The sequence below is a fragment of the Diabrotica undecimpunctata genome, chromosome 8, assembly GCF_040954645.1.
Source record: "Diabrotica undecimpunctata isolate CICGRU chromosome 8, icDiaUnde3, whole genome shotgun sequence".
Classification (NCBI taxonomy): domain Eukaryota; kingdom Metazoa; phylum Arthropoda; class Insecta; order Coleoptera; family Chrysomelidae; genus Diabrotica; species Diabrotica undecimpunctata.
Genome location: NC_092810.1, coordinates 113,745,763 through 113,817,851, shown reverse-complemented (window position 1 = coordinate 113,817,851; position 72,089 = coordinate 113,745,763). Strand labels below are relative to the sequence as shown.

Here is a 72,089-nt window from a genome sequence, read left to right as displayed (position 1 = left end):
ATATCTATAGAATTAGAAATGAAACTTGAAACAAACGTTATGTAAAACTTTAATACCGGTACATCTTCCTCTTTCAAAGTGTAATATTTATTTAGTTTTATTTACATAAAGAAAGTTAAACAATTACCGCACGCAGGTACTTTGTTGTGTGATTAAAATTTGAATTAATTTTTATTGTCTTCGCAATCGCGGAAAAACGGAAACGGTTTTGTATACTTCCCATAATTTCATAATAACATTCCTAGCTAAAGTCTAATTCTTTTGGCTATTGCGTAAACTGTTAAATTTAAAATATTTTTTTGTTAGCTAATTTAAATTTATAAAATTGCATCTAGAATTTGTGGATTTCCAAAAGAAGGGCACATTATAGGGCAGTAATTATAAAGAATGTAAGAAACTCATTACGAGAATAGGTGAATAACTGTGTGAATAACCTAACACCGATAGCTGTAATTCGGAGAAAAAATCTTCCATTAACCCATATAGCGAGGTCTTCAAAGATCTGACATCTCAAAATTGTAGAAACAAGAAATTTTGCTGAAAATCTCGATTATGGGACCCCAAAAAAAGTTTATCACTTTGAATACCGGCTTCCCTCTAAAACGCCCCACCGTAGGAAGGGCAAGGGGACCGGAAAGCTCGGCCCGAGCATTGATCATAAACCACACTATTATGTGTGGTTTATAATCAATGGCACGAGATAAATAAAACGCATTACTTTCATTGACCAGTCATAGTGTTATTTACATTTTTAGTGTCCAATCTTTAAAACCTATAACATAAAATTTCGATTTTTAGCTTTGGCAACAAATATGAAGTACAAACGATCACCTAAAAAACATCCACGAAAGCGGTATTGAATGAAATTTGTAGCTGAAGTAGTGTAGTTTTGAAAAAAAGACTGTATGATAAAAAATAAGCAGTTTTAAATGCTTTAAATTGTTTGAAATGTGAAAGGTTAAATTCAACGTTTTTTAGACATATTCAAAATACCTCACATTTGTTTTCAAAACTCAAAACTGAAATTTGATGTTATAGGTTATGAAGATAGATAGGCGGTTTATTGGTATGAAGTTAATACAAAAGTATTTTTGCAAGCCAAAGATAAAAAAAATATATCAAAAAGTTGACAATTACAACAAATTGGAAGTAAAATCCTCCTCATGTGTAAAAAAGGCATTAATTATAAGGTAACTTTTAATTTTTGCCTGAGCTAATGATAATTAAAAGCCTTATTCTAGCTGGTACTATGTTGTAGAATTTTATGGCTTAATACCTCGAACCATTTCTGGATCTCTCAAGTCAGCCAAATTCTGCTATATCTGGTGTCTGGTGAGATAATTGTGAAAATCTACAAGCGCATTGTATTGGCTAAGATGTTATTTAATGTGCAATAAACACTGCACAATATATACGCAAGGTAAAGTAAGATTTTAAAAGCTCTTTGATCTTCAACAAATCCAGCCATTACCGAAAAGTCAAATTCAAGAAGCTTACCCGAAACATATTGAGTTTTATAACTTTTGTATTACTGATCTAAAAACTTAAAATCCCATGTTCTATACTTGGTCAAAGAGCAGACAAGAAAAGGCAGTGTGGAAATGTCATCGGCTCTATTTAAATATTTGACAGAAGTGATTTTCAGGTCAGTTATGTACAAGGTTGTTTAGTGATGGTTGTGTTTCTCAAAATAAAAATAATATTGTCCTGACAACACTGATTCATTTTTTGGAAACACACAAAACATCAATCCAAAAATTTTTATTGTAATTCCCTGTACGCGAACATAGTTTTTTAACCGCCGAGACCGTGTTTTTGGAAAAGTAGAAAATCAGTTGCGAAAAAAAAACCATAATTTTAATTAAACAGGAGTAATGTGACCCCTACAGTGGTATAAGCAAGATAAAAGCACTAGGAAGATTGGCCACTACTTGTTACTAATATGCTAAGTGAATACTATAAGGACATCCAATCAATTAGTGAACTGAAGAGAATTACCCCAGCGGACACAAGAAGAAACTCAACACTCCGAAAAAAGGGAAAAGGAAAGTCTTACAAAAAGGTTGTATTGGTAAGAGGCTTGAAAAACTATAAGTATGAAGGAGAAGAGTCTTTTGTATCTTTGAGAAAGAAAGGGAAAAATAATCTAAAGCAAGTGAAACTGAAAGAACTACCAGAATCATGTGTTAACCCAAGAAAAGACCAAAGATGTTGACAAACGTTTGAAAAAAATCTTTGGAGAGGACTGGTCTACTTCTGATCCACGCCTTGGTTGGTACAAGAGTTTGATTTTTGATTACCCCACTACAGCAGCTGTTGGTGAGGAGCAGGAAGAAATGTGTGACTGCCACGACGATGAAAGCTGTGACTTGCATATTAGAAAAAACTGTTTGTTGCTTAACTACCTATTATGACAATGTTTGTCACTTAGATAAGGCCTATATTATTATTTTATAAAAATAAAAAGTCTATTCAGAGAACTATTGTTCCTTTACTTGCTTGCTTTATTACTTTATTTACCTGTAAATCAGCTTATGTGCACAACATTTTACATGAAAAACGACTTATTTCCACTGAGTTCTTGCAGAAGGTATTATTGACAAAACAAAATCAATTTTTTAAACTATTTTTGGCTACCCTACCTGAAATAAGTATTTTAATCGCATGTTTGGAACCAATACTATTGCATAACATTGATTAGAACTCATTATCCTTTTTCAAAGCAAAGCTACAAGTTTTAGCCCTCCCTGAAAAATTACTTATTTGTGACTTAAGCTTGTTTCCTTTTTACCTCCTCAGTTATAAATCTATAATTTTGAAAAAAAAAACTAACACTTCTACTAACTACCTACTATTGATTAATATTGTTAGAAATAATAAACAATTTTTTACAGTGTAGTAAGGTATTTATATAATTTCTCAATCTATTCGCAGAAATTATTCTAAACGGGATTTGACATTATCCGATACAACTATATGATCGCAAAAAATTGATTTAACTTTTACTACACATATTTATTTCACTTTCTTTAAACCTCCTTACGCTGGAATTGATATTTTATATACATCTCACATCTGTTCGACAACTTTGAGCAGGTTTCATCTGCACCTAACGCAATTATTTAAGAATGGTCATGATCTTTACAACTTCAACTCATCAGGGCCGCAGGGCAAACACCAGATGACGCTACTTTCGATTTCGTGGTATGGAAAAGCTGAAACATAAATATGTTACTCAATTTTAAAATTTATTAAATCAAAACTATTATAATATATTCTTACTATTTATGTGTAGCAAGGATAGTTTTAATGTTTTTAATAGATAATAATTTACTAACAAAAAATCGGTATTAAATTTATAATAAAAGGGTTTATTATTCATCTCCAGTTTTATTTTTAGGATGAATAAATAGGTGCACAAATTTTTTTTTAATTAGATAAAGCACGCCATATATCCTCGTAGGTTGCCCTGTCTGTATAAGACTATGGTCACCATATACAGCAAAGATCGAGGACCATCTTCTAATTGCAGTGCTCTTCCAACTTTAGACTGCTGATTTTTCAACTTGTCGAGACGACCGATCTTTTTATTGAATGCGGACGAGATTCCTTTAGTCATCTCGACGTCTTGGGCAACACAGTGGGCTAGAGAGACATTTTCCGAAACACAAAAAAAATCTTGTTGAACTTGAACTGCCGAATATAGCACTGTTTTTTTCTGTGTAATTTGACATAAACTCCTTAAAGCTTGGTCGCCGTCCATCTTTGATCTCATGTTGAAGGGTTCGTGCTTTTTCTGTTTCATTTGAGTCAGCATAAGGTGCCAAACAATTTATGTGAACAACTTTTGGTTTACCTTTTGGCAATTCCTTAATTCGTTATATTACGTCACTTTTAATTTCATACGGACCTTCCCATTGTCTTTGCAGTTAAGGAGACAAGCTTCGACGATGTTGTGGATTATAAAGCCAAACAAAATCATCTACTTCAAAGCTTTTAATGTGCCTCGAGAATCGTATTGACATTTTATTCTGTCACTGGCTAACTGGATGTGTTGTCAGGCAAGTTCATGAATGTTATTCATTCTTAACTTCAGGCGGTCGACATATTTTTCGCTTGCAATATGTTCTTCGGAAGGTGTGCCACCAAACTCTAGATCGCAGTGCAAACGAACTTTACGACCCAACATCAGGCAGATTGGAATCTGGCCTGTAGTTGTATTCACGGCAGAGTAGTAGGCCATTAGGAATAAATAAATATGCTAGTCCCAATCTCTTTGATGTTCGGATACAACTTTGGGCAGGTGTTAAGTCATCGTTCGATTCATCCCCTCGACCATTCCGTCTGATTGAGCATACAGAAGTGGAATTTCTGCTCCTGTTAACACCAATCAATTTACAAACATTTTGGAAAAGGGTTGACTCGAAGTTTCGCCCATGATCGGACTGGATCTACAAGGGGGCAGCAATCAGCTAAAGAATTCTTTAACACGTACCTCTGCAACAGTAGCAGCTTCTTGATTTGCTATCGCATAGGTCTCAGTCCATTTCGTAAAATAATCCATGGCTACCAAGATAAATTTATTTTCATCATCGGTTTTTAGAAATGGACCTGCAATGTCGATTGCTACTCTTTCCATAAGACTACCAAAATTGTACTGTTTCATGGGTGCCCTCCTTTTACCAACGGAAACATTACTGGTTACATAATATTTACAGTTCACCCAACACAACGCTTTAACCTTTTGCAGAGTCTTCGTAATACCAAAGTGTCCACTTAATGCACCGGTATACAACGCTATACTTCTAACGCTTTACTTTTAGGTACAATCAAGTAAAACTTAGATTCAGTACCATCATCCTTCTCAAAGGTTCTGTACAAAAGATCATCTTTTAGTACTAGGCAATTCCATTGGCTCCAGTAAGACTTAACTTATGAACTACATGCACTAAGGTCGTGCTAAGAAGGTCTCTTACTTCGACGCATCCAATCCAGTACTCTTTTTATGGATCATTTGCTTGGGCTACTTGTAGCTGTTAAGACTGCCATTGATCATTATTGACGGTGGTTCGCCTCACGGGGCAAAGTCGTTCCTCTAAATTAAGACAGTAATTACAATTTGCACTACATGGCCGTCTTAACAGAGCATTAGCATTTGAATGACTTTTTCCGGCCTAGTGTTTAATCTGTTCTAGGTTTCTAACTGTTGGAATTTTTACGATATTATACATTTCTCAAAACAATCGCTTCCTCGAAAATTGATCAAGTTGTAAAAAACTTTTTTTTTTTAAATTGTTTTGTTTTATAGGTTCGACAAATATCCTCAATCCAGTTATTGGGTCGGTTTGCTATCGCAACAACCCATTTAGCTTAAATATTCTAAGATTCCCTAAAATAAAGTAATACTAAATGATGAAAAGGTTGCTGAAGTGCGCACTTATTGATAAATGTTAGGAAAAACTGTTTACAATCCATACTAGGTTTTTCTAGGTATTAATGTTTTTACTTCTCCTTGACCTTTACCTAAGTTAGGATTGTTTGGATTATTTACTAATTTTTCTTTGATAAACATTTTTTTCTTTTAATAAGAATGTAGCTTTAAGTTAAGACATTATTTCAGGGCAGGAAGAAGAAACAGGTTGGCTGTTATTTATATCAATTGAATTTGTTATTGATTTCAATGATAAGGATAGTTGTTGGCGATATGTCCAGAATTTTTGCAGTTTTAACAAGACATAGTTTTTTGATAAAAGAATATTCGATAAGTATGTTGTATTATTGAAGTCTACCGTAAATGAATCAGGTAAGGAGATATTATGACAATTAACGTATATTTCTCTTTTGAAACTCAAAATATGATTGTATTCGGGAAGAGTGAAACTGATTTTTAGAAAAGTAACTGGGGTCTAATTTTCTGTAAATAATCACCTAATGGACTGTGTCGTTTTGGGAGCATACGTTTAAGAAAACAATGCGTTTTGCTGGCACAATCAGTCTTCTAGCATTTACAATATTTTTCTGGATTTTTATTTGTCCATACTGACTGCGACGTTTCCAAATCTATAAAAATGTTTAGTATCACAAATTCTCCCTACCCTTTAAATTTTATATATAAAACATGGTAATCAAAAATAAGGTTATTAAGCTTTAAGCTTAAATAGAAGATAATAATGAATAAATTATATATAATATTAAATACATTTTTAAAATGACCTAAAATATTAAACAAAATTTTTAAAGAAAAAGTTAGGTTTTCTTAAATTTTAGAAAACTTAAATAAGTGGCGTTATTATAAAAAATAGTAACAATTCAGTAATATTTTACAGTTGTGGTAATCTGAAAACTGCGTATAACATGCATAATAAGTACAATAAAAAACAGTATGAGGTTGTTCTGCTAACAGAGAGAGACCGGATATAGTATGAAATTAGTACTGACATACGAGCTTGTTTTTAATACCCATTATATGTAGTCTAGTTCTGTTAAAATGACATTCAGTTTTAATAATGGAAACGTCAAATATATGTTTATTTTTTCATTAGTAATAATTCTGGTCTTATTCCCAAAAAGAAAAAACAGAACAAAGAAATTGATATTTCAAGTTAGAAAAATTGTAACCTTTATAACTGAACATAAAATTCAAATTATTAAATGGCCTTATTCTGGAAGTAGTGTCGACGATATAATCGTTTTCATTCGAAGGTCATGTATCAACAGAAAATTTTTCCTACTGATTATGAACGACGGAAGTTACACCACTGGATTCCACAGAATCTGCTCATTTTAGGACAATATAAACTACGCAATACAATATTATAAATAGAGGGACATTTCAATTAATATAACTTTTGCTTGTTAACTTTTGGTAGATAACTCTTGCTACATAACTTTTGTAAATTTGTATTTTTAAAAAGTAAATAAAATAATTTTTAAAAACTCCTTTTCAAAACACAAAGTTATAATTGGCGCAGTTAATAGGATACGTGCGGATCGGAAAAGAACATTTTACACATCAAGTGATAGAAGTTTTTCTGTTTTTGATGTTTCAACATCGTAGTGCCTATCCAAATCGAACTTCTACCTTACAGTGATATTTACGAGAAGAAGCAGAGTTCCAGAGGAAGCAAAAGTTCGGAGAAGCGAAGCAGGTTCTCCAGATAACTGTAAGTGCCTTTCCTTTTCGCCTTTCCTTTCATAAATTTGTGAGGATAGATAGATTAATTTTTGAATAAGAATACTGATACTTTTTATCCATTTTAATAAATATTTATGCTATTGAAAATATTTATTTTTATTGAATAATCTTTTGAAATCTTTGAAAAATATTTATATTGCATATATATTTTTTATTATACATAATAATTATGTAGAATTATTCTATACAATTTTGTGAGAGATTTCGACAAATAATTTTATTTGAAAATATGGCTGAACTCAGAAGAAAGAGAAAACATAATTAAGCTATGTAGAGAATTTTCAGATATAATCCTAGAAGCACGAGATCCCTTGACATTTACTTCCAATGTCAGACAAGCCATAAAAACTAAGGACGAAGTTCCTATACATTGTAGATCTTATAGATATCCTTACTGCCACAAAGAAGAAGTTTGAAGGCAAATTCAAGAAATAGTAGATAAAGAAATCATAAAGTCATCATGTTCACCTTGGAGTTCACCCATATGGATAGTGAATAAGAAATTAGATGCATCAGGCAAGAAAAAATACCGTCTAGTCATAGATTATCGAAAGCTTAATGAGAAAACAATTTCTGATAGATATCCAATTCCACATATTACAGAAATTTTGAATAAATTATGAAGAGCACAATATTTTAGCACATTCGATTTGGCCAGCGGAATTCACCAAATCGAAATGGATCCAAAATCTGTAGAGAAAACAGCATTCAGCGTAGACAACGGTCACTATGAATTTCTAAGAATGCCTTTTGGTTTCAAAAATTGGCCGTCAACATTCCAACGGGTAATGGACGAAGTACTAAAAGATTTGCAAAACAAAATATGCATGATCTACATGGATGATATAATTATATTTAGTACTAGCTTACAAGAACATATTCAAAATTTAAAACTAGTATTTCATAAACTACGAGAAAGCACGTTTAAAAATTCAAGTAGATAAATGTGAGTTTCTACAGAAAGAAGTTGAATAAAATATTAGCTATACACAATTTTTTAATTCCAAGAACACAAAAACAAATTAAATCTTTTCTAGGTCTTTTAGGATATTATCGCAAATTTATAAAGAACTTCGCTAAAATAACAAAACCTTTAACAGTTTGCCTGAAGAAAGACCATAAAATAGAACATACAAAAGAATTTATCGATTGCTTTAATACTTGCAAAAATTTGTTAATATCAGAACCAATTCTGGCCTACCCAGATTTTAACAAAAACTTTGAAAAAATGACAGACGCATCCAAATATGCCATTGGGGCAGTATTATCACAGGATGGACATCCTATTTCATATGCCTCAAGGACCTTCAATTCAGCAGAGATGAACTATTCTACTATAGAGAAAGAGTTATTGGCTACAGTATGGAGTTGCAAATACTTTAGATCATACTTATTTGAAAGAGAATTTATAATTTTTACTGATCATAAACCACTACAATGGTTGTTTTCATTGAAAGAACCTAATTCACGACTAGTGAGATGGCGGTTACAACTCGAAGAATTTGATTATAAAATTAAATATCAAAAAGGAATCCTTAATAAAGCTGCTTATTGTCTTTCACGAATAGACACCGATAATGAAATAAATGTACAAGAATCTAAATCTGTGTGTGTAAATCTTGATGACATAGATGATGTAATACAAAAGAAATAGAAAATTTATCAGTTCCAAATCAAGAAATTACAGAACAATTGTTTGATCCAAATGACTTTTTATCTTGCTGAGTTAAGCAACGAAGAAATTTCTGAAACATTAGATGACAAGAATGAACAAGAAAAAAGAATAAACATAATATTAGATATACAAATTAGATCCCCAAATGTTAATCCAAGTGAAAATTAAGATACTGATGAAAACACAGTACATACTTCAGCTGAAAATCCAATTCTTAGTATACCAGTCACAGACCGAGCCTTGAATTTGTACAAAAATCAAATATTATTAACTTATGGAGAAATCAATGAAATAAAAACTAAAACACAAAAGATATTTGAGAACACAAGACTATTTGTTATCTTACCTCAACGAGATCTGCAAAAAGGAATCATAAATTATATTAAAGATTATATAGACCCAAGAAAATTATATGCCTTATATTTTAGACTACCACTATCACCTGAAACATTTTTAGTTGCATTGCAAAATTACTTCAAAAATGTTGCATTCAAATTTGTGCACTGTACAAAAATATTAAATGATATTGAGACTATCGACGAACAAAATGAAAAACCTAACTAATATCATGTTTACAAAAAAGGACATCGTGGTATAAATGAGCTAAAAATGTCAATGAGTTCACGATACTACTGGCCCAATATATCCGAAGATATAGAACAGTATGTCAACAATTGTCAAGTTTGCTTAAAAAATAAATATGATAGAGACCCACCAGTTATTAAGTTTATTCTTACACCAACGGCTTCTAACCCATTTGATCATATTCATATGGATGTATTTAGAATATCCAATACACTATTTTTTACAATAATTGATGCACTTTCTCGATACGGACAAGCATATCAAATTCCTAATATTAGTGGAATTTCAATAGTCGATGGTTTGTTAAACTATATCACACATCATGGATTACCATATAAAATAACAACTGACTATTTGGCACGAACCTCTGACGAGACGCCCCTACAAAAAGAAGAATGTCCCATTTTAGAAGAAACATATTATTACAAAGAAGATACCATACTACAAGACAATTGCACCTTGCGTTTCCTCAATGGTCAAGTGACGTACATCAGAACAAGTCCAATCAAAGTGCAAGAGAGACCAAATGTTCGAAGTATACAGTATATCTCTCATCAGTATACCAGAAGATTGTGAAGTGATAATCAACCAACTGAATATTGTTCTGAAGCTATTTTCTTGTGGCATTTTAAATTAATTACTATTTAACTGGGAATATTCCCAGTTAAATAGTAATCAACCAACTGAAATTCAATAACAATATCAAAATTCATAGAGGGAAAGCTCTAATTTTACCAAAAATAAAATATTTTTCCACAGAAAATATACAAAAATTCCAGAGCCACATGATTACCAAAATTAACTTTGAAAATTTGTATGCGATTAATAATATGGCCAAACAATTAGTACCAATTAGAGGAACAAATATTCCTTTGCATACGACTCCATTGGTAACCACCTCAGTCATAGCAGTTATTCTAATCTTGATCTTGATTCTGTATATTCTTAAACAAAGAAGATCAAAACAACGGAACGAGCGTGAAATAGAATTACAACAAGATTCCGGCATTGAAGAAGATTCCACAAACCAGCATCCCAAAAATAATTCCATTATTTTTCGGACTCAGTGAGGGAGGAGTTACGCCACTGGATTCCACAGAATCTGCACTTTGTAGGACAATAGAAACTTCGCAATACAATATTATAAATAGAGGGACATTTTAATTAATATAACTTTTGCTTGTTAACTTTTTGGTAGATAACTCTTGCTACATAACTTTTGTAAATTTGTATTTTGAAAAAGTAAATAAAATAATTTTTAAAAACTCCTTTTCAAAACACAAAGTTATAATTCGGATGTTGTTTTTTGAGAACATGATGGAACGCACTAACCGTGACAAAGATTTCATGAAAAAATCTTGTTTAAATCTTGTTGTCTTTCAAAGCATAACACCCGAAAAGTTGTCGAACACCCGAAGGCAATAATTATACAATAGATTGGGCTACTGCTTGGCTAAACGTGGTGAACTTTTTGAAAATTTAATTTGAAATAGTTTTAATTAAAATTATAAAATTCTTGTTTTTTAGAATAAATTGTTATAATTTATGCCATTAAGAAATTATTATGTTATTTTTAATGAAATGAGATTAAAGAAACTGTTAATTTAATCTAAGATGTGAACCTGCTTTTAAATCTTGTAATCACGTTGTTAAAATATTTCCCTAAACCATCTAAAAAATAAACTTTCTTTCAGCAACAATGTACAGACAAGACTATCCATAGTGCTTACGGGTCATAGTTACATGTTATTCTTTCTGACATACAAGTCTATATAATATTTTTGCTCAGTTTTAATGCCCTATAGTCAGATAAGTTTTTTCCATACCGATATATTAACAGTTCATTTTAAAATGTGGAATACTAGTAGAAATGGTTGATAAATTACAAAAAATGTGTTACCACGGTATTGTAATCAAAACTGATACCTACGATGTGTTCACTTACTAACTGGTGTTTCATATACTTGTCACTGAACCATTTACTAAACTGTTAATAATTTAAAATACATATCAACACTTTTAAACAACATTTGTGTTATATCTAAATTTATTCTCAATGTCTGTCTCCTCATTCATGAAGAAACTCTCAAAAATAGCTTATTTTTACATTGTAATAATATATTTAACAACATAATTTAATTGGAAAGCTACCATATTTGTAATATTGTTATTTTTTATATTACTAAGTATACCATACATAATCAGCTTTTTTCAATAATAATTACTCATCGTTTAGTAATTAGCAACATTTTATGTCACAATGTGAATGATCGTTTGGTGGTGAAAAAATGCCTGGGTGGGATAACAAGAAATCACAAGAAAAAGATGTGAGATTATAAATATATCCTAGAGATTTGCTGGGAGGCAGTATGTGAAAGTAGTTGTTGTTAGTGAAGTGAGCTTCCAAAGAAACTTGAACTTGATTTGTTATACCAATAACGACAATGTGGATATACGAGGTTTGTTTTGTTGTTATTTTGCAATATTTTAACAATTATTTAACAAATAAGTAAATTGATAAGGGTGATTTATGATCGAGATATTTTAATGTTATAGTTTGTGATTGTGTGTGTTTTTAATAACACAAAAATTAGTTTATTGTTTAAATTAACTGATATTATATGATGTACTTTTGTAAGATTTAATAGTATAAATATTGATGTTTGAAATTGTACAATTGATAAACCAGAAAGAGAGAAGAAATGGACCAATAATAATTTCTCCCTTATATGACATTCAGATAAATTTTGTGTTTAATTTTTTTTTGGACTTTTGTGACAGACGAATCTACTACGGTGGTGATTATATGAGTTATTATTATTTAAATGGGAATAAGCCACAATCAAAGGTTAAAGTAAATTTATTGACGTTTCAATTTCCACTTCGGAAATCGTTCTCTCTATATACAAACATTAGTAAATTAAATAAAAAAAATTTGTTTAATTTACTAACGTTTATATTTTGAGAACGATTTCCGAAGTGGAAATTGAAACGTCAATAAATGTATTTTAACCTTTAATTGTGGCTTATTTCCCATTATATGATATTTTTCTTGAGGATTAGTTCATCAGTCTTACCTTTAGTTTCTAGAAAATTAATTGTATATGTTATCAACGGAACAGTAAGGTCAGTCGTGGGAACTGGAAACAATTTTTGCAGACTTTACTTTAAAATTATCTAGAATAAGTATAAATGAAAATTTTACGTTCTCCTGTATATGGCTGTTACTTCTGAGCTTGGTTTGTTTTAAGTAAACCTTTTACTTAAAGTCAGACTTAAGATTTTTATAGAGTGTTTCCATTTGCCCCGTGAATATTTCCATTTACCCGTAATATTGGGGTAAACGAAAACAACCTGTTATTTACAACAAATATCAGCTAAACAATGGTATGGTCACGTGATGAGAATGGAGGAGGAGCGGTGGCCAAAGAAAGCCTTAATGTATGTTCCGCCAGAAAGAAGGAAAAGGGGAAGACCACCAAATTCCCGGAGAAGAGAAATTACAAAAACAATGCAATCTAGAGGCTTAGAAGAGGGAGATTGGAGAGATAGGAAAAGATGGAGGCTGAAATGCGGGAAGCGGCAATCGCCGTAGGACCCCCGTTATATGATGATGATCAGCTAAACTCACTGAGAAGTAACTAGAAACATTCTTACTGCATTCTTGAGTAATAATGATGCAAAAATTTCCAATAAGAACAATTTATTTATGGAAAATACAAAAGATAACAGAAAAGAGAATTATTAAATTTAAGAAATAAACGTAAATAAAACCTAAGTAGCCATCTTTAGTACATCTTCAAACTTTTAGTGATAAACATATGAAAATAAGTCCCTAGCAGGAACGGTATACTGAAATATTGGGCAAAATATATCGACCACGCGTAATATTTGACGGTTCTCTTGTAGCTAATATTTGGTCAACATTTTCTTTTTCTTTTCTTCTACCCACGGAAATATGTAGATGTCAGTTATTTTACTGGATTTTCATTACTTCTGCAACAAAATTTTTCTGGATTTGTTTTTTAGTGCCGAGATTGTAAATAAAGTTCACAATTATTATAAAGCCTCCAACTATGACGCAGTTTTGCAAGTGGCTTGTTAATCTCTGTTTCGTCTGAGCTCTAAAAACTTTCAGCTTGGGCTTTCGTATTCTCTTATAAAAAATGCAACTTTTTTGAATTATCATCTAAACTTAGTTGGGTGTCTGAACTGACAAACTTCGGATTCATCATGAAGAAATATTGTCACTGGAATTATCATCGAAAGAACTTCAAGATTTTTTCTTTAACTCTTTCTGTAGTGTTAGTTTTGTAAGTTTTTAATTTCTAAACTGTTTTGGGTCATTTCATTTTCCTATTCTCAGCTTCTCTGAACCTCCGTATCACAGCTGCTTTAAACGGGATATTTGTTTTTTTACAACTTGGATTTCACTTGTCATGGATCATTTTTCATGAATTGCTTTAGCAAAGATTTGGACAATAATTGCAGAGTGAACATAAAAAAGAAGAATCAATAATTCTGAGCTGGTAATTCAGAAGGTCCAGCCTTTTTCAATTTTGATGCTGAAGAATCTGAAGGGCCAGGTCCTTCCGTTTCCGGAACAAAACCAACAAATGACTTTGAATTTCCAGCTTCTTGCATTTCTGTAGCAAGTTCCATTACAGAGCCGACATTACTTTTTGGTTTTTTTTCTGATAAGCTAGAAGAGCAATTGGATTAAATAAACATTGTGGAAAACGCCTTCGATTTACTGGACAAATTCCTGTGGTGATGAATCCTTCTTCAATATTTGGGTTTTTCATAGCTTCTGCCCAAACTAAGCCCAAAAATTCAACAAAATCACGCTTTTGCAAACGCTCCGTTCCAACTCTAATATTGGCCTTACCAAACTCCACCAACTTTCGGTCTCATCCTTTTTTTACTAGCCAAGTACACGTGTCAAGTGGTTAAATTTTGTCCGTGAGGTGGCTAGGAAATTTGATAATCTAAATATTAGCCTCTATTGCAAGTTTTATTATGCATAGACTCATGTGGCTGCTATAACCATCAAATATAAGTAGAGCGGTTGCATACAGTAGTCCCAGCTCAAAACGTTTTTTGCGGACATGATGTATAAAACAAGTTTGCAGGCAATAAAAAAACTGTGGTTTTTTCGTCCATTTATTTTGCGATGTTGCGTACACTGTACCGGGGTAAGCAGCGGGTGATCTCCAACGAGCCTGGACCGCAGCTCCTTTGAATATAATCAGAGGTAGTAGTATTGTGCAATCTGCTGCCATACATGCCAACACTATGGTGTTTTCTCGAGAAAGGTATTTCCTTTGATGCCTAGTCACGGACTTTTGAGGGATCCCAACTAAATCCAGATTCATCAGCATTAAATGTAAATGATGGTAGAATATTTTAAGTTGAAACTACTTCCTCCAGTTTATCAAAGAAGTCATAAACTACCTCTGGGTTTCTTGCTAACATGCTTGAGTTTTGGAGATATACAGCTATCTTTAAGGTTAGCCTAGAATGGTGGGACATAAACCCAATATACCAAATCGTATCCAGGTTTTTCATCTCTAAAGCTTGTTTCTATTTTATTTTGTAGAAAGTAACTCTGCACTAATTAAAGCAATTCATCTTTTAAATAAGGATAGCCCATTTTTGATCATTCCATGATACATTGAGCAGTATCATGTTCCACTTCAGGGGTCAAAATCAGATTTCTTTCACCACATAATTCTCCTTCGGCAATTTTACGACCCTTTATCCTATTGAAGATGTTAGAAATTGGTATTCTGTAAAGAACAGAAGCTTACCGATATGTTAAATTATTGATTAAAACGTAAGCCACTGGTTTTTGTAAGTCTTCTGCTGAATATGTCCGCACCGGTTAACATAGGTTCGTGGCATCTAAAAGGTTTTAGAAACGAATTAATTCTTGTTTGAGAACCACTTGGGGCCGTTAAGAACATATAGTTGCTTTCCCATATTAGAAGGACATCGTCCACGTTGAAAAGTAAACAATGGAATAGCTATCCACTAAACCCTATCGTGGTTCCTATTTATAAGTGGGAAATAAACAAACCAAATATAAGGTAGGATCTATTTTTTAATTTTGGCATTCGCAAGTCAACAATTATTTTGGTATACAAGGTTGACTACCAATGAAAACAGCGGTCTGCGTAGATACTGTAGCAGTTATAAATAGTTATTAGATTGGGTTTAAATTTAGTTTTATTAATCAGTAATATTTATAGTACTTACATTTCTGATTTATGCTAAATAGTACAATTATTCAAGAAGGAATATATTCTACTGTTATTTTCTCCTTTTGTTTTAAATTAAAATTAAAACTTTTATTGGTATGATTCTTTTGTTTTTTTTTGTTTTTTAATTAGTAAATGTGCCGTTACTTCTTGAAAAAATAAAGAAGAACAAAAGTTATTGAATCACAATTTGTAGTAATACTGTAAACAGTATATATACACTCAGGTTCATCAATTCGATCCACGCTTATTTTATAGAGAAGAAGACACATTTTTGTAGACGCTACTTACAGATTGGACATAGATTTCAGGCGGAACATTAAAAATGTAAATAAGAAACATAATTTATGCAAAAAAATTATTCATTTGTAAAAACATATGGCATTATTCGAAAATTGAAAATATGAATATTAGCTTGGTTGATAAAAATCAGTTGATGTCATTTGTTACTAATACCTAGTATTACTTCCTCGGGCCCTTATAACAGCCTACCCAAGTCTTGGTATTGTGGTAATTAAATTCTGAACATGAAATTGGCCAAATTCCTCCCACACTGTCTGAAGAGCCCCGCACTAAACTCTCCCAAGTTGTTTGAACAGGATAGCTGAAACTGAACTCGTCTTCCCAGTATGTCCCATAGATATTAAATTGATCGTATCGACGTCTTTTAAGTATTCGTTGACGATTTTAGTGCAGTGTGGACGTGCATTATTGTCCATAAAAATAAAACTAGATCCTATGAATGGTTTAGAAGATACCACATTCTCATCTAAAATGATTTTATGTACCTTGTTTCTTTCATAGAACCTCCATTCACAAGAACTAAGTGAGTGTTTTCGTCGGAACTTACTTGCCCAAACCATAACTGAGCCTTCTCGATAGGTTATTCTGTCGGCATTATTGCGTTGAGCGAATTGTTTTTTATGTCTTATTCAGATTGTTTCGCGACCATTTGATGACCTCAAGTACAACCTGGACTGATCCGAGAACAAAACATTGCTCCAATCTAAGTAATTCCAATTTGTTCTCTTACAAAAGCAAGTCAAGCTCTGCTGTATTTCACCTATAGCTGGGGATATAGGCCTGGTCTCTTGGATAATAATTCACTTCAAAAAGTCATTGATGAACTATTTACCTACTTACATTCACATTTAGAACAACATTCATGCGATTTACCAGCTCAATTGGAGTTAGATGTCTATTTCTTAAATAGGAAAAAACCAAATATTAATCATTGCGTGAGAATGTTGCTCTTTTATGGGTTAATTATGACCCTCTAGTTAGTTGCCAGTTTTGCCAAAGACATAAATTCCTATTGTTTATGAAAAAGTTTAAAAACAATAATAAAAATTAAATATACGAGAGTTTCTTTAAATATATATACCATATAATAAGTCATAAGTTTTAATACTCGCAGAAAATCGGAAATATGTCATGGAGCGTTTTTTTTTGCACCTGAATGATATACTGTAGTATTCTTGTCATGCTTGTATCCCTTTTTGTGGTGTTGCTTGCTTGTGATATTTTGTTTTTTTCTTTCTTCTATCTTGTCGAATTTCTAGTTTGTAAATAACAATCAGTAGTCCTTTTTAGATAATAGTTAACACCGTAAAGAACAGAATCGTAGCTTACTTCGGAAATAATATGCGTAATAGTAAATACCTTGACTCCTACAGTTGATTCTGCAAGGCAAGATTGGGGGCAAAAAAGGCCCTGGACGTAGACGTATATCCTGCCTGGTTAATCTTAGGAAATGGATCTATTCTATCCTATACATCAGGGGTCACCAATTATATTTCCTGAGGTCCGTTACGAAAACCTACTACACTTCCGCGGTCCGAACACTCAGCACTAAACCAGGCAGTGGCGTAACCGGAAGAGGGGTTACCCAGAAACCCACCAATAGTTGTACTGTAACTGTAACTCAAGGAAAAAGATGATTATAAACTATTATTTTGTTTTTTCTCCCGTCTTTGTTTAATAAATTTTTGGGGCGTAATTTGAAATATTTGTATCTTAGAACTTAATTTAATCATTTAATGCTACTGTTTTTGGTTGTTTTCTTTCTGCAACTATAGTGTTCAAAAATTTTATGGAACAAATTTAAATCTATTTCAACATTTAAATGTTAGTAACCGCTTACCTTTTGTAGCATTTGTTTACTTTACAACTGCAGTTCTGTACATTTTACGGCCAATAAAAGAACTATATAAGTATGAAAAAGCAAGCTAATATCTCATTGGTTTTTTGACCATTGTACAGTTGAATACTTTCCTGGTACAGTAAATGAAATATAAATTGTGTATTGTTTTGATATTATTATCAGTAAATTTTAAATACAGCAGTATTTTAAATTATTACTGAAAATATTTTAAAAGTTATAAATTTATACAAAATGACACAAAATGGTAACTAACATGTTATTTTTTCTACATTAATTGGAATGCAAGATGGACGTTTGTTTTAAGCCTTATAAATCTGAAAACTATTGTAGTTAAATGCTAAGCTGAAAAGTACTCTTATTTAACATGTAGAGAAGAAGGGAATATAAAATACTGTACATAGGTAAAACTGCTTACAAAATTAAACTATTAGTGAGAAAAATGACACTTTTTATTTTGTGCAATCTGTCTGAAATTTGGAGTGAGGTTAGTGCTACAGATTCTCATTAGGGTGTCGAGATGCTCATCTGTCAACCAAGATCTGTACTGATTTTTAATAAAGTTTATTTTTGGAAAACGGCTTTGCACACATAAGTTGAGCCAAACATAGTACACAGTTTCATTGCCAAAGATTTTAGTTCTGGATATATTTTGTTACACTCATATTTAATCTAAAATTTATGCCATTCAAGCGTTTCTGGAACTTGAGTATAAACGTCCTTTAAAACGAAATCTTCCTGATACTCGATCATTTCCATCTGAAGGGCAACTTTATTACTCTGAGAAACGTCTGCTGTTTCGCTGGTCCATACACCATTAGGTTAGAGTGAAAAACTGTTGCTTAACAGTTGCACAACATTTTGAATGTTGTGGAAATCAGCAAATAATTTTTTTTATTCCAAATCAAGTTTCAACACTTAAATAATTTTCAACAATCACAAACTGATTTAGGGAGAGGAAAATATAAAAGTTCTGCCTTAATATCCTTAGAAAATCCTCACGTTTTCCCTTGCATTGTAGTTTTAAATTCAAGAATTCAAGAAATTCAGACGTCTGAAGATATCCGCCAAAAATGCAATAGTTGCAACGTTTTCTGTGTCCAAGAGGAAGCCCAAATAGTCGTTTGCAGCTTCATTATCGATCTTCTTCTTCTTGTAGTGCCTATCTGTTTCGGATGTTGGTGACCATCATGGCAATCTGATTTTTGCAAACTGTGGTTGTAAAAAGATTTGTGGTTGTTGTGTTGAACCACGTATACGGAAATTCTTCGCCTTGCCGGTACTCGATTTCCTTTTACTATTTCTTGAAGAATTAATTGCAGCCACCCATATTTTTTATTGTTCCTCATGATGTGACCAAGGTATTTGATTTTGGCTTTTTTTATTGTGGTTAAAAACTTTCCTTTTTGCATTCTTAATAAAACGTCCTTTCTTCATTATCGATAGTGGGCAGAAATTCTTTTATGTTGTCAAGTATTGTAAATAATCTTTCAAGCATTTAACCTTTTCTCACCCATCTCACGAGGTAATGAAGAAGCAAATCGTCAAACTAAGCATTAGTGTATTCTAGGAATGATTTGAATTGACGATGCCTCACAGATGATTTTGCATGTATAAAGTTCACTATCTTCATGACAGTTTGTATTTTACTGTAAAGATTTGGATTTAAACTACAACACAACACACTTTGATAATAATTTGATTATAATTTTACACTGTAATTTTATTACTATATTTTAAATTTAACGGCGGTCGACAAAAAACAAGCTCACGGTCCGGATGCGGATTGCGGTCCGCCATTTGGTGACCCCTGCCATACATAATCTATAATAGATCCATTGATCTATTTCGAGCTGCTATGAATAGAATAAGATCTATCAATGTGGTCACCGACGTCAGTAGAAGATAGGCACCTTTAAAATAAGTCTTTTGTCAAAACTTTTGTTAGCTGTTTTTTTTCTTCTTCAAATGTCTTTTCATTGGAGCAGGTGTTTTGGTCTCTACAATGATTTGATAAAACCTTTTTTTATCTTTACATTATGATTTGTATGGTAATTTAAATATCTGTTGGTGTGGGCAGGTTTTTTGTAAACTTTGGTTGCATATCCTGTATCCTCTTCTATGATTAGCGCATCCAAAAAAGAAAGCGAATTACTGTTTCCTTTTTGCATGTTAAGTTGATTGATGAATAAAGTTTACAAAAAAGATTATAGATTGTTGTGATCTGTATCAATATTGTAATTCAGTATACAATTTACTTTCCTTTGTTATATTGTTATATTTTTTTATCTTCGCCTGACTATCACCAGGTCTCGTTATTTTTTAATTTCTGTTCTGAGGTTTAACACTATTTAAACTTCAATTGTAATTATACATACGTAATATTACTAACACTTAAACAAATAATTGTATTAGAAATTCTTTTCACGTACCACGCTTTTTTTTATTTTTGCCCTGTATATATCTTCTTACTCACCTTGTAACATTAACCATTTAATCTTTTGCTTTTCAATATTTTGATTTCGTTTCGGTTTTTACCTTCCATATTGTGCACAAGCAATCTATATTAGGGGTTTACAAGCTCACTAACCGATACTTTACTGACAGTAATTTATAATCGTGTTTTCGTGTTATAAAATAATCTGTTTGAGACATACTTTGTATGGTGTTAAAAATATTATCTTCAACGCCATTTAAAGTCAAAAAAAGGAAATCTCTATTTATCGCTTGGTATTTTATTTTTGGTGTCCTAGAGAAATACATCTCCGGGCATTAATTCAATACCAGGTAAAATACTACAGTTACTAGGTACAGTAGCGCACCTAGAATTTGCCTCTGGGGGGGTTTTGGTTGGTCACCAAATTTTTTTTATGATGTTACCTCCATTTTGAGTCCTTAAAATGTGTAACTAACAGTGTCGGAATAGGGTCCTGGTGGGGGGTTTTAACCCCCAAACCCCCCCCCTGGGTGCGCCACTGACTAGGTAACAAAGGATTACATATCCTCCATTCTATCTGTGTCGCTGTTTGGAATTTAGGAAAATGGCCATCTGATTGGTGTACCTTAATTTGTATCCCTCTACACAAAAAAGGAACAATGGAACAAAGGAACAGTGGATTCCATTCTTACATTGATATACACATGTTCCTAGGGGCAGGGTTGATCACTGCGTGTGTGTGTGTGTGTGTGTGAAAAAGGAACAACTACCAGATGTAAAAACTACCGCACACTGTCACTAATAACACATGCTAGTAAAATATTGTTGAATATTATCAAAAACAGATTTAAAACGTCTCTGCATTAGCAAATAACTCAGGAACAAGCGGAGTTTGTAAAGGGTAAAGATACATGGGAACAAATCCTGAACGTGAGACAACTTATTTAAAAGTCTAGAGAATTTCAAGTACCTATTATTATATGCTTCGTTGACTATCAAAAGGCATTTGATTGTGTACGCTGGATAAATCTGTGGTCCATTTTAATAGAAATGGGTACACTAATGCACCTGGTGACACTTATTAAAAATCTGTACCAGTCCAATATAGCAACAGTAGGACAAGATCAGAAGTTCTCAAACCAATTCAAGACCAAGAGAGGGTTAGACAAGGGTGCGTGTAGTCATCTGACTTATTCAACATTTATGTTGAACATGTCATGAGGATGGCTTTAGATGGATGGACCGCTGGAGTAACAGTGTCTGGTAGGAAAATCTTAAATTTAAGATTTGTTGATGACACTACACTTAAAGCAACAAATGAGCAAGAAATGTTTAATCTTCTGCGAAGAGTTGAGTATGAAAGCAATTAATTTGGTCTGAAAATCAATAAAGCTAACACAAAAATAATGGTGGTCGACAGATTCCACACTATTTAACTGATCTATCTCTCAAAATATCTAGATGAGACTGGTGAATGCCCTTGTATTCTCAATATTTCTATACAGGGCAGAGACTTGGGCCAAAAAATTGATGCCTTTGAGATATGATGCTGAAGAAGAATGCTGCATATACCTTGGATAGCTCATAGGACAAACATTTCCATTCTAAACCAACTAGAGAATAACAAAACGCTGTCCACATTATGTCTGCAACGTATTCTGCCATTTTTGGTTACGTGGTTCGTAGAGGTAACGATAGTTTAAAGAGAATAATTGCTTCTGGAAACGTTCCGGGGAGAACATCAAGAGGACGATCACCAACAAGATGGTCCGACCAAATTAAGAATTTAGCTGAAAACTCATTCTGCCAAGCTCTCGGAGCAGCTGAAGATAGAAACCAATGGAGAAAAATTGTTAGGAACATTGGAAGAAATCACGATCCTCAGTAATAGAAAAACGACAAGAGAGTGAGAGAGAGATCCTATTTTGGATTTATCCTCATGTTCAATAAAATCAACTCCTTACCATGTTGAAATATTTCAAATCATTTATTCTAATTTTTTATATATTGGAAGCTTTTTTCGTCATGGAAATTCCATTTTTAGTGCTGCTTTCTCCTATGTTTCTCCTATGTTCATTTTAAAAAACTATATTCTTCACCTAGCTCTCTTAACTTCATCCATAAGCTTTACGGTTTTACCTTGACTTCCAAGATTCTAAGATTGTCTCCCCATTTTTAGTACTAATTATGGTCTCCTGAGATATTCTACACCCGAAAATCCGAATCAAATTCGAATCTCGTTTTGCCTCTGCAACATTTGAAACATAAATGTTTCTCAGGAGATGCTTATTATATGATTTTTTTATTAATAAAACTGCATTCTGTATAATACTCAGTTGTGCTAAATTTTATAATTTTTTTTAATTACCTTTTGTTGTTATTTTGATTAAATTTTATGTATTTTTTAACAGCACGTTAATTTCTTAAACCAATGTAGGTATCTGTAAATTATTCTTTTATATTTCAAGGTAAATGAACTGTTGTAGAAGATAATATATAAATATTTATGAATTCACTTAATACCGTTTAAATACCTCTACAAAACAAACATCATTTCACTAACTGCTAAAAACTTTCGCTTTTGGATATGTTTTATGTCTCTGATGTATAAGATAGAATTGTTTATTAATACTTAATCTTTATTTCCTGCTCTAATTACCATTTTATTCTAATTAATGTACTTATATAATTGCTTTCATTATTCATCTATCTATTTTGTTTTTAAAATATTAGAATAAAATATGTGTACATTGATTTAGCAATTTAAAATAGATTCGTGTTTTGTATAAATTGTTCACGATTAAAATAGACTTAAAGCGCTACACTATTGGTCAAATTAAAAAAAAAACCGAAATTAAAAAAACTATGAAATTTTTAATGTCTAGAAATTTATAATTAAGTTTAAATTAAGTAAAAAGGTTTTCTTTTTTTATGGCAACCTTTTTTCGCAAGGTTCTCTGACCATGTTAGGTTAATTTTTATAATATGCTGATTAGTTTGCCACTAACTGGTACACTACAATTAGTGCTGGGTCATTTGACCCAGCACGAATCAAATATAAATCAATACTACAATATGTCATAACTAGTGGGATGTGGAGGAAGAATATAAATGAATAAACATAGCTCTATAGCTTTATACAACTTGTATTTGTAACTAACGGGGAAATAATAATAATAAACCTTTTTACATTGATAATTGACATAACATTTGTTCCTTGGCTTTGTTCTTCTTTTCTCTGTACCTAACCTCTGTAACTTTAGAAACTATGCCGTCAATTTTTATCGTTACAGGTTTAAAGTAACTTATCACTAAATAAACGGGTAAACGGGGGAGAGGCTATTGTGGCCAAACATATTTATACTTTAGGTAGGTAATACAAAAATAATAACCTGCGACTTAATGCCGTACAAAAATATCGGTACCAGTGGCAGCGGTAATCTTTGATTTTCGGAAAATTTTGACCCCGTTTTCGGCAATTTGATACAGTACGGCATTCATACACATAGTTTCGGATCATTATTTAGATTACTTATGTTGTAGGACCGTACAAATCGGCTGGTAAATGGGTGAGAAATCTGGGGCACAACTTTTGATTTTAACCCCCATTTGTTAAGGTCATTGAAAAATGTACGGCATCAATTTCAAATGATATTTGATGCATAAGAGAATTTTTGGCAAATATGCTGTCTAAAAGTTATGGTTCTTGGAAATGTTTATGAACAGTTATTTGTATTTGGTAATAGAATTGTTGTTTTTTCGGTATGATAAAAATGTCTTGTAAGGTAGTCACTTTTTTGAGAAAATATAACTAAAAACTACTAAAATAATTCATAGCCGTTTATAATAAATGGTACAAATTAAAAATTTAAAAAAAAAAAAAATAAAATCCAGAAATTTGAAAATTAAACATATTTTTAAAGTATTCTGTGGTTTATGTTATGTTATATTTTAAATACTGTTGCTGTTATTAGTTATTTAAAAGTAGACAGATAAAAGTTGATATAGTCTATTAAACTTTTACATTTTTTAGGGCTTAGCGTGCATTTCTTAGAGAACTCAATTTTATTTTTTTTAAGGTATTGGGAAAGTAAGTATAAGCTTTAGTTCAAGTTTGTGAGGTCGCCTCGCTTGTCCGCCATCTTGGAAAAAGGGGTGTAAAGGGTTCTCGCGCCGTATTTCGTAAACTAGCAACCCCACAAAAAATTTTACTTGACATCACTTGTAGCAAATTAAATTGTCTGCAAATTCATTCCTATTGCTTTTTAGTGTAACATGGAAAAATAAAAAAATTTTCAAAAATTTTCAAAAATTTTTAAAATTTACATTTTACGATAAAATGACATCAGAGGGTTTTCTAAAGAATAATTTTCACTAAAAATAATATTATTTTTTTGGGTTTTACAGCACTCCGAAGTTGAACGGGTTCTTGATTACTCGTAAGAATACGATAAAAACGAACTATTAATTAGACTTAGAACTCAATATATATTTTTTTGTTCATATCAATTTAAATTAATTTATCATTTTCTTAACATTATTCATATTGTAGCGTGATTAAATAAAACGAGCGGTTCGAATTTATATACATATATTTATTTATACGTTTACAGTTCGGTACTCTCTTATCGACTAACTCTACTTCTAACATTGTTACCTATATATACTACAGTTACTGTATCGAGAATATTCTGGCGTTGTCCCACCTCTAATTCACCTACGTGACCGGTTATTCTCTCTCGCACTCGATACGCCGCGAATTTTCGAGAGTATTAGAGATGCAATGCAACCGTTACCTGGGCCATGCCAAAAGTATGTTCGTAACACTGCTCCCCTCTTAAATCTGATCGTCCCGATCAGCAACTCCGGTAGGCACAGCATGGCGGAATCTACAGGACTCTCCAGCTCTGCATGAACCCTTTAGAAAGAAATAACAGTCTACTGACTTTGAAGGATACGATCCCATCGGGTTAATGCAACACACAGTAATTCGTACGCCGGTGTCTCAGAAGATCACTTCAAGCATGCTTCTGACAATCTTCCAGTCCAGATTATCTAATGCATGGCCTATTTTGGGTAAGGCCAAATTCTTGATGTCGTAATTGCACACAATTTTCTTCAAATTAGTTAGAGCACGCCATATATCCTCGTAGCTTGCCCTGTCTGTATACGACTTCCTGGTCACCATATACAGCAAAGATCGAGAACCATCTTCTAATCTCAGTACTCTTCCAACTTTAGGCTGCTGGTTTTTTAACTCGTCCAAACGACCGAATTCCTTATAAAATACGGATGAGATTCCTTTAGTCATCTCAAGATCTTGGGCAACACAGTGGGCTAGAGAGACGTTATGCGGAACACTAAAAAGATCCTGCTGAACTTCTGTGGTCACGCCGAATCTAGCACTCTTTCTCTCTGCGTAATTTGACATAAATTCATTAAAGCTTGGTCGCCGGTCATCTTTGATCTTATGTTGAAGGGTACGTGCTTCTTCTGTTTCATTTGAACCAGCATATGGTGCAAGACGATTTATGTGAACTACTTTTGGTTTACCTTTCGGCAACTTCTTAATTCGGTATATTACGTCATTTATTTTTTTTTTAATTTCATACGGACCTTCCCATTGTCTTTGCAGTTTGGAAGACAAGCCTAGACGACGTTGTGGATTATAAAGCCAAACAAGATCACCTACTTCATAGCTTTCACTCTTGCATCGAGAATCATATTTATTTCCATCATTCGTCTCTGGAAGTGGACCTGCAATGTCGATTGCTACTCTTTCCATAGGACTACCAACATTGTACTGTTTCATGGGTGCCCTCTTTTTACCAACTGGACCATTACTGGTTGCACACAGTTCACATTTCCGGCACCATCTTCTTACATCATCTTTACAGTTCACCCAATAGAACCGTTCTCGAACCTTTTGCAGAGTCTTCGTAATACCAAAGTGTCCACCTGATGAACCGTCATGCAACTGACGTAAAACTTCTGACACTTTACTTTTAGGTACAATCAACTGAAGCTTAGTTTCTGTACCATCATCGTTCTCAAAGGTTCTATACAGAAGATCATATTTCAGCACTAGGCAATTCCATTGGCTCCAGTAACACTTGACTTCTGGACTACATGCACTAATGTCTTGCCAAGAAGGTCTTCCACTTCGACGCATCCAATCCAATACTCTTTTTATACATGGATCATCTGCTTGAGCGTCTTGTAGCTGTTGAGGCTGCCATTGATCATTAATGACGGCGGTTCGTCTCACGGGGCAAAGTCGTTCTTCTAATTCAAGACAATGATTACGATTTGCACTGTATGCCCGTCTTGATTGAGCATCATCATTTGAATGACTCTTTCCAGCCCTGTGTTCCATTTGTTCTAGCTTTCTGACTGTTGTATTATTTTCTTGCAATTTACGGCGAATGTGACCTACGTCGCCATCATTCGAACATCTGGTTTCGTGTCTCTTCGGCATCATGTTGCGAACTACTTTCCGTACGATTTCCTCCAGACGTTTCTCGTTTTGTTCGTCGCTCTCTTCAGAGGTTCGTACTCGATAGCTCCGTGAAACTTGACTAGCTGTTTCATGTTCCAAGGCAATAGCGAGCGCTTCATCTAAAACTTTCGGTCTTGCTAGTCGTAAAGCTTTCTGTAGTTCAATGTCTCTTAACCCATTGACGAAGGCATCTACAGCGATTTCTTCCAAAACGTTGTCTGGTGCCTCTGGATAGGCCAACAGCGCTATACGAGCAATATTTGCTTCAAATTCTTGCAAACTCTCACTTGCTCGTTGGATTCTACTTCTTATTTGTACTTTGTAGACTGGTTGTAGATGGGCATCTCCGTAACGTTTATCTAGTCGAGTGAACAAGGTCTGGTAACATTTTTCTTGACCCTTAGGAATTGATCTTAGGATATCCGCAGCATCACCTCGTAAAGCAGCAGTCAAGAAAACAGCTTTTTCTTGTTCTGTCCAATGATTGGCTGTCGCAATAGCTTCAAATTGTCTAAGGTATATGGACCAAGAGGACTTTCCATCAAATGGTGGCAATTTGAATCTCATATGATGTATCATTTCGTCTCTCGGTGATTCTTTTTTCACTACCGGATCTAAGGCTACCGTATTAACTGGTGGTAGCACTTTTGTGTTACTTATCATGGTCTCTAATTGTTTGATCTTCTCTTCTACTTTATCGAATGTTCTTGAGACTTCTTCAAATTTCTCATTGTTTTGAATACATATTTCTTTAATTATTTGTGAAGTCTCGTCGAATCTTCTAAATACATTTTCGAATGTTTCATCGAATCTTTTGGGAACATTCTCTAATTTATTATCATCTCTTTTAGAAGATTCTTCTATAATTTGAGAGACGTTTTCAAATTTCTTATCATTTTTTCTGAAACACTCTTCGATCTTCATTAAAACTGCTTTTTCTGCTGACTGAAAATGGAATGTCTCTGGGTCATCTCCATTCTTGTTAAGAATATTCTTCAGTCGTTCTTGGAGGATCTTCTTGGACCCGCTGCAATCTTCATCGCGTTCTTCTAGCTGCTCACGCAACTGTTTTACTGAGAGTTGTACTAGCAGCATCTTTGGTCAGGCACGCGTACTTTTTAAAATGTTCAAAAGTCACTGCTAAATTTATTTTTAAACAAATCAATTAACCCCACACCTGACACCAACTGTAACGTGATTAAATAAAACGAGCGGTTCGAATTTATATACATATATTTATTTATACGTTTACAGTTCGGTACTCGCTTATCGACTAACTCTACTTCTAACATTGTTACCTATATATACTACAGTTACTGTATCGAGAATATTCTGGCGTTGTCCCACCTCTAATTCACCTACGTGACCGGTTATTCTCTCTCGCACTCGATACGCCGCGAACTTTCGAGAGTATTAGAGATGCAATGTAACCGTTACCTGGGCCATGCCAAAAGTATGTTCGTAACAATATGTTGTTTTTTTCCAATGATATATAATACGTCACGATCCGAGCAATGTTTCTACCCCCACCACAACACCAAAAAATTATTTAATTCTACATAATTTTGTTTAACTTGATTTAATTTTATTTAATCCTATTTAGTTTTAAAGCGTTGGCGTTTGTTAAACGTCATTTTATTTTTATAGTAAGTGTATGTTGATCTTGAGTGACATATAATAAATATATATTGTATATCATTGATCTTATCTTACAATTACAGTAACCGATATTTTTAGTAATTTTCAAGAAAATTAAAGTAATTCAAATTTAAAATCCGTAAACTAATTTTCGAAACCAAATTCAGACTTTTGCTTTAATATGTGCCTTCTAAGAATTGCAAGGCAAAACAGACGTTGATAAAGATGTTATTAGAGACATGGGGAATCTAAAAATTGCATTCCACAACATATTTCCTCAACTAAGCAAAAATCCTTAACGAATTGGTTTCTAGTACTCGTACAGAGTATATTAGAATAAAAGGAAAAAGACAGTTAAGATTTGATTTCACGTACAGTGCGTCTGTGTATCCGTCTTATACGTATTTCGCCCTAATAGGGCTTAACTAAGCTGTGGATATGTTGTGGAATGCAATTTTTAGATTCCCCATGTCTCTAATAACATCTTTCTCAACGTCTGTTTTGCCTTGCAATTCTTAGAAGGCACAGATTAAAGCAAAAATCTGAATTTGGTTTCGAAAATTACTTTACGGATTTTAATATCAGATGTCGCTATTTGCGTCTATACGAAGCTATGTTAGAGTTGCTTCCTAAGACAGAAAAGATTTATTTTCACGTTCAGAGCGACTGTGAACAGTCGTCTCTAAAGAGCCCTATTAGGACGAAATACGTATAAGGCGGATACACAGACGCACTGTACGTAAAATCAAATTTTAACTGTCTTTTTCCTTTCAATTAAAATTTATTTGTTCAGATGGCGTTAGAATTTTATATCTAAACTAACATAAAGCTTTAAATTATTTTATATTAAATTCTACCTTAAAAATATTATTAAAATTAATTATTAATTATATTATTATGTAATTAATACAGTATTATTAGTTAAACGTATCGTTTCAAAAACAAAATACGATTGAAATATGGTAGTTCGTGCGCAGGGTTTTGTGGTTTCCGGGTTTGACTCCAAATTAAATAATTTTGGTTTTGAGAAAAACCATTATTTTATCGACTCTTCTTGCTGATGCTTGCTCCCGAAAAAAATAAACTTATCTAAATATTTTACAAAATATAGGCCTTTAGTTTTGAAATATAGATAATTTTTTCCTAATATAGTCCAGTCGTCAGAGAGTTGACACCTTAAAATCATACGAACAAGCTGAATTTTGCAGAGAATATTATTTTTGGGATCCCAAAAAAGATGCAAAAAAGTTTACCACTTTAACCCCCAGGCTTCCCCCTAAAACCCCTCTTGAAGGGGGGTAAAAACGTGAAAAAATCGATTTATAAAAAATCTGTACACCATACAAAAAATATTTCAAATAAAAAATGTAGCTGAGAGAATTTTAAACAAAAATGTTATTAAGTATTTTTTGTGTAGAATGAACCGTTCTCTTAGAAACAACGCTTAAAGCGACCGTCGATTTTTTATGTCAGTTACGCGCGCGAAATTAATGTTAAATAAAATTTGTATCAGCTGGACGGTAAAAATTCGATTTCTTTTGATATAAATTTCCTATCGACAAAAATCAAAATGCGTTTTAAAGGCAAAGAGTGCAGGTTTCGTATGCAGTTTTTGTGTTTTGCCGAAAATAAACTCAGTTTTTATAAAGTTGTTAAATTAATTAACGTGCCGCGATTTTTGCCAGTTATTACGATTCTCGTGAGATAAATAAAATTGATCACTTTCATTGACCATTTGTAGTAAAATTTTAATTTTTAGAGATCAATTTTTAAAACCTATACCATGAAGTTTCAATTTTGAGTTGGGGTAACAAATATGAGGCATTTGAAATATGAATAAAAAACGCAGAATTTAATTTTTTACATTAGAAACGATTACACGTCACGTAAAATGTATTTAGGAAGACTGTTTTTTGTGTAGATTATTGCAGTAGTTTTGTTCTTTTAAAAGACGTACTAGTGTAACTGAAAAAAAAAGAAGTTTTAAACGTTTAAGATCGTTTGTTGTGTGAAAGTTTAAATCCAACGTTTTTTAAGCATATTCCAAATGCCTCAAATTTATTAATAAAACCCAAAACTAAAATTTCATGCTAAAGCTTTTGCTAAAGGATATGCTCTAGTAATCACAACTTTATAGTGGCCAGTCAATAAAAGAAAGACATTGTATTGATATCGTGAGAAACATAAAAAATGGTAAAAATCGCGCCATGTTTATTTATTTAAAACCTGTATAAAATCTGAGTTCATTTGAGGCAAAATACAAAACCACATACAAAAGGTAAACTCGTTACTTTAAAAAGCATCTTGACTTTTGTATATACAAATTTTATTTATTGAACATTGATTTCGCGCGCGTAACTGACATGCAAAATTGACAGTCGCTTCAAGCGTTGTTTCTAAGAGAACAGTTCATTCTACACAAAAAATGCTTACAAACATTTTTGCTTAAAATTATCTTAGCTGGATTTTTTATTTAAAATATTTTTTTCTAGGGTGTACAGATTCTGTGTAAATCGATTTTTAAACCTCCTCCTTGCGAGGCGGTTTTAGGGGGAAACCCAGGGGTAAAAGTGGGAAACTTTTTGGAATCTTTTTTGGGGTCTCAAAACTAATATTCTTGGTCAAATTCAGCTTGTTTATACGATTTTTATAGGTTCAGTGGCATTTTCATCTCTGACGACTGGAGTAATAGAGCCGAGATCATACGCCAAGACGTATCAAAAAAATATTACGAACAGCCAAACCACCAATAAGAAATTCAACTCACGAAGAAAGAGATACCTTACATAATTTCAAGAACAACAAAGAAATTATCCCACTCTTAGCTGGCAAAGGTAATGCCACGGTAGTAATGAATATTCAAGACTACAAAACAAAAATAAACAACATGAATGTTAGATGAGAAGAACATCGAAATGCCATTGAAAGGAGAAGAAAAACGTCGTCCCTTGCACAAGATGTCTCAAACACAGGACATACAATAAACTTGAACCAAACTACGATGCTAGCTAACATTGAAATTAAAATAAAACGCGAAATTAGAGAATCTATAGAAATAGAAAAAGAGCATACCTTATTTACTTGGGCTATATAGCTAGAAGAACGGGGACTTTGAAACTATTGGTAGTAGAAGGAAAGGTAGAAGGCCGAAGACCAAGAAGAAGATCTCCAACACGTTGGGCAGAGCAAATGAAAACTCTGGTGGGGAAATCCCTACATGAAGCCGTCCATATGGCAAAGGATCCCAGCCAATGGAGGCAGCAGGCCAATAATATTTCCAGTGTCACCACGCCCTGACAAGGGCTCAAGGAATAAGGAGGAGGGACTTCTTATACAGTTACTGTCTATTTTCTAATGTGGAGAGATCAGAAAGCTTGTAACCTTTTGGACGACCCATCAGAAACGTTGGGTGCCAATGGGTAACAATATAACTACCTACGAAAGTTGGGAGCCAATGTAGATAAAACTCACAACTTTCTTTGAAAGAAAAATGGTTAGGCCTCTTTTAGCTCAATTTCTTATGTGTGAGAACGTCTTATTTTAGAAGTAAATCTGAAAAATTAATTTGGCTGGAACAAAAAAACCAACTAATTATTTTTATTGTACATAAATTACTATAAAATTATTAAAAATGAAAAATATAGATTAAATAGAATATTTGGTTGATTGAAGAGTTGAATAAAAAATTGGACGCCAACTATTTTTAGAATAAAAATAGTAAAATAAAAGACAAAATTAATAGATGAATAACATCAAAACACATTAAAATAAAATAATTATAAAAAGAACAATAACAAACATGTGACGTTTATAACGTAACAAGCTTTCAACCATTCGCTTAACATAATGTCAGTAAATAAAGCCTTATTAGGCCTGCTTTATTTATAATATCCAAAGAGTGGAAGCAAAACTCAAGATGTTTAGCCACAGATAATTTAGAATGTCAGTTATATCCAAAATACAGTCTAGAACTGCGAATAAGGCAAAATGATTTAAAAAAGAACTTCTTTTTTGTTAAGAAAATGATATGTAGACAATTTTTAATAATTTGGTATTACCAAAAATTTTCAACTGATATTTTTTATTGAGGTGACTCACTTTTGGCTAACAATTTCTAATTATTATTTTTTTTTTTAGAAATTATTGGGCCTGTTACTGTTAATGGCAATCGCAAATTCGAATCCGTTGCATTCTTATGCTCCAGCTCATGATGATTACGTAAGTAGAGCTTAAAGTAAATTTCAACTAAACAAACAGCGGCTTTATAGTTTACTATAACCGCCATATTCGAAGACTACTTTATCGGTTTGACCGGGTATGTTTTCCTAGTGAGAGTTATGTCGCATTAGGATCAAGGCTTTTTTTTTCAGTCACGAGGTCTTCTGGCAGGTTCATCATCTGTTTTATTGCCGTCTATTCCGCTGTGAACTAAAACCTAGTTATGTTATTATTATCAGTGTGACACTGTTATGTTCCGCCAGTCGGTCGGGTTTCTATCGGCATTGCCACACTAGAGTTTACCTTAGGCCTTAGTCCCTAAAAGTCCCATGGTTGCTTAGATATCAGTGAAATATATTAATTATTCACATCAGTTGGAAAGTCATCATGTTAATTTCTCGTAAACACAAAAAATTGCAAAAAGTCTTTTGTAAGATCTTAAAATCTTTTTCTACTTCACTTGCAATATCAGAATTATCCGACGTAGGCGATCACCATTGCGAAGGCTTCTCGATCTTCTGTCAAATGAAATAATTGTCATGCATTTGATACCTGAGTCCATTTGCGAATGTTTTTTAACCAAGAAACTTGTTTTCTTCTTACACCTCTAAGGTATTCTATTTTACTCTTAAGGATTAGTTGCAGTATTCCATATCGATTTCCCTTCACTATATGTCCTTTTTCTCTTCTTAACGTGCCCCATCCCTAAGGACATTGGCGATCATCATGGCCCATTTTACTCTATCTGCAGCCGTTCCTCTTTTGCCTTTCACCTTTCCTTGTATGACCAGCCGCATCAATTCGTATTTGTCGTTTCTTAGTATTTCACCAAAGTAGCACATTTTTCTTTTATTTATCTTTTTGTGTTGTGTATTGTTGAGTGTTTCTTTATCTTTTTTCATTCTTCGTAGCGTTTCCGCATTTGTTATGTGTTGTGTCCAAGATATTTGTCACATTCTTCGATAACATCACATTTTAAAGTTAATGAGTTTTTTCTCTGTCGCCTCTGTAATTCTCCAGGCCTCAACTCCATACAACAGGACATAGAACACGTAGCATCTCAATACTCTAGTTATAATTTCGATGTTGAGTTTTCCATTGCATAATATTGCTTTCAACTTATTAAAATTACTTCTAGCTGTCTCAGTACGCCGTTTTATTTCAGTACTTCTATTCCATTCTTTATTTAGTTCGCAACCTAAGTATTGATATCTGTGCACCCTGCCTAAAAGTTTTCCTTTACGCATAAAGCGTAAAGTTTTCCCTTTTTAGCATAAAAACTGCCTTTCCATACTCCTGTCTGCATCCCATACCTTTCGCAGTATTGGGTAATGCAATCAACAAAGATCTATAGTCCTTCTCTGCTGTCCGCAAGGAGTATTGTGTCATCTGCGTATCTAAGATTATTAAGAAGTGATGCCTTCATTTAGGTCTTCTAATGCCTGTTAAAACAATTCTTCTGAATATATATTAAAAAGTAAAGGGAAAAGCACACATCCTTGTCTTTAGCAATCCTCTATCTTTGTACTTATTTTTTTTTTTCGGTCCAAGGTATCTTCAGCATCCGTCTATAAATACACATTTCCTATACTTCAATTCTGTTTAATGTTCATTTCGTCTTCTACTTCGTGAATACGATCAATCAAAAGTTGGAGATCTCCAATATTTTCTGATAGAATTACTGTATAGTCCGCGTTTCTAATTATATGAAATAAGTCCCCGTTGATTTTTATTCCGCATGGCTATCTCTCAAGAGTTTTTTTTATATAACTGGTCCGAGTAAACGTTGAACAATGTTTGGGGACAAAATGAGTCCTCATTGTATGGAGATTTCGTCGGTGTAGTTATCTCTAAATTTTATAATAGTAGTTTGATTCGAGTACAGATTTTTAATGACACGAATATCTTTATTATCTATTTATACATTTTTAAGCATTTATTTTCTGTTCTTATTTTAAAGTATTTAATTCTGTTTCAAAATTTTCTTAGGAAAATCTTAAAAGTGTAGCTCATTAGGCTCAATAATTGATATCCTGAGCCCTTTTTTTTGTTTTGTATTTTAGGTAAGGCGACAAAGATGCACTCGTGATAGTTTGTGGCAATAACATTAGTGTAATATACTTACTGCATTAACAAGTTTTAGCACTGCTTTTAAATTATATTCACCTTTTCGCTTAAGCAACTCAATTGGTGTATCGTCTGAACTACAAGTATTCCTAATTTTAGCATTTTTTTATAACGCATTACGTCTCTGATTTTATAGTTTCTGGGTCGTCAATACAAGTTTGGTAGAATTCTGTAATATTATTTCTGTCATGTTCAAACAACTCTGATAAATAAAGTTGCCGTTCTCTTCTTATTTGGTTTTTATTTACAATAAGTTTGTTGTTATTGTCAATTAGTACAAACAGCACTTGGTTTTTAAATTTATTTCTTTTACTTTTTTGTGCACATTAAATAAGTCGTGCCTAGATATTACATCCTTCATTTTGTCCCACCTTTCTCTCGTTCATTTTTTTCTGGCTAATTTTAAGTACCTTTTAATTCTTCTCTCTAGATGTCTATATTCCATTTCATTCGATTTTTTAACTCGACGTTGTTCCATCAATTTCAAGATGTCTTCTGTCATCCATTTATTTTTTAAGTTGTTTATATAATCGTTGTTTGTGGAGAATTCATTAATTTGGCTTTTAAATTCATTCCAGGATCTTCCAGTTTTTCTTGGATGTTCTTTATTATTGCTAAATTCGTTTTTAATATTGTCTTTTAAACTTATATCGTCAAAGTTAAGTACATTGAATTTTTGGTTTTTTTGCCTGCAATACAGAGGCATTGCGGCAGCTCATAGAAAAGGCCCGCGAATTTAAAATTCCAATAATAATCTGTTTTCTAGACTACCAAAAGGCATTTGATTGTGTGAAGTGGGAAGTTCTCTGGACAGTTCTTCATGAGATGGGAGTTCCAGATCATTTGGCAATATTAATTAAAAACTTATACGAAGATAACTCAGTTAAAATAAGAATTGAAAACCAGCAATCTGATACCTTCAAAACCAGCAGAGGTGTACGACAAGGGTGCATACTATCTCCAGACCTGTTCAATTTATATGGAGAATACATAATGAGGAACGCACTCGATGGATGGAGAGGCGGCATCTCCATTGCAGGAAAAAAGATCTCAAACTTAAGATTCGCAGACGATACAACACTGATAGCAACATCTGAAGAGGAGATGTCGAGACTGATAAAGAGAGTAGAAACCGAAAGCAACAAGTGTGGGCTCAAGATTAATAATCAGAAAACAAAAATCATGATTGTGGACCACGCGAATATCCTCCAAACAACAGGCGTCCTAAATCAATTCGAGAAAGTAGACGAGTTCACTTATCTAGGATCTTCCTTAAGCAATGCAGCCTCCTCCCATACGGAAATTCGCAGAAGAATAGGGATGGCCAAGAACGCGATGAGTCGACTGTCAAAAATATGGAAGGACCGCTCTTTATCCAAAAAACTCAAAATGAGACTGGTACGGACACTCATTTTTTCAATCTTCAGTTACGGTGCCGAAACATGGACAATAAAATCAAAGGATAGGAAAAGGATTGACGCATTCGAAATGTGGTGCTGGAGACGAATGCTACGCGTCTCGTGGACGGAGCACAGATCCAATCAGTCGATTCTCGAAGAGCTAAACATTCAGACCAGACTCTCCTCTCAGTGTCTTGCAAATAGTTTAAAGTTTTTTGGCCACATTGCGAGAAGAGACAATGACAACTTAGAAAGATTAATTGTATGCGGAAACGTAGAAGGACGTAGAGGCAGAGGACGCTCACCTATCCGATGGTCAGATCAAGTACAGAAAGCCACTGGAGAGACGTTTTCCGAGTCCATGAGAGCAGCCCAAAATCGCAAGAGATGGAGAGAATTGACAGCCCGCATTGTAGGAAATCACGATCCTCAGCAATGAGGAAACGACAAGAGAGAGAGAGACAGAGGCATGTTTTCCTAGTGTAATAAAACTGGTTAAACTTGCAACACTAGTTATTGCTCTCTTTGGCAATCGTTCGATCTGCTGATTGCAAGCTGCTTTGTTCTAAGTTTTATTCCTAATTCTTCATAAGTTGCTACTATACTGATCACATCTTTGTAGCAATGCTTTATTGATATTTGCAATATCACTGTCTTTCGCATATTTTGAATTAGTAATGTATTTACTATTTACTTGTATTCCATTTGTTGTATTTTCCATAGATTTCTTAAAAATTTTGCAAGTAAGGGGCCTAAAAAGCAATCTGACATATTACTCTTTCAAAACTAATTAGATCGATTAACTCATTTTTTGGTTTTGTTTTTTCTGTTTCTTTCCAGTAGATGTTTGCAAACATTTTTAGGTCTTCCCTATCGGTGTTATGAAATTAATATATACTCACAGACAAACAATATTACATATTTTATTTTGAGTTTGTTTGTGAAATATGTTTCTTTCTTTTGAAAACTATTATACTTTTATTGCTAAACAAGTTGTGCTGAAGAATTTACGAAAATTCATTCTCAAGTAACTTGCATATTGAAGAGCTACAACAAATTTGTAAAGAAAGTGATGAAATAGTTTGATTTTGCTTAAAACATATAACCAAAAAGGAAAACAATAAGAACACAATACTTTTTTATGGCAACGTTGTAACAATTTAGTGCTTAGGATTTCCTTCTCTAGCTCTAGTGATAGACTGCATTCTTTTAGGCAGACTTCACAAAAAGTCTTGGATGGTTCCTTGTGGAAGTCGATTTGATTCCTTCTGTGCAGTAATTCTTAATTCTTAATTAAGTTTAGAGCCAGATTTCTTGATCGTGTACGTCGTTTTTGGATGTGTTATACATGTTCTATGAGGTTTTCATCAGAAGTCATTGGTTGCCAATGGAGCGCCCCAAGTCTGACATCTTCATGATATTGTATGAAACTGTTCCTGCGGCATGTGCACTGGCATTATCATGCAGTAGCATAAGGTTATCATATCCAATGAACCCAGAATAAATATTAGTCAGCATTTATTCGAATATTTATCTTGGTAAGATCCGTACCACTCTCCCAACTAACGACACGCCATAGCATAATAGAACCGTCACCAAAGCTAACACTGTGTACAAGATTACATTTTGCGAAATGTTCCCTAGACCTTCTGTATACTTGACCACATCCAACTAGCTTCCATAATTGTATTTTTGTTTCAACTGTGAAAAAAATTCTTCCCCATTTATGTTCGTTTCAATTAACATAAGCTCTTGCAAATTGCAACCGTTGAGTTTTGTGCCATGGGAAAAACTGGCAGGCCGTTTTGGATTAAAACCAATATCCTTAAGCATGCTTCTGACTATTGTGACACTTATATTAACTTGTAGTTACCTATATTATATAGTATGTAATTAAATATTTGAATATCAAGGACTGGATAAGAAACAAAACAGTAGAATGGAACGATCCTATAAGCCGAATGAAAACAGATAAAGAAGTAAAGACGGCGATAGACGGTTCTTCAATAGGAGGACGATCAGTAAGAAGACCACGAAAAAGATGGACCGACAACTTACTGCAGGCACATTGAAAAACAGACAGAGTCATGTCTACATAAAATTAAGAAAAAGAAGAATAATTTTAAAATTGTATATTATTTATATAAACTATATATAATATACATTATAAATATCATGGGGATGGGATGGGATGGGGGCCTTCTTCAAGAGTCACAACCTCTCTCTTGATACAAAAGTAAGAATGCTGCGATGCTACGTCTTCTATGTCCTTTTTTATGGTGTTGAATCGTGGACCTTGAACGAAGATATGTGCAGAAAACTGGAAGCATTTGAGATGAGGCTATATCGGAGAATGCTTAAGATCTCGTGGACTGACCGAGTCACGAATGAGGAGGTCCTCAGAAGAATGAATAAGAATCGAGAAGTACTGACCACCATCAAATCTCGAAAGTTACAGTTCTTCGGACATATTATGCGAAATGAATCCAGATATACTCTCCTTCAATCCATCCTGCAAGTAAAAATATTTGGAAATTAAGGTCCAGGAAGAAGAAGAACATCTTCTATCTTGGTTAAAGAACCTCAGAATCTGGTTCAATACAACATTTGTGCAGCTTTTCCGCGCTGCTGCAGATAAGATAAAGATTGCCACGATGATCGCCAACATTGGTAACGAATAGGCACATCAAGAAGAAGAAGAATAAATATCAACAACATACACAAAAACTTGCATAACATAACACATAAACAACCCTCGCCTCCTCTCATTTGATCTATTCCGCTCTAACTCTATATTCATCTCGATGTAGTTTTCCATTGCTTCCTATTTTAGTTTTGATCCGAGATTCTTAAACTATTACATTTTACAAATACTTCAGCACGCAAAGTGAACGTCTTGGTTGTAATAAATCCGTCTTCAAATAAATATTCCACATACTCTATTTTTGTCGTACTTTTATTTTGTCTTTTTGTCTTTTTTCTTCAAAAGTTTGTCTCTACTGGTACAGTCTTTGTTTTAATTTAATTATTTCAGTACCAGGAAATTAAACTATTAATTTTTTTCTATTAAATGATTTGGGAACTTCTTTTCACCTATGTCCACCTGAAAATCCGTAGTAAAACCTACATACGCTTTCTCAAGTCCAACGAGTTCCATGTAATTAGTTTATGATCAGCTATCTTATAACGAAAATAGTATTTGTTGCTGATGTTGCTCACTTTGTAATAATCTAAATTATTATTGACGATTATATATACTCCAATGATTAATTCAATTTTCTATATAATTTAAGTAATAATTAATATTATTTGTTTGTTTTTAGAAACCCACTGACTACAGTTTTAGTTATGGAGTAAAAGATTACCACACAGGGGATATTAAACACCAATGGGAAAAGAAAGATGGAAATAAAATAACAGGTCATTACTCCCTTGTCGAACCAGATGGTTCTATTAGAACCGTAGACTACAGCGCGGACGAACACAGTGGCTTTAATGCCGTTGTCAAACACACAGGTTCTTTTAAACATCCAATCACCCACATACATTCAAAAGATGAACCATCTAGTCACAATGAGTTAATTTTGCACCATAGCTACGAGGGTCAGAAATTACACCAGGAACCTAAAGATCCAGAGTACAATGTACAATATAAGTATATTTTTCCAGAACAAGAAGAAGCTAAATATGAAGCTGAAGCTTCCAGTCACCAAGCACAAGAAGATTTGGTAAAACAAAACTATGCGTACATTCACCAGGAAGAAAGTGCAGAAGAATCACAGCATACGCCAGTTAAAACTAAGCACCGCTACAAATCTCAAAATCCTAACGCAATTAAATCCCAGTTAACTACTAAAGAAGAATATGAAAACTTAGTTCCGGAACTACCAATTGATTTAAGTGTAATTAAAGGTAGCCATGTAGAGCCCGTCGATATTAGCGTTCTTAATCCTGTAGAGATTAACCTTAAAAATCCCGAGGAAAGTAAGCAGTTTCAATCATACAAATACTCAGCCAAAGACGTATCTGTACAGCCTTCACATGAACTAACTGAAGCAGAAATCAGGAAGTACCTTCAAGATTATTATCACCAAAACAACGATGTACCTAGTGATCCTTATGTAGAAACTGGATTTAAACCTATTAAATCAAAATCTAAAGACAGCATCACACAACCAAATATTCCAGGGACGTTTACTTCTAACAAAAAACCCAAAACAACTCCAGGTTTAAGTACCTACAATACAAAGGGGATCCAGCGTACAAAACATACGAGAAGGAAACCTAAATTAGCCTCCAATTATTTTCAGACTACTGCTGTCCAAGCACCAAGCTTTCATTATTACTTTCCACCTGAAGAAGCGACACCAGGAAAGGATAATACAGATGTAACTAGGTTATATCGCTCTTTACCTAATCGTGGGTATGTCAGATATGCTAAGAATATTCAGTATCAGCAATAAGATGAATAAATGTAAGTTGTATTTTTAAATATATGGAAAGTGGTAGAATTTGTTAAGTAATCGAGTACAAGCTAGTCTTTTCCAACTATACTTAAAAGTATCTTTAGGTCTTATTACTTTATTTATTGATCTTTCTTGTATGGTTTGTAAAGTGTCATACCAGAGACTAATAATAGAGAATAATAAAACTTTTAATATACTAAAATTTCTCATCAATAAGACATTGTAAAAAAAAAGAAAATAAATATTTGATAAAATAAATATTATAATTTGGTAATATACACTCACTGGCATGAAAAACGGAGCAGTTACATTTTTAAAATAAAAAAGTTAAATTTTAATTCTCTTAAAACTTTTATTGTTATAATATCCAGAAGATACAACCAAAAGTCGACTGCGCTCCAGAAAATCTCCAATACAAACTGCAGAATCAGCCGCAGCCACAGAGTTCAACATGATCACCAAATGAATCCATGAATGGTCGGCAGCTCAACCAAATACAGTCATACCTTGCATCACAGAGACATCTTCTGGATTTGACCTACCACGTAAGACCTGGTGCACACTTAACTACATTAGAACTCAACATGGTCGATGTGCAGATATGTTGCATACCATCACCGTCATGCAGCTGCAGCGAGGTCCAATATATCAAGCACATAACGGAGGAGTGCCACCAGCGAGCCTACAAGGGCAGTTCACAAGACTTTCTGTTTCCGACGATCGAGTCGATTAACTATATAAACAACCTCGACGTTTTCCTATAAACTGGACATAATTTAAGTATTTTAATATCTAGTCAATTTTAACGTTTATTGCAATATTTATTGTAATATTGTAGTCGTGTATTGTAGTATTGTATATGTGTCGAAATGCCATACGCTAAATAAAATTATAATAACGGAAACACAAACGAAACAATCTGTTTCAAGTAATTTCTAATAAGAATTTAACTTTTGAAAAAAGAACTGTTTCAGTAGATAACAATTTAAAAATTAAGGTAAAAACGTAAGTAAATGTCGTAAAAAAATTCTCCACGTGCTCGAATTATTGCCTGAATATTCCTTGGCACGCCTAATATCAGATGAGAAATGTTTTGTTCAGGAATAAGTTTCCATTTCTCTAAAAGAGCTTCTTGTAACTGATTTAAGGTTAAAGGGGCAGGAACATTACTTCATATTCTTTGTCCAAGCATGTCTCAAACATATTTAATTGGGTTTGCGTCTGGACTCAATGCTAGCCAATCCATTACAGGTATGTTTACTTTATTTAAAACCTGTTGAATGATTCTTGCACTGTGAGGCTTGGCATTATCATGCATTAGAACAAAGTCATTTCCAACACAACTAACGTAAGACACAACAAAATCTTGGAGAATTTCATCGAAGTACCTGGCAGCTGTTATGGAGCATCTCAGAACGATATACAATTCTGTACGTGCCTCTAGAGAAATTGCAGCCCACACCATAATTGAGCCCCCTTCATAGCCTACCCTAGGACTGAAGGTATATCGCCATACTCTCTCACGGCCATCTGGAGACCGCAACGTAAACCTGCACTCATCGGTAAATAAAACGTGCCTCCAATTATTTATAGTAGAATGAGCATGGTTTCTGGCAAACTCAAGCCGCGCAACTCGATGGCTCCTAAAAAGTTGTAGGCCTGTTGAAGGTCTGCGACTGCTTAAATTTGCTTCTTTAAGCCTTCGTCTAATTGTTCGTTACCTTACGTTAGTATTCCAGACATATAGTATTTTTCATATAAAAATGCGTGCACGTCATTCTCAAGATTTACGACGTCAGAACCCCACAGCGTTGCCAAAACATTAGAATAGTTAGTAAGTGAGGAATTTTTAAAATGTCAACTATTTGTCAAACTATTATGTTAACAGTAAATACACTTAGTTTTAAGATTACTGCAACACACTTAAATACATAGGAAAACATTTTAATACAAAATTAGATATTCTAAATTTTAAACTTACCACTTTTAGAGCATTAATAATAAAAACGTCCCGCCATTATTTCTTGTTCAAAATAATCTATCTTATATGAAAGCCCATCAGCTTTCTACAGACTATTTAGTTGTTTTGGCATAGCACAATCACAATACACAACAATAATTAGTTTTTAACGCTATTAATATAAATTTAATATGTATTTATAAATACAATTTATTAATATATAATATATTATGATCAAATTATGTAAGAAATCAAAACATAAACAAAATTCTTACTCTAAAAGAGCAGCAACACTTTAAACAATTTTACCACACGCTGAACTGTCAAAAATTTTTAAGTATTCCCATACCAGTTGCGTACAATTGTCTAATATATTTAATTAAAATTATTATTTTATGGAATATTAGACTTAAAGAATTATTTCATAAAATTTATATTATTAATAATAACAAATGTTTTGGTTATTTAATCAATATTATTCTAAAATTACCAATATAACGATGATTACATTTTTCTGATTATTATACCATGTTGACGCCTATGAAAGATCGAGCAGTTCCGTATGGGTTTCGTATTATTAGCTGTGTTAGGAAAATTTGAACTCTAACGTTGACGTTCTGGAAATTTTAAATATAAGTGACGTCACTTTATATAAATTGTGGCGTGCACTGATTTTTATATAAAAAATACTATACTAAAGTCGATTTCGGATCTGTACAGCCGTGGCACGACGATCTCGTAAACTTTGTAAGAGGATGAAGCGATCATCACGGGCACTAGTTCTTCGTTGGGGACCGGTTCCAGGTCGTCTAGTATAAGCTTCGGTTGCCAAGCAACATGTAAGGATACGGTGCACAGTACTATTGGATATTTCATACTTTTGAACAACATATCGCTCACTTCTTTTGTCTTGAAGCAACGCAACAATAGCAACCGCTGTTTCGGGAATTACAACTATAATTCTTGAGATTAAATTAACGCAAGTCAACTTCAAAAAAAAAAAAAACAAAAGAATAACAGTAGAATACCAACAGCTACCTTTGCAGTTTTAAAAGTGATAAGAATAGTGTATCCTTTATTTCTGATGTTTTATGCATTTTTTCGGATAAGCACGTCCATCGAGCATGATCTCTTGTAGGATTTGAATCAGTATGTCGTGCTTCAAACGGTCGAGAGCCTTTCTGTAATTAACAGAGCAAGCGTAAAGTTTTCTTTGAGCTTTTAAATATCTTTTCGTATCAACCCTAGAATTGCTTTAATCTAGGAACTAGGATCGACTAAGATTATTATGAATTCTGTTGTGAATGATCCGCATGAGAGATATTTACAGCATAGCTCATAAGTCTTATCATTCTAGGTCCTCGCATTTTCTTACCTTATTCTTTTTGGGAGGATTTCTATGTGTGTGGAAGTTAGCCAGTCCTTTGGGAGCGTTCCTGTTTAATATATTTCATTAAAGAAGTACGTTAATTTGTTAACTATATACCATTTCACTGGGGTGTTTAAAGTGTTGTGCTACAACAGAGTCTTCTCCAAGAGGTTTGTTGAAGTATGTTTATTTTACAGCGCATACAATCCGCTGTTAATATGCGAAGATTGTTTTGTTTTGTATTATTTGGCTGCCATCTGGTTTGTATCTGCAAATAATTTTAGGAGATTATCTTTCTTAAATTTGTTTGTGCTTCTCAACGTGTATTTAAGACATTGAAATCTAATATCCTTTTTAACATTTTACAGCAACATTATTAGGAATTTTATGTACATGTCCTGTTTTACTGTTATCTTTTCCTCCTATTTTCTTACATTTTTTTATTTTCAGATTTTCTTTTGTTTATCAAATTTCACTTGTTCATGTATACATTTTTAGTGTCATTTACTGTTCTATTTTCTTTATGCTTTCTGAACTGGTTTTAATTTTTTTTTTCTCTTATGGCAAAGGCTTTCGTGTGCGTTGTCTGGTATTTGAATTTTGGTTTCATTTAAAATGTTCATCTTTTCTCTATGTTGAGTCTTTTCTCTAAGATTTTTAAGCTAGTCTACTTCTTTTAAATTCCTTAAGGTTCTTTGGTTCTTAAGGTTGATTTTTACTTAAGCATCAACTAGTTTTTTTATGTTACTATTATGGTGATTTTTGCCATACTCTGGTCGCTTCACTTGGAAAAACTATTTAATAACTCGACTTTTATGCAACATAATTTGATTTTTTTGATAATCTCTTATTTGTTTACAATTTTTTTTTAGTAGGAATTACATTACAGTTTCTGGTTTGTACCGAAATATCCAAAAATTTTCATATAGTACTTTTAATCCAATATATGTATAGTATATGCTTCTTCGATTTATAAAAAGTAGATGTATATTATAATACTCATTAGAATGTATACCCGATTATATATAAATTCTTCTATAAATATAGCTATCACTTTCCATATACTGAATTACAAAAAAATTAAGCTCAGTGTACTAAATATTCCAGCAAATTTTAAACTGCCATTTTAGATTTAAGAGTTTTTATTAGCTGGATGTGAAGTTTTTAATATTTGTGCAATATTCGTACCAATTTATTATTTTTAGATGTTTTAGCATTATAAAATTTGTTATTTATTTATATATTAATTTATATTTTTATATTTGTGAATCGTATATTTTCGATTCAAAGTAAAAAAAAAATCACAAGATTGATTTGTACTTAATACAGAAGCTGGAGGAGGGTAAAATTTTAGATAAATATAATAAATTGTCGAGCGACCCAGGCGGACTAATAGCATTCGCTTCACTGTCAATGAACTAGTGCTAGTGGATCGATGTTTCAAAGACTGGAAAGAAAACAAAAAAGCTAACGAATGTTCTTCAAAACTCTAAATACTCGTACATCTGCTACTAATACTAGAATAGGCTGTATCGAGTCGACCTAATTAAGCAGTACAGCAAGTGATGGGGTTTGTGATTTGGTGTTACTCACTTCATAGATCCCTACTGGAGGGTTGTGGATATCTTAACACCAGAAAATACATAATCAATTTATTAATAGTTAACGTTATATATAAAAATGCAAGAATGGATGCCAGATGAAATATTGCAGATGATTAAAGGGCGAGGGAAATTAAAAGGTAATAATTACAATGAATGGATGGATGCATGGATGGTGGAGAAATATAATGAAATTAAAATACTACAAAACAAATATGATGATTTCTATATGCACAAAAATTTTAAACAGGTACATAACACCAGAAAACAACGCAATACAGGTATAGTTGTCTACATCGAAGGCCAGATTTTAACTACAATTGAAGATAAATTAAGAAGATAGAAAGAATACATGCAAGAATTCTCTGAAGATACAGCTAAAAGTATAACTGAAATAGACAATCTGTATGCCCCAGAAATAACAAACGAAAAAATAGCCTATTAAGCGAATTGCAGATGGGAAATCACCAGGACCTGATGATTCATGGTGAAATTTTAACGTTATTAGAGGCACACCAAATTGCAGGTCTTACAAAGCTATTCAACAACATATATAAGACTGGTCACTTACCAAAAGACTGGCTACTATCAATATTCATTCCACTTGTAAAAAAAGCCACGCTAGGAAATGTGAAGAACATAGATTAATTACTGTGCTGAGCCATGTACTAAACGTACTTCTTACTATCATTTACCCGCTCATATACACTAAATTAGAAGAACACCTGAGTGAAGTCCAATTTAGTGTCAAAGCAAAACTCTCAACCAGAAAGTTTAGTTTGCAAGTTCTAATATAGAGAGACAAGGATGTCAACTACGATGTGTATGCATATTTCGTTAATTTAGAGAAGGCATTTGGTAAAGTACCTCATGGAAATCTAATCAATATCCTTAAAATATCGGCTCTCAATGGTATGGATTTAACACTAATCTTAAGCTTATATCCCCAATAAAAACCAACAGTACGATTCGAAAATGAGCTGTCCGAGATATGCACAGTCGGAAAATGAGTTTAACAGGTCACTGTCAGCAGAATTATTTAATATATACCCGTAAAAGAAGAGACGAGTACCTTTGGACGAATCAGAAGATAGTATTGGAGTAAATGTCTAACTTATAAACAATATTAGGTATGCAAAAGATACCGTATTGTTAGCAGATGTGCGCAGGGGCCAGAAAGATGGTGAATAATGTTGTAGAAACATGTTACAAATACGACTTAAAACTAAATTTTAAGAAGACAACAATAATGATCATTAGTAAGAATACCAACATAAATTCCAAAATTACAATAAATGATACAGCGTTAAAAGAGTAGAGAGAATATGATATCTGGGTTGTAATCTGTATACCTGGGATCATAGTTACAAAATAAAAACTGGTATTGAAAAATTGAAAAAAGCCAGAAGCTTTTTAACCGTCTTAGGAAGATTACCTATAACTTCTTAGGTTTTACGTGTTCAGTATCTTCTTTTACGAAGTAGAAAGCTGGAGTCTTACAAAAGGTACCATAAAACGCTTAGAGGCATTTGAAATGCAGTGCTACTATTGTATATTACGGGTCCTATATATTATAGACCACTTAACTAAAATAAGTATTCTTAAGGGGCTAAGAAAAGACAAAGAAATGAATACAACACCATAAAGAACAGAAAATTGGCTTTGTTTTGCCACATTATTCATAATAATAAATACCCACTTCATCAGTTAATTCTACAAGGCAAGAGTGAGGGCAAGAGAGGCCCTGGGTGCAAACGTATGTCCTGGCTGGCCAATCTTAGGAAATGGACTGGTCTAATATCAACTGCTCTATTCTAAGCTACCGTGAATAGAATAAGATGGGCCAATGAGGTCGTTAATATCACTAGAATATAGGCACCTTTAGAAAAAGAAACAATATCTGTCGATACAACACCTGTTAATATTAAATGAATATTAGTACTTAACCCAACTCACTACATAAGAAATAAAAAATTAAGAAAAGATATAGTATAAAGCAGAAGATATAGAAGTAGCTGATTTAACACCTTGGCTAAGCTGAATTAAATTATGGAAAAGAAAAAATATAAATGTTCGTCTACATAAAACTCCAGGTTAATATCTACGTAAACCTCCAGACTTCAGAGATAGTAGGTTGCTAAACTAGCTAGTAGAGCGGATCATTTAGAAAAGTCGTAATATTCACTTTTCCACTCGTAATTGGGAACATTTTCTTTACTGTCCTCTTTACTGAAAACTTGAATAATTCTTTAATTATTGTTTTTTTATGTTCCCATAGACCTTTTCAGTACAACTACAATACTGAAGAATGTTTTCTATTAATACAGTTTTACAAACACCGTTTGTTTGTTTGTGACGCCACTAAAAATGGATAAACTTTCAAAAAATCAAAAACGCTATGACAAGGCAACCTTTAAATAGTATTCATGTGTAACTTTAGGCAACACATTATATTGTTTACATTTTACTTTTTGTTGATTTATTAGAATATTTAAACATTCTTACATTATTACACTTATTGACTGTTTTAAGTTAGATCTATGTTGTTTGTTAAGTTTAGTAGGTTAAAACGTTTTTAAGTATTATTGTATATTGTAAATAAAATTTATTGTATTAAAAAGAAGACTTATTTGTTTACAATTTTTATTATATTATAAATTCATCCCATATCTAAAGAGATTGTAGACAAGTTCATAATGCATATCTTGACAATGTGTATACAGAGATACATGTTAACTTGTTATAGTAAAAAGAACTATGGGAGACAAGAACCTGGACTATGAATTCATAAAAACCAGAAAAAAGTAATGATTTTCGATAGAACTAACAACTAGCAAAATAGAAATTTAAAACATTACTGGATATAAAGTAGTTAAAAGTTTCATTTATTTAGGTAGCACAGTCAGCAATTATGAAAGCTGTAAACAGAAAATTCGACGACATAGAGAACCGCTATTTCCAACCTCACTAAAATCTGGAAAAACACACATTACCAAAAACACTAAGGTTAATCGTGAACAAAAACTGTTTTTTTTTTATTCAGCTATGCCTCAGCAAGGTTAAATAGGGAAATTAAAGGAGCATCTAGGCATGATAAAAATAAACATATAAATGAAGAATGCTAAGAACTAGAGAGACATGCAAACAAGTATGAATCCCATGAGCTATATAACAAAGTCCGATATCTATCCAGAGAATTTAAACCAATCACACAAACAATATTGGATCAAAACCAACATTATAATGACGAGAAAGGGATTGCGAAGGTTTGGAGAAAATATTGTCAAAGTCTATATGCAGATGATCCCCAGAATGCAAATCACGACGAGTTCACTGCAGAGAGAGAACCAAACATTCTAAAGTCAGAGGTAGAAAAGGCGATAAAAAAGTTAAAAATAGAAAATCTCCTGGCGCAGACCAGATTACCGCAGAAGTTTTAAAAGAGACTGGAGATGTTGGAGTAAATGTTATGCATATGATCTCCAAAAAGATTTGGAAAACCGGAGAGTGGCCCAACGACTGGACAACATCCACTTTCATCCCTATATTCAAAAAGGGAACTCCGCTAGATTGCAGCAACTACAGAACGGTAACCCTAATATTCCATGCTAGCAAGGTTCTACTTCATGTAATACATCAAAGACTAAAAGCTTTTCTATTGCCTCAGATATCGGGATTTATCCCAGGAAAAGGCACAAGAGAACACATCCTTAATGTTAAAGAGCTAATAAAAAAAACTCGTGAATTCAATACTCCTATGCTTACGTGCTTTGTGGATTACACAAAGGCCTTCGATAAAGTCAAACGGCAGCAGCTATGGTCCATACTAGCGGAAATGGGAACACCCCACCACTTAATTCAACTAATTAGAAGTCTATATGAAAATAATAAGTGCACAGTAAAAATAAACAACACTCATTCCGATAATTTTAGAACAGAGGTAGGTGTCAGGCAGGGATGCATAATCTGGCCAACTCTATTTGCGAGCCAACAGTGAACACATTATACGAAAGGTACTAGACGTATGGAAGGGTGGAATATCAGTAGGAGGTTAAAAAATCAGTAACTTGAGATATGCTGATGACAATCGTGGCGAATCAAGAAGAAATGGAAGACATATTGAGATGTCTGGAGGAGAAAAGCAAAACATGGACTAAAGCTACATAGGAGTAAGACAAAGATCATGATAGTAGACAGAGCTCGGAATAATCTTCAACACATTAAAGAAATTGGGGGCTTTGAAGTAGTATATAGTTTCATATACCTGGGTCCCTAATAACAAATGACGGAGGGTGTGACAGAGAGATACGTAGAAGGTTGACTATGGCTAGAACAGCTATGATGCTGGTAACAATTTGGAAAAATTCTAGCATCACAAGACACACAAAACTAAGGCTGGTAAGGGCACTCATTTTTCTCATAGCCACATATGCATCCGAAACATGACACTTAAAGAAAGCGGATAAAAATAAACTAGACGCTTTCAAAATGTGGGTATACTGCCGCATGTTAAGAATATGCTGGATTGATCATCACACTAATGTATCGATATTAAAACAACTTACAGTAAAGGATAGATTGCTTAAGCAAAAAGTTAAGAGTAGCAAAAAATGAGATTGTCATGACGTTAAATAAGATGAAGAATGGTAAGGCAGTAGGACTCGACTAAAAACCTGTGGAGGTTTGGATGACTCTGAGAGGGAAAGGGGTTAATGTTTTGTGGCAAATGCTGAGTAGGATATATGGGGAAGAAAGAATGCCAAAGGGATACAGATATGTAATATCGGACACAATAAAAATTAAAGAGATAACTGTAGAGCAAAGGCTATACAAAAATACATTGATAGGAGAAGACCAGTTTGGATTTATGCAAGGAAGGGGGACAATGTTTTTTTGCTTTGTGAGAGTTGCTAGAGAAATACGGCGGGAAGAAAAGAGAGCTACATTTGGTATTTATAGTCATGGAGGTGTATGAAAGAGAGAAAGAGAGTGGGATGGGTTCCTGAAAAGTACGTAAGATTCGTGAAGGATATGTATGGAGCGTATACCAAAGTAAGGACTTCTGTAGGATTGACCGAAAGTTTTCCAGTGACAGTTGGTTTGCATCAAGGCTGTTTACTGAGTCAATACATCTTTTTTCTCGTTATGGATATACTGACAGAGAAGGTAAGGAGTTAGCTCCTTAATCGATATTCTTTAGAGATAATGTCGTGCTAGTGGAGGAGAGCAAAGAAATGTAGGATGAGAAGTGTGAGAGATTGAGAAGGGTTATTAAATGGGAAACACTTAAGATTAGAAGGTTAAAAACGAAGTATAAGTGGTTAGGTGGAGCAGGAATGGCTGGGCGGACATTAAATTAGTTGGAGAAAAACTATAATTTCTATAAAACGAAAAACGCGATAATGGATCGATAAATGGCCCACAGGATACAGGCTGGGTGGTTTAGCGGGAAGAGAATAAGCGTAGTACCGTGTGATCGAAAAATCGAAGAAGTAAAGTATGGCCTGTAAAGAGAAATCAGAAAAAGAAGATAAAGGTAGCTGAAACGAAAATGTTGCGGTGGATTTTGGGTACGACTAGAAGGGAGAGGATCAGGAACGACTTGATTAAGGAAAGAACAGGGGTGACTACAGTCTCATAAAGAATTCAAGAACAAATACTGTAATTGTTTGGTCATGATCATGACAGACGTAGTAATGAAAACTATGTGCGACGGAGTATAGAGCTGTTGGAAATTGATGGAAAGAGAGGTAAGTGAAAACCGAGGAGAAGATGGAAAGACTGTGTGGCAGAGGACTTAAAAGAGAAAGATTAAGATGAAAAAGATGCCATGGAATAGGAAAAGCTAAGGAAGAAAAAGAAAAAGAAGAAACAGTCCAAAGAGGGAAGAAGAATTTAAGGGCGATCACCAATCCGATTGACCGATATAATCGAGAAATTATTAAACACAAACTTTGCTAGTGCCATCCAAAATAGGGATAAATAGAGAGACAGCATAAAAAGATTAATACAATCTTTGGAAAAAAAAACCAACAATCATATTTACTACGCATCGGTTAAGATTGGAGGGAAGGAGAAATTTATAATATATTCCTCCAAATTTAAAATAGAAACTGACTTTTAAAGGTATTGATTTCTTCAATTATTTAGAACGTAATATTTCTTTTGATACCCAGTCGATATCCAAATTAATCAACGATGTATAGTGTAAAATGTGTAAAATTAGACAGTTTTATACAGAATCCAAAATGATCCAAAGATATAAAAAAATATTTTATGAGCAAAAACATGTTATTTTTGGAATTTGCTTAAAAAATAGTTTAAACCATTTCTGCCCCAAAATTTTGCTCGGTACCCTTCTGATTTGTTTAAAGTGGACTTTTGTGAATAGTAATCCGGAAAGAAACCGAATCATAAACCATTTTTCCTACGGAAGCGGCCTCACTATATGGACTAATTGGCTACATTAGTTATAACGGCTTCTGAGAAATTACTTGAAGGATACAGTACAAAAAAATTTAATTTTTTGTACATTTCTATGGAAATAACGATGGTTTACTAAAACATTAAAAAAAATTTTTCTCATAACAATAGTGTTAGTAAAAATAAGTAAATTATTATTATTTAATTTTAATATAATAATTATGATTTATTTTTTATTTTATTTAAGTACTATTATAGTATATTAGTTGTATATTATGCACGCTTTTGATTCTTAGAATAGTTTTCTGTTTTTTACCTGTGAATGTGAGTGAACACTCATATTGGACTTTCACATTAGTAGAGAGACTAAGCAAACGATGGCGCTGGTATACCAATTAGTTGAATTTAACCTGTTCCTTAGTTTTTATAGATCTTCGCTTTAATGCTTTAAGTATAAATAAAATATATACTTAGTTATCAAATAGACGAGTATAGACGACTATAATTATACCATTATTTAAAAAGGAACCATAGAACATATAACGAATGACATAGATATAGACGAATCAAGTCAAGATGAAATAGAGAAAGAGTGCTGGGGTAAGGCACATAATAGCGAAAAATATGAAGTGTATGGACTAATATAGACAATTGATCTTGCTTTCGCCATTCTTCCCTTGTCTCTCTATCATTAAATCGTAAAACTTTTAACAAATCTACAAATTTGTTTCTGCTCATGGCACCAACGAAGAAGGCCCTATCAAATGCTTTTAACCACAAATCATATGAGTTCATCTTAGTATCCGCATTTACTTTCTGCAAAATAATTTTGCCGATTTGTCATTATTTTACTGATTCATCTAGTAAGTATATTTTAATCACTTTTCATATATGAAGAAAGCTCTTATTTTTCGTGAAAGGGTCTTATATATTTGTTTGAAGTATTTTTCTTTTACTTTGAGTTACTTTTCAATGTATTTTCTTTTTTTCTTTTTATATATTGTTTGTTTCAAATTTGAAGAATTATTCCTGCAAAATAACAATTATTTTTGGCAAAGGGGCATATATAGATATCGTTATTTCGTCTAATTTGCATATTATTGCATTAGCCCAGAAATAGAAAATTTGAAATTTGAAGCTACTTTGCATGAAGCTATGCCTTAGCATTAAAAAAATTCAGTGTGTTTTTAAAATCATTTTATTTTCAAAGAAGTTTGCTGAAAATGGACAGAAAAACGTAGCATTATTAAAGCGCATAGTGCCAAATAATATTAAACGTGTGTAATTATTTTAAAAATACAAAATGTGAAATGGACCCTATATTAATGGTTAAGAATAAAACTGCTGAAGCGACAGGTGAGGAACTTTAACCCTTGCCCAACAATATGTAAGTTCCATGTATGCCCTAGGGTGGGCAAAAAATGTCCACCTCGTAAATTGCTAGTATATTTATTAAAAGTTGTTACAAATATAAACACCGCGTTTTTGTAGCGTGAGATTTATCGTCAGATTTAGCTTCATTTACGCCTTTAAGTTTTTGCCCCAAGATAACCTATATTACAACTACAATGTGAAGATACCACCTCTTCAGATTCTCGGTTTTTCGTTGGACAAGAACCTTAATTAGTTCGATGCCTAGCTTCTGAAAGAAAACAACCCTTCTTCTAAGTGTTTTATATTAAAGTGTAGATATTTAAGTATAAATAAGAAAAATGCGTTCAATTAAGGAATGTCTAATAATGTAAAAAATGTTGACAATGGCCACCTTCGTGTAGATATCTTGGCAACGTATTTCATAGCCGTTAGGTTTATTGTGTCGACTCCATCCTTGGTCGCATTATAGAATAGATTTATATCAGACTATTATCAGACTATAGTATTTTTGTGGGCTTTATCCAAGGGACATAGAAGAGATAGGTAACTGGTGTAGTTCCGGACTGGGAATCCGTAAAGACAAACATATTTGAGTATAGTTTCCCATCTTAAGTTCTTAACGTCAGGTATATGTTTGCGGGTTTGTTGCATTGTAACAACCAGACTGAGTCCGAAATCTTCATATAGTTCTTCTGCTAAATCTACCGAAGTTTAGTAGCGATTTGTAGTAAGGTTGCGACATGTATTCTTTATTGGTTTAACTAGGTTTAACTATTGGTTTAGACGCTTCACAATACCTTTTGGTCCTTTAGACTCTCTTGTCGTGCTTTCCACATTTCCAGAATAAACATCCATTTTCAGAACGTAACGAGATTTATAATCTACTACCATCCGAATGAGAATTCCATACTTTGCTGGTTTTTCTTTCATAAAAACTTTATTAGTATGACACTTATCTCTAAACAAGAACAGCATCTCATTAATAACGACATTTACTCATGGAAAAAAGAAACTTAGGAATGTGTTGTTTAATAATTCAAACATATTTCGAAGAGGTGCAAATTTATCTTGCTTTCGCCATTCTTCGCTTGTCTCTCTATCATTAAATCGTACAACTTTATCCAAATCTACAAATTTGTTACTGCTCATGGTACCCACACATCATGGCAGTTCATCTTAGTATCCGCATTTACACCCATCAAAACTAAAATACCAGTAAAAGCCCTTCCTGCAAAATAATTTTGCCGATTTGTCATTATTTCACTGATTCATTTAGTAAGTATATTTTAATCACTTTTCATATATGAAGAAAGCTCTTATTTTTCGTGACAAGGTCTTATATATTTGTTTGAAGTGTTTTTTTTTTACTTTGAGTTACTTTTCAATGTATTTTCTTTTTTTCTTTTTATATATTGTTTGTTTTAAATTTAAGAATTATTCCTGCAAAATAACAATTATTTTTATTTATTATTTACCTTATTACAGGTATTTCCATTTGAGCAGTATCTAAAATAGTACACGAGAGCAAACGGTCTCTGGATAATAAAATCAAAGTACCTTGCTTTTTTTCCCAAGAAACCTATACAAAAGTCAACTATCAGAACTTATATCAACGATTGAAAAAATCCTCGTACCTTGGCCAAATAATGAGAAATGACTAGTAATCTGCAACGAATAATTATGAAAGAGAATCTAGAGCTCCAAAGAGGAGTAGACAGAAGAGCCATGTGATGGCTTTGCAATATCAGAACTTGGACCGGCATGAACGTGCAATAATTACTAAGAGTAGCGTGAAATCAAATCGACTACATACTCGTGTGGAAAAGATGGAAAATCTCAGTATTTATTGTAAAAGCTATGCCTTGGGCATACTGTGGATCAGATTATAAACTGATGAAAATGAAATACAGGCGGAAACTACATACAACTAAAATAATACATAACAGCTAAGGGTAAATAATACAGAAGAATTTCAGACGAAAGTGATAAATAAAGAAAAACCACAAATATTAGAAGACGTAAATAAAACGTAGAATGGAATAAAAATTTTAGTTTATTTAGCGGAAAAAGAGTGCACACCGCATAAAACTCAAAAAAGCAAACATAGGATAGCAGGGGAAACCTTAAAAATAGTGAAAAAAAAGCAAAACTGAACATGAGAACAAAATGTATGTACACCAGAGATAAAAATGAAATCAGAGAGGCAGAACCAATAATCTTACAATCAGAAGGAGAGAAGGCTCTTAATCAACTAAGAAACAAAAAATCCTCAGAGATCGATGGCATATTAGCGGAGACTATAAAAGCAATGGGAGATATTGTCATTGATGTAATACTGGATATATGCAACATAATATGGATCACAGCTAAATAGCCTGATGAGTGGTGCGAATCAACCTTTATCCCTATCCATAAAAAAGGATCACTAACCGTATGCAGCAATTACACAACTATTGCCTTTATACCTCATGCAAGCATAGTCCTGCTACATATAATCAATGTACAATCTACAATGTACAATCTAAGAACAATGCAGATTCGTACCAGGAAAAGGAATGCGGGAGCAGATACTGAACATCAGACAGATAATAGAAAAAGTGAGAGACCACAACATTTCAATGCTGTTCTGTTTCGTAGATTACACAAAGGTTTTAGATTTAGTAAAATGGGATTCCCTCTAGAGCATTATGGAAAATATGGAAGTACCTAACCACCTAGTTAACCTAATAAGAAATCTGTATGATAAAAACTTAGCCTAAGTTAAAATACACGGAATTTATTCAGATGCATTCAAAACAGAGAAAGGAACTAGACAGGGCTGCATACTATCATCATTATTGTACAACATATATTTTGAATATGTAATGAGAAAAGTAGAAGACGAATGAGGTGGAGGAATCACTATAGGAGGTAGGAAAATCAGCAATATGCGATTCGCAGATGATACACTTATCCTAGTAGCAAATAAAGTCGAAATGATTACCATCACTGAACAGCTAAGCCGGATAAGCGAAGAGTTTGAACTTTGGATCAACACCGGAAAAACAAAAATATTGATCGTATACAGAGCAAATAATAATCTACCCAACATACACCAAGTGGCGAATTTCTCGAAATGGTAGACAGATTTGTATACTTGGGCTCCCTGATAACCAACAATGGCGATTGCTTCTCAGAAATCAACCGTATACTGGCAATGGTCCGAACCGCAACAGCTAAACTGATTAAAATATGGAAGGACCAAACAATAACAAGAAATACTAAGCTCAGGTTGGTAAATCCCCTTATTTTTCCCATTGCTCCTTACGCAGCTGAAACATGGACACTCAAACAAATCGATAGGAATCATCGAGTGTCATCACGCCCTGACAAGGGCTCAAGAAATGAGGAGGATGAGGAGGAGAAGTACGTAAGCTTCTCGATACAATGTGTTAGAAAGGGACAGAATGAACAAGCGCAAGAGATCTTGTCAGCACGCGTAACCGGTATGAATACTTGGTCTATGTATATTTATACGTCTATGCTTTAAAGGTGGTTCGTATACAATTGCTAGATGCGCCAGAATATACAAGTTAGAGCTCTATACAACTAAAGTGGAAAACGGTAATGAAATTACCAATATACAAGAAAGGTTACAGGGTGGTAGATATTTATAAGAATATAGCTATTGCCTAAGAAACGACATATCGTATAAGGCGTTGGTGACGGTGCGCTGTTTAAAAAAAGATTGGAAAAATTGTCAGAGACAGCACAATTTAGTTTCATAATGAACTTAAAGAGAAGAGAGCGAAGAAGAGAATATATACAGGGAGTAAGAGAAGGAGAGGCGTAATACGAATTGGATTCGAAACATTCGAAAGTATAAAAAAGACGGAGTAAGACTCAAAGATGTAATTCACTATACAACGCCATAGAATCTGCAATGAAACGGGATGATTGAGAGGTTTCATTCTACACTAATTGAACATCTTCGGATCCTAACAAACACCAAAGCAAAGTTATCGCTAAAAGAATATATGCTATTCGCTATAATTGGGTATATTAATTCCATATATTGCAACGAAATCAAGATCTATTTCAACATCTTTCTCAAAATCTTTCAAGATCTTTCTCAAGATATATTTAACGGAAATATCGACACACAAGATCCATTTGAAGTTGACATAGAGAAAATAATACGAAATAATTATGTACAAAATCATAGAGAGATAACTAAAGAACTATACAAGAAAATTAACCGGCATATACAAGAAAACATAAAGAAAGTAATCGAAAACAGAAGTCCCCATTACTTATAAACCAAGCACAAAAATTTATACCCGGAAAACAGACACCAGAAACAAATTACTTCCGCGATATTCTGGAAAACTTATAAAAGAAAATAACGAAGTGACTGTTAATACACCAAAAGTCACAGTTCATAAGAAAAACATAAAACTAAGTCAAAAACTAATTCTGAACCTTCCCCACAAGATTACCCTGACAATCGGAAAGGAATTGAAGACCAAGAACCTGAAAGACAACCCAGGAATAATTCTTCTCAACCTGGTACAAGCAAAGATTTACATTACTAACATAAAACCAAAAAATAATAAAGTAAGAAAAATAATATCAACAGGAATCTCAATAAATTCATTTTTGACATTGCAAACAACGAATATTCTGGACCAATTAAATTTATCCCCTTACATTATCCAGAGTTATATATATTCAAGAATATTCATCCCAGATAAACTTCTACTGCTTCCCAAAATTAGGATCACAGAAATTTAAACTATTCCAGATAGATCACGTCAACTTAGACAAACTCCATAAACCCCCTAGGGAAGAAGAGACAATTAACCCAAAATCGTGGAACCTTAAATGTAACCATTTTTGGACAACTTCTACATATATCTTTGTTAAAATTATCTGGCTTATATAATATGTTACAGGTTCAAAATTCTAGCAACTAAACTCCCGAAGAAGCCAATGCAAAATTTTTGTTCATCTCTCAAAAAACTTTTTTCAAAAGAACATTCATATTTCGCGGCAACATATAACTTGTCAGATAATATTTAAAACGTTTTTGTAGTTTTATGGTTAGGTTACTAAAAATATTGCATAAAATGTAGAACGTGGTCTTTCGAGTACAATATTGCCTTTAATTTTATTATTACCGGTTAGCCGTTCTATTTTAACTGTAAAAAGTAGTTGCTGTTTCTTATATAATGTTATGTAGGTGTAATATTAAGGCTATTCTAATTTACTTGGTTATATAGTATTTATGTAGTAATAATACTCCAACATAATTTGTTTCCAGACCAGTTTGGTACTAAAATATTGCTTTTAAACAAAACTCATCAAACGTCTTTACGAGACAAACCATCATTAAGTCACAACTCATTCACAACAAAATTAGAAGCATTGTTTAAGCAGATTAGCTGTAATTAGTTTCTCTCAAAATCTCTTTCATTTTTAATATACAGTATAACCTGATAATACTATACCAGGCAAATTAGCAAAAATAAAGACTTTTTCATGAAACTCGTTGATAGGGGTATCTAACAACTACATTTGATAAATTTGGTGATAACAATAATATGTAATAAACAAAATATGCAACAGTGTAATAAATTATATAAAAAGTAACCAACTTTAATGAAAAAATATAGTAAATTCTATAAAATGAGAGTTTATAAAGCTATTTTTGTTAATTTGTTGCATAATTTTGCAAAAATATCGTCAAAAGTTAAAAAATACCTTTACTAAAAATGCCGAAAAACCTTTCACATATTAGTAGGGACAATGTCACATGTATTCAGCTACATAAGTTTCTCTCATTATAAAATTGAATTTTTTATTAATTTCAGTTATTTAGAAAAGCCCAGAGAGAGAGAATTAATTTAGAGAATTAACAGGAATGAGAAAAACAAACTAGGCAACTAAGAGATTAAAGTGGTGGACTTATAACAGATATAAACAAAAAAATGCAGAGATGTACACAATATATAGCACAACTTTTTGAAGACAAAGAGAGAACAGAAGCACCAAAAGAATTTAAGGATGAATCTATTGATCTTCTTTAGGATCTATTCAATACCATATATAGAAGTGGTATAATACCTAAAGAACGGCTCCAATCAACATTTATACTGCTACCCAAAAAAGCCAATGCAAAGGAGTGCAATGAACATCGCACCATAGCCTTAATGAGTCATGTCTTGAAATTGTTTTTAAAAATAATTCACAATAGAATACTGGACTGGGTACACGAGATGCATTGTTTGCAGTAAGTGTTATTTCGCAGAGATGCTTAGATATAATTCAGGAAGTATATGCCTGTTTCATTGATTTTGAGAAGGCATTTGACAGAGTGCAGCATAATCGGCTTAAAAAAATTTTATTAAATAAAAACATAGGCAAACATTAGAATCATATGGAACCTCTACTAGAATCAAACAGCAAAAGTAAAAGTTAAAAATGAACTAACCGAGGATATCCAGATTCGCCGTGGGGTCCGCCAATGGTGTATTTTTTCACCTTTGTTATTCAATTTATACACTGAAGCCATCTCAGAATTAGCGCCTGCCGAAGTCAGTGAGGGCCTTATAATAAACGGTGAGATACTTAATAACATAAGATATGCTGACGATACCGATGGCAGGAACACTAGAAGAACTGCAACACCTTGCTGAACAACTAAATATATATTGCAACGATTATGGACTAAAAATAAATTTAAAGAAAACCAAGTTCATAATATTTACAAAAGCACAAAGTTAAGCTAGTACTAGATAATAAAGAAATTAAACAAATATCTTCGTACAAATACCTTGGATCACATAAGATACTAATCAGACAAAGGAAATAAGATGCCGCATTGAAATTGCACGGTTAACTTTTAATAGAATGAGAAAACTTTTTTGTAATCGCGATATCAATATATCGCTCCGAATAAGAATGCTTCGATGTTATATTTTCTCTACCCTTTTGTATGGAGTTGAAGCTTAGACACTTAAAAAATCCAACATTAAAAACCTAGAAGCATTCGAAATGTGGTGTTACCGACGTATTTTGAAAATATCATGGATGGATCGTAAAACAAACGAACAAGTTCTCGAACGAGGGGTGCAGGGTGAAATCAAAGGCAGAAGAAGCGTAGGAAGACGTAAAATCTCGTGGGTATGCAATCTTCGTGAATGGTTTGGATGCAGTTTAATTGAACTATTTAGGCGGGTAACCAACCAAATTATAATTGTCAGAATGATTTCCAATCTCCGATAGGAGCGGAACTTGAAGAAAAAGAAGAAAAGCCCAGAAAGCTTTTATCTATAACTTTATTATGCGTGTTCAATCACAAATTAATCCATTAATTTGTAATCTCACATTATTCTCAACTTCTTAATATTTTAATTAAATTGAATTCTTAATTAAATTCTTAATTGAAACATTGTAAAAACATATCGTGTAATATTTTAATAATTAGTTCATTTACCTACAACGTAATAAATTGCCCAATAATATATTTTCCAATTGAACTTGCTAAGTGTTGAAATTACGGCCTAGATTAAATTGTATTGTAAGCTCAAAGTTCAAAGTTTGTTAGTATGATATACATTAGGTATACATAAAGGTATACATTATTTGTGAGATTATAAATTGGGGATTTGAGCTCATTCGAGGGCAGTCTATTGTAGAAAGTTACCTAACCATCATCTTTAGTGTAATTATTAGTAGCTGTCAATAAAACCATAATTTTGACTCCAAAACTTCAATGTTTTATTATATTTACCATCGTCGATTACGGGGCGTCGATAAGGGGCATTACAAGCGATTCGATCCTTATATCTACATTCGAGTCTGTCCAATGCGTGAACTATTAGGTTTACATGAATTCTGAAAGCACCAAATTGAAGATTTTTTTTTATAATTATATTGTGAGACGCCCAATAATGTCTCACCTTATTCTAGTTTTGGTTTAGTTTTGAAGTAGGTCTTGGGGCCAGGTTCTATCTAGTCTTCTTGTGACTGGACCATTGTTGAATAATTCCCCTACTATCTAATTTTCATAGTAACTGGTATGTTTTCTTTGTGGCTCGATGGATTTCTTCTCTGATGAAAGGAATCTTTAAGTCGTAGTGAAGTGTTTAATTACTTACGTATCATGGTGCATCCACTATCGATCTTAGCACTTTAAACTAGAACCTTTGAAAAATATTCAGCGACGTTAGCTTTGCACAGCCCCATAGGTGTAGTCCGTAGAACCAGATAGGTTTGAGTATGGCTTTGTATAGAAGAGTTTTGTTCTGAATGTTAAGTTTTGATTTACGTCCAAGAAGCCAATACATTTGCCAGAATTTTAAGTCGAGCTGTCTTCTTTTGGTCTAGGTATCTACTGTCTACTTTGGTCTGTTACTGTTGGTATTCTTACATTTTGTATCTTTACAGGTGGGCATATATTGTGACGGTTGGTAAATGTTATTTGAGTTGATTTTGTTTTATTTACTCTTGTTCTCCATTTCGTATACCAATTACTGAGTATATTCAGATGATGTTACAGGTTTTGTGAGGCTTGTATGAGATCAACATTTACGGCAAGTATTGCTATCGGCAATTAGACGATGTCGGTCTTCAGCAAAGTAAGCGTATTATTAGTCTTTGGTATATCAGCTGTGTAGAGTGAGAAAAGACAGAGGTTGGATTGTTGTCGTTGAATTTTACAGAGAAATATCTATTTGATATGTAGGATTTAAGTAGAAGGAAATAGTTACTGGATACTGCTATTTTTACTTTGTAAAGCAAACCTCTGTGCCAGACTTTGTCAAACGCTTGTGGGATGTTTAGAAATATAGCGTTGCAGTATTTCTTTTCTTCAAGACTTTTTGATATTTCATTTATCATTCGATGAACTTGTTGGGTAGTGGAGTTTTAAAGTAATGTTAGAAATTCATGATCTGCGTATATCCTTTGTAGCAGATATATCTGTAATATAATCTGTATATCTGTAACAGCAGAAACTATTATGATTCGGATATTCTATAACTTTGTCGACATGGCCGTCATAAACGCATTCATACTATATAAACGTATATGTGCCGAAAAGGCAAATAATTTTAGTGACTGTTCCAAAGAGGAGTGGTTTGTATCTCTTCCAGAATTCCTTGAAGAGATAGCATCTGGCCTTGTTTCTTTTAAGGAAGGATGAAATGTAGGTCTACCATCATTAGCTCAAAATAGTGAACCTGGTTCTTCTAGTAAAACTAGTTCATCTGGTGTTGGAAGTTGCTGATGAACGTTTTGATGGTGAGAATTCTGATTGTTGAGATATCAGATATCAAAGTGCTCTGCACTATTAGTCTGTGCTATAACCGATTGTGTGTGATAGAGTGTTCGTGGTATATTGTGTATGTGTTGTGTGTTGCATATTTTTTGTGCATGATTTAAAGCGAGTATCTCAAAGTTTCTTCCTCCGCTATTGTTTTTATATTCTTGTTGTTGACTTCTTCTTTAAGTATTGGCAACCACAGCTTGCTACATTCTGCTGATGGGTTTGCTACACATTTTTCTTCATTAAGTAGGATGAGGGCTGCTTCTTTGTTTTTTCTCTATTGTATGTCTGTTTCTTTCATGTTTGTTGGCGCATCTTTCCATTGTACTCTGTGCTCATTATCTCAGGCATGTTTGCATATCTGTGATCTGTCAAAGTCCCTGTTTTTAATGTATGTTTAATGTTTCTTTATTCTGACACGTAGTGGTCTAGCGGTCTCTTCCACATAGAGATTGTTACATTTACAGGTTGTACATGTAACAATTACATACTTTTGTATGTTGTTAGGTTCCTTTTGGACAGGATAGATCTGAGTGTCTTTTTAATTTTAAATATTGTTGCGATGTACTTATTTCCTATCCTTTTTAATTTTTTTAATAAGCCCTTTACATATTCTATTGTTGTCATCCTTGACTCCTTTCTTGTGAGTGTTTCTGGATTGCTTGTGGTCTTTTGTTGTTTTATTTCTTGTATTTTGTAAAATTCTTTTCTGAAAAATGAAAATGGGTAGTAATTTTGTATTAAATCCTTTGGTAATAGATTTTTCTGTTTTTGGGCTTTATCGTTTAATGATTGATGACTTCTTTTTTAAAGTTTACGTTGCTGATTTGGGTGACTATTTAAATATCTGTTGGTGTGTATTCATCTTCTATAAAGTTTGGTTGCATATGACGGCTGTTTTTATATCCTTTTTTGAATAGTAGAATTAGTTCGATATTATTGTCCATTCTTCCGGTATTTTATTGTGTTTTATAATTTTGTTAATTAATGTTGTTAATGTGGCGTTGCGATGCAACGTATAAATGTCGCGTTTAGTCCCCATTAAGCAGCATTTAACTGTAACGTGACAATCGATTGGAGTTTACAGAAAATCGTTGCTATTGGACAAGTCAAGACGTTGCTAGAATACAAGTCAAATTGGCGCCATATATTGGTTTCCTAACACGGGCCAGATTATTTCATTGTTTTTACTAAGATAGGATAATAAAAGTTATCAAGATATAACTTTGTTTTAATTCTCGAATCCCGAGACATATTAAATGTGCATTAAGCTGTAAGGTGTAGGACTGAGTGGGGATATAAGGTTAGAAAGATCGGGACCCAACGAAGGACCTAAATATGTGTATTCGAAAAATATAATACTGTTTCGCTTTCTATACAGCATATTTTTAAATAATCGTTCAACAAAAAAACGAATTAAAATGATTGCCGACAAAAACTTTTTTAAAAATTTAACAATCAGTGCTTTCATATTACTAGTTACAACATGAATTGCCATGAAATATTGGTTAAAAATTCTTCACCATTGTAGGTATATACAGTGTGTAAAAGCCAAATGGAATAAATTCATTATTTAGGTTACTGTACATATTTATAAAAAATCCCGAAACAAGTCAAATTTAAATTATAACTTGACATTTTTTAACGTGAAAATGCAACATCTACCTTTAACCCCCTTATATGACAGGTACAACCCCCAATTTTTAAAATAGGAAGTATAGGCTTGTGATATATCGTTTGAAAGGTCTTTTTATTCTCCATTCAAAAATGTTGTCGCTTTCAAGTTTATTAAGATTAATTAAGATAAAATAAATTAAAATCATGTGGTTACCGAAATTCGCTACAATACAATCAAAAACTAAAATGTAATGCAAAACGTAAAAAAAAGTTAGAACACGAAAAAGAACTATGAACGTTAATGAAATTGATGTTCAAAATGTTCACCGCGAACGTCTTGGCAACATCCTAATCTCAAATAAAACTGTCTTCTAACATTATTTAACATAACAGGCGTGATCGACCTAATCGCAAGCGTTATTCGTTCTTTTAAGTCATTTAAATCAGAAGGTTTAGTTTTGTACACATGGCTCTTCACATATCCTCATAAAAAGAAATCTAATAATGTAAGATCAGGTGATCGCGCTGGCCATTCAATCGATCCTCGCCTCCCTATCCACCGATTGGGAAATATTGTATCGAGTTACTGCCGAACATTAAGTTGGTAATGTGGTGGTGCTCCATCCTACTGAAACCATATCGTATTCGCTGGAACTTGAGGGTTTCCTGGATCAGGATTTATATTTGCCAACGTTGGAATGACATAATTTTGAAGTAGTGCCAAATAATTGTTGCCATTCAAGTTGTTCTCAATGAAAAAGGGACCAATGATATTGTTTCCTACAATCCCTGCCCAAACATTAAGCTTTTGAGGGTATTGAGTGTGTTCTTCTCTCATCCAGTGAGCATTTTCCGTGGCCCAGTAGCGGCAATTTGGCCGAATAGCATGACGGTTAAGTGAAAAAGTACACTCATCAGAAAACATAACGTCTTCTAATTGGATAATATTGTTATCCAACATGTCCATCATTTGCTCACAAAAAAAGTTCTCCTATCAAAATCGTCTTCCATGAGCTCCTGAGTAGGTATCATCTTATAGGGATGCAATTTATTTTCTTTTAATATATTTACTATCGATGTATGGCTAGCATTAAATGTAGTGGATGCCTGTCTACTCGATGTATGTGGATTTTCCTGAAACTCAAGCAACACATCTAATTTGAGTTCATCACTCAGTGCATTGGCAGCTGCTTTTTTTATCTGTCTTACATGACCAAACTCGCGAAACTGCTTCTCCATTTTACTTATTGTTCCTTGGGATATAGGCGGTAAATTAGGAAATTTCTCATGAAATAGGTGAGTTACTTCCTGTTGTGTTCGGCTGTTATCTCCGTAACCAATCATTTGTAAAACTGTTATTTTATGCATTTCCGTTAATCTAACCATTTTTCAGAATTGAATTGAACGAACTTTTTACTTAAATTAAAATACTGACAACTTAAATAAAACAATTTACTAATGCGTGTTAAAATAACGTTGCCACGGAAATTCTTTTAGTTTTTTATTGGTTACCATCTAAAAACCACATTGTTATGGTTTTTGTTTACTTTCTCATTATCCAGACCTAAACGGGAAATAAGTTTTGAGTACATTTTAGCGAATTTCGGTAACCACATGATTTTAATTTATTTTATCTTAATTAATCTTAATAAACTTGAAAGCGACAACATTTTTGAATGGAGAATGAAAAGACCTTTCAAAGGATATATCACAAGCCTATACTTCCTATTTTAAAAATTGGGGGTTGTACCTGTCATTCTAAGGGGGTTGAAGGTAGGGGTTGCATTTTCACGTTGAAGAATGTCAAGTTGTACTTTAAATTTGACGTGTTTCGGGATTTTTTATAAATATGTACAGTAACCTAAATAATGAATTTATTCCATTTGGCTTTTACACACTGTATGTTAAATACCTGTAAGCTTAAGTATTCATTTGTGGTAAAATAACAGAATCATTAATAATATAAATATCCGAATTATAAAAAATATAGGTAATCTGAGTTAAACAAAAAAGCAAAATGACATCAACCGATGACTCGTTACTAATACAACTACTTGACCCAAAAATTTCATTGTTCATAACGGCCTTGAAGGTGCACATATACAGTAACAAAAAAACTATTCGATACAGTTCAGCGACTCCACATTTTCAACAAGGACGTTCGCTATGGTGATGCCGCGAGCTGTGGTTACAGTTGCGAGATTTTTACGCAACTTTCCCTGAATTATGTTTAAGGAAATTAGTTTTTTTTATTTGGTATGCGTATATGGCAGCGAATTACGACGATTAATTGAGGAAGTTTAGACGTAAGTGGTCTGGTTACGAATTATTTTGTAAGGACAAACGGCGAATGTGGTCTGATAAAAAATGCAAGTGTTATGACGATGGCGTAGAACAAACGCGCTTTTTGAAATTCTTATAATTTTTACTTTTACCAACATGAATAAATAAATTGTAATTTACGATATTATTAATACTTTTATTGTACTGTTTTTACCTCAAATAAATTAATTTTATCTGCCTGATTTATATTGACAATTCAGATATATATTTATATATTTTAAAGTTGATAATTTTAAAATGATATTGTCAATATTTGGAATTCTTTAGTTTATGTAAATCGTGTATACATTAAGACTTTTTTTTGTATTTAAGCATTAGTGTAAAACCTTTAGCCACATAACTGCATACAAATATTAGTATTTATTTATTCAGGATTGTACAAGGAGGACCATTTTAACGCTCAGGGGTTGCAAGCAAGCAAGTAATTTAATTAAACCCACCCTGTGAGACATGTTCACCCCTAAGATTTACGTTCGGTTGTAACAATTGATTGGAGCGAGGTGTATTAACTCAAGTAAAAACAGGAGTCACTCCACCGCGCTCCAATGCTCCAGATCATCCCTTTGCTCTTCATGTGGGAGTCCTGGGTAATAGAACTCCAACATGATTTCCTAACCGAATTCAAAACTCAGGACAGCGGATTGTCGCTATAATCCTGTTATCTTATTGTGGCTTATCCGCGAACTAAAATTGCATATTTGGGCCTTAAGTCTCCGCTCTGAGCTAAGCCCAGTTCGGCGACTTGGTGCTCAAGGGGTTGGGCCCTATGTGCCTGGGTTTTTTGGGGTTTTTTGTTAGTTTTGTTTTATTGGCTTGCGCCGGTTTTTGTTTTTTGTGTTTTTTGATTTTTTTTGTAGGTAGCCCTGAAACAAAAAGTCATAATTAGTACAATATCTATATTATAACATACAAAAAATATACAAATATGTGACAAAATAACAATATAGAGTTTGTCCTCTTAACGTAACTGGGCCCACGTGGTATTTAGCGATTGTTCACGAGTGTTTTGAGCTACAAACTATCTTCATTGTGTGTTGTTGTTGTTTTTTGAAATGTTTTCTCTCTGGTGTTTTGTTTTCTCTCTGGTGTGATTGTGGATTGTTCTCTCTAGTATTTTAATTTTATTCTACTATTTGTTGTTTGGGTCTTTTGTGCTTCCATCTGTAGAAAGCGTCGTACCTTATGATCTCTCGCAATATGTGACTGGGATGATTCTCCATTTCTGCGAACTTTGTCCTTGCTTTTTCCTTCGTTACTTCAGTCATTCTGATTTGTTGTAGTTCTCTAAAGAGGAATCTTTTACCAACGTATCTCAGTACGTTAATTGTTTCTCTTAGGCTGTTGTTGTGTGCCGCTTGTATTTTCTTTTTTGATGTATTACATATGTGTCCCCATGCGAGAGATGCATATGTTATAGGAAGAATTATACTATTTATTAATCTTATTTTTGTTTTTATTCTAAATTTGCTTTTTATTTTTTCTATGCCTCTTATTGATGCTCTTGCCATGTTGGCTTTTTGTATTGTAGCGTTTTCATGTTTACTAAACGTTAAGCCTTTTTCCGTGACTACTCCAAGGTATTTTGCTTCGCTTTTACACTCGATGGGATTGTCTTGCACAGTCACCTATTCTTCTGGTTGTTGGTGTCTCTTTTTGAAAAGTATAGCCTGTGTCTTTTCGGAGTTTATAGCGATTTTTCATTTTAAACTCCATTCTTCTGTCGACTAGCGCTGTTTGTAAGTTGTTTACCGCTATGTCCACATTTCTGTGTTTGGCCGCTATCGCTGTGTCGTCGGCATAGAGGATTAGTAGTTTACCTGGTGTTCTAGGTATGTTTGCTGTGTACATCGTGTACAGTAGAGGTGACAGTACCGCTCCCTGTGGCACTTCAGCCTCCGGGTTCTCGAGTATGGATACGACTTGCCCTATTTGAACTCTGAAACTACGATTGCTCAAGTATGAATAGATAGGTCTTGTCATTGCGCCGCTGTAACCGTATCTCCTCATTTTGTAGATCAAAGATCAGTCGTTTATGCTAGACTCTGTCGAAAGCTTTACTTACATATAGGAGAGCAGCTACTGTGAATTGTTTATCATTAAATCAAATCCAGCTCTATGTACTCTGTTAATCTGAGTACTTGTAGCTCACTGGAGTGTTCTGATCTAAAACCGAATTGGACTTCGGGTATTATGTCTAGTCTGTCTGTTTTAGCTTGGAGTCTGCTGAGTATTACTCTCTCTACAATCTTGCTGATTGCAGGTAGTAAGCTTATTGGCCTGTAGTTTTGCGGGAATGTGTGTCTTTTCCGGGCTTTGATAACATTACACATGGGCCTCTTTCCATCTGTTTGGGAATTTCTTGAATCTTAGCATCGCATTGATTATGTTTGTTAAATATACTATGGGTCTCGCTGATAAGTATTTTAGAGCCCTGTTTGTTATTTAATCGGGACCAGGTGCCTTTTTTGGCAAGCTGTTTTTAATTAGCTTGTTTAGCTCCTCCGGTGATGTAGGAGGGATAATTTTGGGTTTTCGGGTTTTCTCTTAGTCTTTCGACTTCTTTTATGAAGTCGATGTCCTCGTCTGGGTGGTAATTTAATGTACACTTTCTCTCGAGAGTACTCCTCATTACCTCTGCTTTTTTCACTGTGGTGTAGACTATTCCGTTTTCTCCATGTAATGAAGGGATTTGCTTTCTGTCATTTCTCAGTATTCTCTGAAGCCTCCAAATATTTTGCATATTTGGTCCTTGCTCCTTCGTGTCTCTTATGTGTTTCCCAGCTTTCACTACGGTGCTGTTGTAGTGCTGTTTCTGTGTGCCTGGTTCCTTGTTTTTCTTACTGTCTGCTTTGCTCTGTTCTTTTCCCTTATCTATTTTTTTTTCTTCTTGCGGTATATCCTTAAATCTTTCCGTGTGCATTTCTACTTTCTTTTCTGTAGTGCTGTTTCTGAGTGCTTGTTGGATGATGTTTTCCAACTCTAGGAATCTATCTTCTATTTCTCGTGGGTTGTCTATCACTGGAACTATGTTTATTCCGTTGCTCACGAGTCTTTTGAAGTTCGTCTACTTTGTTTTCTTTTTTACTCTTTTGATTGTACTTTTTTCTTCTCACGTTCCTAGTTCTAATAGGATGGGGTTGTGGTACGTTGTGCCTTCATTTAATGTTTGTAGTCCTAGGTTTCTTGCTACTACAGTGTCTATGTGTGTAGGAAGTTCGTTTTCTGTTATAACGTCGTCGTTGTTTTCTATGTATGTGTTTAGCAGTCTTCCATTTCTGTTCGTAGCTCTGTCGTTCCAATTTGGGGACTTTCAGTATAAGACATAAGACATAAACCACGGCTAGATGGGTGGGCAACACATACATACAACATACAAAGAAATATTCTGATACAGAAGTAGAAAACTTCAAATTTGTATCTTGGTATAAAAACATTTAATTTAAAACTTGTTAAAAGTGTCATCCCAAATTTACAGGTGCATGACGTAACGTTTTAAAAATAATGATTTAAATTAAAGTAATAGTTGTCGGTGTATGGGAGTAAAAGGTCGATTAAGGGTAGTTTGGCGGTTGACACAATTGGGGCTAGTCTTCACTAGACTCATCCGTAAAAGAGAATCTAGATTGCTTTAAAATTCTGCTTACAAAAGTCATGGTCTACAATAAGACAAAATTACAATGACGATAATGTTTTTAATGCCGACGAGCTGGGACTTTTTTTTAAACTTACTCCATATAAGACCCTCAAATTAAAAAATGAACGTTGTACAGGTGGCAAATTATCAAAAGAAACAGTAACTGTACTCACGTGTGCCAACATGTCCGGTTCCGAAAAAAGGAAGTTAGTCGTCATTGGGAAATTTCAAAAACCACGATGTTTCAGAGGTATGAATCAGCTTCCCGTCACATATAAATTTACTAAAAATTCGTGGATGACAGCAGAGATTTTTAGTGGAGAACTTTTGAAGTGGGACAGAGAGTTGGGATATCGAAAGATTTTTTTAATTGTTGACAGTTGTACAGCTCATACAGCTCATACAGCCCATAAGTCTACTTTCACATATTTATAAACTATTTACAAAAATTATTACGAAACGACTAGAAAATAAATTTTCTAGTCGTTTCGTAAAAAAAACAGGCGGGTTTTAGAAAAGGCTATGGAACAAACAATCACCTACTGGTAATAAAAAATCTTATAGAAAAATGCACTGAATATAATAAACCACTAGCTTTAATATTTGTCAGCTTAGCCATCCAAGGTTTGCAGATGATATTGTACTAATAGCTGATAGGATAAATGAGGCCAAAGAACTTTTAAATCAGCTCTACCTTTCCTCGCTAGAAGGAGGATTGAAAACAAATATATCTAAAACCCAGATGATGACAAATCTTGTAGTCAGCGAAGATATATGCGTAGGAACAAGATCCATAGACCAGGTATTGGCCTATAAATACCTAGGTCATGAGATTCGCATAGGAAAAGAAAACCCAACCGTTGAGCTTCTCCGTCGTATAAGACTGACTTGGGCAGCCTTCAGCAAGCTGAACCATATTTTCAAATCGTCTGATATACCAATATGCCTTAAAAGAAAAACGTTTAATCAGTGTGTTTTGCCAGTGTTAACTTACGGTGCGGAAACGTTGACCATGACATGACAAGGAGAACAGTTCAAAAGATTCGTGTGTGTCAAAGGGCGATGGAGCGTGCTATGTTAGGCGTTTCACTACGAGACAAGATCCCAAATCGCCAGCTACGACAAAGAACAGGAGTGGCTGATGCAGTAGAGAGAGTAGCAACACTGAAATGGAACTGGGCAGGTCACGTGGTTCGAATGACAGATAATAGATGGACAAAACGGATACTGGAATGGAGACCAAGAGATGATGCCTACCGAAGCAGAGGTCGTCCACCAACACGTTGGACTGACGATCTAAAACGTTGTCATAGGAATTGGATGCAAGAGGCACAAGATCGAAATAGATGGAAAATTATGAGGGAGATCTATGTCAAGCAGTGGATAAGTGAAGATTGAATGATGATGATGTACAGCTCATCCGTTTAAAAAACATTCAACTTCTTTTTTTTTTCCAAATTGCACATCTGTTCTGCAACCGATGGGTCAGGGCATCATAAGGTCCCTTAAAGTTTACTACAGAAAACTTTTAGTTAAGCGGATCCTGAATAATGTGGAAAACCGTAGTGAATCTCTGGTACTTTATTATACGCCATAAATTTCATCCACAAAGCATTGAGACTCTAGATAAAAAGACCGTCAGAAAATATTTCGGTCATGCGGGGTGGATAGAGACTGAGATAAAAAATGAAGAAGATGAATATCCTATACCAGAGTGGTTGAGGTTACAACAGGAAGGTCAAGAACTAACCCAACTGAACAATGATGACAAATTTGCTGAATTCATTGCCATTGATG

The 72,089-nt window shown here is 33.5% G+C and overlaps 1 protein-coding gene across 1 annotated transcript; it reads left to right on the top strand.

Moving 5' to 3' along the window:
• Nucleotides 1–11,791: 11,791 nt before the first annotated feature.
• LOC140447877 (uncharacterized) lies at nucleotides 11,792–43,638 on the top strand. Its single transcript, XM_072540788.1, has 3 exons — nucleotides 11,792–11,914; nucleotides 32,588–32,668; nucleotides 39,519–43,638. The coding sequence occupies exons 1-3, from the start codon at nucleotides 11,900–11,902 to the stop codon at nucleotides 40,656–40,658; spliced, it is 1,236 nt and encodes a 411-aa protein (XP_072396889.1). The 5' UTR covers nucleotides 11,792–11,899; the 3' UTR covers nucleotides 40,659–43,638.
• The last annotated feature ends 28,451 nt before the right edge of the window (nucleotides 43,639–72,089 follow it).

Excerpts from the sequence above, each read along its gene's own strand:
- LOC140447877 (XM_072540788.1), top strand. Across the intron at positions 32,669-39,518 it reads CTCCAGCTCATGATGATTAC|AAACCCACTGACTACAGTTT; the intron begins GTAAGTAGAGCT and ends GTTTGTTTTTAG.